The sequence below is a fragment of the Watersipora subatra genome, chromosome 7 (genome assembly GCF_963576615.1).
Source record: "Watersipora subatra chromosome 7, tzWatSuba1.1, whole genome shotgun sequence".
In the NCBI taxonomy this organism is placed as follows: domain Eukaryota; kingdom Metazoa; phylum Bryozoa; class Gymnolaemata; order Cheilostomatida; family Watersiporidae; genus Watersipora; species Watersipora subatra.
In genome coordinates, this window is record NC_088714.1 from 24,162,363 (window position 1) to 24,234,451 (window position 72,089).

Genomic DNA, 72,089 nt, shown 5'->3' on the forward strand with positions numbered 1-72,089 from the left:
TTTGATACAACAAAGATTTTGCCTAAAAACAAGCACTCGGTGTAGAGCGGCAGCTTATCATTTGTGAAAGTCTTTTCTTTTTTATTATATAAAAGGGCAGTTGTCAATCAATGTACCTGGCTTAACTGGAATATTGGTTTACATTTGGTTTTTGGTTTATGTTGCTTGCAGTGTAAGATAGATGGTTGTCAAATACGATGGAATAACGGGTCTTACGTGCGTTGCAAAAAGCCATTATTTGTACTAGTTATTGTACCTTTATTTACTTTGGACATTTCTAGTTAGAAGCTGTGCATTGTGAACTATTGCATTCCACTAATATTTTCATGAGTTGTTTACTAAAAAGTCATAGAACCCTAAAAAAATCTGATTACCTTCCTAATGCAAGGAGCATTTTGGTAAGCCTGCAAAGGCGAGTTTCTCTTTCAAATATTAGGCCATCGTTGTTTACCTTGAAGAGACTCGTGTCAGCAATTTTTCAATAAGCAGTAATTTGAGAAACCTGCAAAAATAAGGAAATCATTGCAAATTATTAAAACTAGTGAAAGCATCATATTAGGCAGAAATGAAACTGAGCTGTACGTCAATCTCTGAATCGCATGATACAATTGCAGTGAACGCAGAATGATTTATTTTTGAAAGATATGCGTAGAAAAACCATTCTACATATTGTGGTATGTTTATCAAACACTCAGTAAGCAACAGATCACTAGTACTTTTATTCAAATTTGAAACTCAACTGAATAGTCCATGTACATAGTCTAACACAATGTCATTGCATCAAGCATGACGTAATGTAAGCATTGCAATAGGCTTTACATTCTACATAGGCAATAGGCAGTACATTCTACACATGTGAATCCTGTTATGCCAAAGTTAGCGTCCTTTATATTGATACAATTGTTGACTGGTTCCCCAAATGTTAAGGTGCAAACACACTAGGCGATATTTAGTGCGATATTGGGCTGCGTGGCGGTAATCTGCGCTAGAACTCGCTCAGCGAGCTCATGCAAAGCGATAATGCTAGACATTTTCTATCACAACTTTATTGTGAGCGAGATGCATTTAGATTGGTTGGTTTTTTCCAGAATGCAGTTTTATGGCTGGCAATATTTTACCTATGGATGTTCACCAACGTACAGCCACAACATTTTGCTATTTTGTTATGATTGAAACATCATCAGAATGAACACTGAATTGTTCATAAATTTGATAATAGCACGCCTAGTCCTGTACCACACAACAAACAAAAATTACAAAAGAAAATCAGTTAAACCCAACATTTGGAGTCAATCATTGCGAAGGTTGACATCTTGAGAATGGTAAATGTATATTATGCTAAAAAACTACTATAAAGTAAACTATATATAAAAATTGTAAAATATTACTGTTAAAAATACAAAAATCGTTTTTTCGTCTGTCTTCTTGTAGTGTACAATCCATTAAAGTGAGATAGGCCCAATAACAAAAGCAGAAGTTGTTTATGTCGCTGCCTAAAAGGGGCCATATTGACTTAAATGTATTAACAACACTTAAAAAACTGATGATACCTAATTTTATTGGCAGTTTGTGAGCGTGCCCGCATTATCGTTTGCTGGTGAATCGCTAAAGTGTGTTTAGGCACACGCCAGCGATATCTTCGTCCTCCTCATGGCACACGCAATAAAATCGCCTAGTGTGTTTGCACCTTTGGAAGTCGATTTGTTCTAATGGACAAGGAAAAAGCACCAAGAGTGATATAGAGTCCTTTTAGTGCCGTGTTCATAATCACGTGTCTAGTGTCATGTTCCTACCCCTTTGTCTAGTGTCATTTTTTTACCTCTGTGCCGAGTGTCATGCTCCCACCCCTATGTCCAGTGTCATGTTCCCACCTCTGTGCCTAGCGTAATAATCCTACCTCTGTGTCTAGTGTCACGTTCCCACCTATATGTCTAGTATCATGTTTCTACCCCTATTTCTAGTATCATGTTCCTACCCGTGCATTAAAATAGAGAAATTATAGACTAATTAGTGATGCATGATTAGTAATACATAAATTGACGAGATAATAAAGCTGTTGTCTCATCATATGAAACTTTCAAGTTTTATAGTTCAAGTGGTAATGATATTTTTGCTATTATCTTCTTTTTTATTCAAACGCACAATCGATTGAGTGTAGCATTTCACTGAAAGTATGGAACCCAAAACTAGCAAAATTTTCAGCCACACAAAAATATAAATTTTTTTTCAAGTTGCTTTTTCTCTCCGCTTCAAACTACACTTATCTCCATTGTTTTTTAAAGGTTTACTTGCAACAAACTTCACATTACAGTTATTTGGTATTAAAAGATTCACTATGTCTTACTCTGCTGTGTTGTAGGTGCAAAATATGTGGAAATGTGATTACAAGCTCTTAAAAGCTCAAAAACGAACAGTTAATCGCAGCCATCACAAAATGCCGTAGTTTGGAATATACGCAAGGCATATTGATCAAAGATATTTTCATATACCGTATAGCGAATGCACACGCTAAATGACATCATATTTAAAACCATGAATTCTATTAACTCTATGAAGCACGATGCTGTTTTGCGTTTTCGTGAACTTCCATTTCCTGCTTTTCGTAAGGTTCATTTGCTAAATCGCGGGGAAGATAAATACTTTTCATACGGACAATTGTATTATCTCCGTGAAATGGCCTCTACATTTTCTCTCTCCATTTGGTCAGACAAAGAAACTTTATAATATTTTCTATTAAATATAGATAGCTTTATTGACTGCAGCATCTGTATATTGATGCATTTTTATTTCAATTAAATCTCTTCTAATTTATTAATAGATATGGTGTTAATTTTTATATATCAACTAAACAATCTTGTTTTACTTAGAACAGTTTAGGAATAAAGAACTATAATAGCTATGCAGCTTACCTGGTATAATACACTGGTACAACTAAAATGCGCCGTTTCAAGGATAATGCCATGTAAGTTGAAAGAAGGCTAAGATTACCAAAAGCTTCGCAAAGACCAGAAATATTAAGCCAAAAACAACATTCAGTGCTGTCGTACTTATTACTACAATATGACTGAGGAGAAGAGACAAGTTAATGGAAATGAAGTATGCAAAATGCCAAAACATTGTACTATATTCATGCAAATCAGCAAACAGGGTGTCACATGCTGTGCTGCCGAATTCATTAGTGTCTTATGACTATCATGTTGTCCTTTTGTCGCCTGCATTTGCATCCCGATGAGATGTCACAATATTTTCAATATATCATGGACCAATGTAAAATTTTTTCAAGTTTTAAATAAATAAGATGCTGTATTAGGGCCTATGACATACTAAAATTAATGTTTAAAAAACTCTGAAAAATTCACCAAATTTTACACAAGATTTTCATAATAAAATTTCTTACCCATATGTAGCAATAAAACCGAGGCATTATAAAGAGTTTTAAAAACACATTAGCAACCAACAAAAAGGGGCTTTTGGTTTACCTAACCTTACAGACTCATGAATATGCTTATAAGTAAAAGCATAGGCGTGTAGATTGGAAGGAAAAGGGAGTAGGTATAGAGATACACAGCATATCTTTCTTTATCTTATGGCTTACCGAGGATTAAACTAATTTACCTTACATATACTTCTACATTAGTTTTTAATTTTTATTTTATCTTCACATTTACTCCTGAAACTGCAATACTCAAAAAACACCTCTACTGTCACATCATAGACATAACATTAGATAAAGACTCAAATGTTTGCTCAGATTATATGTAGCATTTTGAAAATGTATATCATCAGCCAAAATCGTAAGTTGAGGTTGGCATTGCTGATAATTAAGAAAGAAAAACTTTTAACAAAACTTTTCTGGTCAAGTTGCACACAATATCATGTCTATCACTTGCTATCTGGTCGCATATATTTTGCTTTGAAGGTGGTTCAGAATTAAAGCTGGCAAAAGAAGATTGAACATAAGTTAACTCATCAGAAAAAATGAGTTCATCTGGGCTAGTTGCTGATCTTCAGCTAAAGGTGTGTAATACTGACAACCGGTTTTTCTTTAGACAAGCAATAGTCATCAACTTTTTTGATTTTGGTTTTAGTGATAAGTTACTGTATTCTACTAGCAATCATATGGCTTGCATGTTCACGCTGTGTGATTTAGCGGTGCAAGTTCGCAGAGATTTATGCTTTTTATATGGTTATACTGTTGCTTATAAATAAGGTTTTTTATTCAAAATCTTACAGAAAGTAGCAAAGCATTTAGGGGAACATCTGAATAATAGTCATGCATCTATTAGTTAATGTTGTGTTTATTGATATAAAAGTATTGCTTCTAGTGTACAGTAGTAGGCAGTGTTGTAGTCCAGCATTTCTAACCCTGATATTATATTTATCTGTGTTTGCTGTCAATAATGTTGAATCTCATGTATTGAACTTAGGCATCATTGTTCATAGTAGCTGATAACAGGTGTTTTAACTTAACATGATATATATATATATATATATATATAAATATGCAATATAATCGTGTAAACATATTGCTTTTTACATGAAAGTTTCAAACTGTTGTCTACAATATCCTGGTTGAAACATTTTGTGTATGGCAGTCTTGCCTTATTCACCTTATTCAGCCTCGCGATATACTGAATTAGCCGCCTGTACAAATTGTTGAGGTAGTGTTACATCAAACTTTTAGATAGTCAATGTATGGAAATGACCGTGAAAGTGGTCAACCTATATAAGTTCCTCTTCGAAAAAACTATCTATCAGTTTCTCATTTTTTTGCTCTAATTAATAAGTGCTCAGGTCTACTTCTAACAGCACTATATACTCTGAAAGCTTTGGAGTGTTATAAAAAATCAAAATATTTGAGTCGGTTCATTGTACTTATCTTTCTATTGACTTGTTGTTTTTTCTGGTGTCACTACAGTTCCATTTCATGCTTCTACGCTCTTTGGTCGGCTATTGGTAAATCTACCACCTACTACCAGTCACCTGAAGAGTGCAGAAACATGAGACAGAACTGTAGGGACTTCAGAGAAGAACATCAAGGTGGAAAGAGATAGTACAGTTAACATGTTCCAACACTACTTATCATTTCACTTTGTGTATAGAATCACAACACAGTTGTTCATCAACTGGCCCTTACTAGTGAGAAGGAACAATGACATCGAACAAAATGTAAATATATTGTATGTCATTGAAATTGCGTATTTGTTTTTAATTTAAGCTCTGCAATGTGTCTTTTCGAACTAAACCATATCATTGTTCATGCTAAAATTGTACATTGATCAATATTAAGGATCCCGATGCGTCGTGTTGGTTGGCACACCACCGCGTAAACAATCCATAACCATGACACCCCTTCATGAATAGCCAGTAAATGTTGGCTGTTGTTTTTTCATGAATCTACATATATACCGTATATATTTCTCAAAGTTTGTCGCTTTTTTTCTGCCATCTGTCCTTCACTATGTTCAGCTATAGCTATTAACTAGTGTTTTGGAATAAAGAATCCGTATCGCAAAAGATTTTATCTCGGACCCTCCGGTTCACCAGTTCAATGCCTTACCAATTCAGCCACACGATCTTGATGGGTTCATTAGGCGATATATGTCACTATATGGGCGCAAATAAGCTACGGCTCTCCATCACAAAGCAAAGTGATGGCGTAACGTGATGAGAAACAGTAGCTCTTATCAGTACATTTACTCAAATTATATATTGGCAATGTGCCAGGCTAATGGCAAGTGGCAGGCAAATCTCATTACCTCTCATTGTTTATAAGCTGATTTTTAAAACTCGGCCAATGCCGGGTTATACAGCTAGTATCTGTCTATACATAAAATTGCCGAATTGAAAAATTTGTCGATTGCTGAAAAATATTATTCAGTTACGTGAGGCGAGTGACAATGTCTGCTATTGGTTGTTGACTGCCAACTACACGCTATAATTGCATGGAACTCTTGTGTTATTGCTGACCACCAGATCTCTGGTCAAGACCATTTTTAATTGAAACATAATTTTGATCAGGTCGATGACATAGAGTTACTCATACTATGAAGACTATGCATCGCGCAGTCGCTCGTTTTCTGTGATGATAATGTAATGTTATTATTTGTACTATTGTTTCAGTGGCTTGCATGGCAGTCTTTCAATCAGGATTAGAAATGAAATGTGGCATGTGATCATAGACATATTCTGTCAATCACCTGAAGAGCACAATCTCTGCTTATTCCATGCCACATGGTGCAAACCATTTTTTGGTTCTCTCGTTTGTGGTATGTCTCAAAAACGATTTTAACAAATTTTCTTTCTCGTTTGACCCACTGATCGGCTCGGTGATAGTTGTCAATAAGTTGCTGTTATCTACAAGCTGTTGTTGTTTTGTTTCTCTCTAGGTGGCAACCGCTGGACATGAAGGATATTCAGGACTTCTCTTCCTCTGTCACTCAATAAGTAGCAAGGTTATCGTCCAGTGGACTGGCTCAGATGTTCAATATGATACCAAATGCAAGATAGAAAGTGATATTTACTCTCTGTTCAAAGGTTTGTCAGTGCCCCAACTTGTGTTTATAAAATACTATTTAATTCATTCATTTTATGGACTAAATTAATCAGAGCATTCGGTCAATGCACTAATCCAATCACAGCGGGGATTATATGTACTAGCTCAATCACAGTGTTCATTTGAGTGAAACGGTTTCACTGAAACCTCCAATAAGAGTGTCTTAAGAAATTTTTAGTATTTCTCTCTATCTTTCTGAATGCAACTATGAAATATATGAGTCTATTAAAGATGTGGTTGCGTCAAATTTGAGTTGATCTTAAAAGAAAGCATTTTTTTCTCTATCAGTTGATATGTTGTTTGTTGTGTTACGCGATCTCATTGCCAAGATATTTGAAGATTAAAATCGAAAAAGTCTGATCGCGGTAAAAACGCTCAGGCCACAAAAACGTGCCCAGACTTGCCCAAAATGATGTCACGCGTTATACAACCTGTCTCTATCTCTCGTATTCACATCGGCTATTTGCGATAAAAGTCTAGTCTTACGCGGCTCTATTGGCATATATCTTATTTTGTATTTGCTCATGTTGGCTAGAATAAAATTTTAAATCCAGCTACAGATACATTATTATGAATGTTTCAAAGGCCTCAAATAACGAAAATTGAAAATTTGTTCTACTCACTTTCTCCAAATGTTGTGTAAACATTTGGGTACCGACTACCAATTCTACTGGTCTACGGTAATTCTGTCAAGCTAACTATGTAGAACGAGGTCTTTGTATCAGCACAGTTTCGCAGCTACCCATTCTAACGATATACAGCCTCCCATAAGTCCCGCCCACATTATGTCCGTCGCCTATCTTTGGGACGGGGCTGTATATCATTGCCTACACCGTCTACGTACTAGTTTCTTACTAGTAGTATTCTTACCGAATACTACCTAAGTGAAATAAGCAAGCTGCGTCTTTTAAAAGAATATAGATAGGGATAGAGTTTTAAGGATGAGAAGTCTGCTGCAAACTGGATTTGAACTCACATTCTCCAGTTCTGCGGACATCCATATACCATATCCAATTCACTACAATATTCTGCAAATCATGTTTTGCATTATCTTCAACAATATTATTTTATTATATAATTTTTACAAGCAAAAATATTTTCATCTCGGCATAAAGCTTTTATTAAAAATATTCATCAAGTCGTGGCCACTCACATAGTTTTAGCTGATACAATAAGACAAATTCATCTACTGCAACAAACTCAAACAAAACATCATGGTTTACGCAGCACACATTCAAGTCTCTCTTTCCCATTTATAGCAGTTTCCACACTGACAAAGTTTCTTCGGCTGGTGGGATGACATAAACATTCTGTAATCAGTAAAACAAATGCAATAATTATATGTCATTCATAGATATGTCATTCTAAAGCGTATCTATTGACAGCTTCCAAATTGGGAGTTAAATAGATTGCAAGTGTAATTTTAAAAACAAATAAACGTTTAACAAAGGCACAAGTACGCCAAGCCAACGATTCAAAGCTTTGGTTCTGGAAATTAAAGATTTGCATTGATCAATCGATTTTCTTCACTTTCTACAAGTGAAAAGTGAACATCTAATGTCAAATCATAAACCTAATTTACTAGATAAAGATGCCACAGAAAATTTAAACCGAATGTAGCTAGGTGAACCGATAAAAAATATAAAACGATGATTAGTGATAGCGAAAAGTTACAATTTTATTAATTAGTACATGTATTAATGAGTACTAAAATATTACCTTTAGTATATTCATCAATCTAAGCCATTGTATAGCTAGATGCTAAAGATTAAAAAGAAGCCGTCAAAAACTTTCTGTACATACGTATCTCGCACGCGCAGGAAATTACATTTTAGCCTCAAACAGGGAAATATAATCTGAATGTAAACTCAACAGGAAACTCTAAGGAGACTCAAAGTAAAAGATAAATTTACCTCCATTCTCCGAGCTTCCTCCGTAGAACTTTAACTACCTGATGCCAATAAAACTCGGAGTCACCTTCGCAGTAACTTTACCGCAATTTTACAATAACATTATTACATGTATGTTATTCGCCAATAAAACGTGTCGATCGAGTAATTCATTAAAGTAACGATGTTAACTAATTTAGTAAATATCGATGTCCATGCGATTTAATAATAGAGTAAAATCCCTAAATTTGAGATCACAGACAATGCGTTTTACGAGTGATAACATTTATTACGGCCTATATAAAAATTTCACGCTGATGATTGGCTAAGGGAGCGACCTCATATTTATCGCTCGTGGTTTTTTTCAGATATATTGCTTGTGACGTCACGAAAGAAGCACCCGCTGGAACGTGAGCTTTTTAAAAGAGGGCCTCATTCAAACGCATATATCTCTGGACAGGGTTGGTCTACAAAGACAAAAATGGCATCAAATTGTAGCTGATGTTTTAGCCTTTTACGGGTCTTAATTTCATTAGATCGAATTTTTTGACGCAACCACATCTTTAAGGTATAAACACATTCGCAAATCTTTGAATGTGTTTGAGGACTGGTACAGCTGTCCAAGTAAGTGCGAATGAGTCTTGGCCCAACTCGCTATACTTTCGTGAAACAAAGTTAGGTGTGAACCCGCTGATTGATTACTTTATGGAAAAATCTATCCTACAGTCGTAACTACAAATCAATTCACATTGAAAGATATTATCAAGGCTGCGTCTTGGAATTGTGATTTTGTCTAACCTTGTCAATAGCATACCTATATAATTTATTGTGTGTTGTTTTAATTAATTAGACACCAAAGTACAGGTGTAACCCCAAAAGCAATGTGTTGTAAATCTATAGCAGTAAATGACTGGATTGGTTACTGACAATACAGTGCACCCTCGAGATACGATTACCCTGATATACGATTTTTTCACCTTACGAAGTCAAACATTGTGATATCTTCACCTCGCTATACGAATTTTATTTCACCACACGATTTTGAGAAAAGTTTCGCCCGAGTTAAAATTTGGCGGTCGGTGCGCTCATAACGCACGTCGAAATAAAAAAGACACCGAATTACAGTTTGCCGAAAACATTTTCAGAGTGTTTGGAAGAGACACGATGATCGACTTCTCTCATGTCAGCATTCCGCGTGGAAAGTTTCGTGTAAAGTACACAAGCGAGAGCAAATATTCATTTGTAGCGTTATTATATCTTTTACTATAAACTTTTAAGTCAGCATACGTATATAACTACAAGTATCTACATTTAATTCATTAGCTATGGAATCTGAGACCGATACAAACGTTACAAAACGAAGGAAAAATGATTTCTATGTCAACAAAGTTGGATGTCGCAAATAAGAAGAAAGCACCCGTATTATTAACATTGTCAAGGAATATGATCGCAACCAATCAGCATTTGCAATTATTATTAAAACAAGAACTTCATTGAAGCAAGCACAAGAAAGAACTTCCGACTGAAGATTTGAAAGAGCTAGGTCATGCATGCGATCAGCATTCAAAAGGAGCAACTATTTGGTAAAGGCGAGGATGTAGAAGATACAGAAAACCTCACATTCGCAGAAATATTTCAAGTGTTTAATTTACTGATGTAGATTGGTACATTAAAACGATGCATGTATAATATATATTATTTATCTCTTGTGTGGCATGTTTTTCATATTTTGTTCATTATATTTGTTTCCTTTTGATTTTATGTTTTATTTTCTTGTTCAACCATGTTTTTGCAGGTGGGCTTGTTATCTCCTACGTGAATACAATTCATCGTATGTATGTAACTCATATAACTAGCTACTCAAGATAGTTGACGCATTTACATTACTTTCTGAAACTTGTTAAAGCCCTTTCCTCTAAGGTATAAATACGTATAAACTTTGTACGTATGGTTGCATTGATTCTTGTGTACATTTCATACATGAAAAACTACTGTAGCACCTTCTCTGGATCCTTCTACAAGCTTTAGCTAGCTAACAGTTTTCTGCATTGCACCAGCATTTTTTTCTTTTAAACCAGAAGAAAAATTGTACAGAACTAGACAACCTTCTTTAGCTTGCTAAAAATTCCATTTTATTAAAAATTCCATTTTATTACGTATTAAATTAATCTTCAAGTGTACAGCAACATAATTAGCATTGATAAGTTTTTTCCTCTCTGCTTTATATACTACAATATACCAGCTAAAGTCACTTTACTCCAAAGGTATGTACGTCCTGTATAGTAAATAAAATTTCATTTTTCTTTTAGGTAGCCATTAAATGGTCAGGTGTGCGAGAGGCCGCTTTTGAAAACTGCATCGCTCGGCCTTTTTTATTGAATTCTGGTCGAAAAATATATCAACCAGACACGCTAAATTTTATAACGAAAGTGAAGACAGAAACTTATGAAGGATAAAATTTCGTGATAAAAAGTTGAAATTCATTAAGATAGTTCAAAATACATACTAAAACTTGGTTTTAAGGGTGAGTTTGGCAAGCTAAACTTATTTGAAGTGAATTCAATGTTTATGTTACGCATACCTTTTGGGTAAGAACTTGTTACTACATGATCTGCATTTGGTACACAGATTACAATTTTACAATATTGCAGATTATAATCATTAGGTGCACTTAATACAATGCAGCTACTGTAGGTAACTATAGTTACTAAAGTTAACATACTGTTTTGTTACTAATTTTCAATATGTACAGCATTTTTATAAAACTTTGGACGATTTTTACCTTCTTTTTTTCATTGTATAATTACAGTGGTTTCTATACCCGGACATACGATTTTTTCGCCACACGATGCCAGCTTTGGAACGGATTAACATCGTATCTCGAGGGTGCGCTGTATAATATGCTTGACAATCTTTATATTGTGAACTGAAGCAGTCTCTAGTATGGCAACCATTTTTGTGTGAAGGAGATAGTGTTATCTGTGGTTTTCTTTGACTTGTGCTTGCACGTGAGTAGTATATAGAGAGCAGATCTACACATAAAAGTGACGGATCCAGCGGGGGGATAGAAAAAGGGGGTTGTGAATTAAATTGGCTAGGGGTGTAGATTGAATCGTGTGGAGTTGAATGAGATGTTGGGGTTTGGGGGGAAATTGTGGTGTAGAGTAGGGGGTTGAATTCGAGGGGTTACGGATCCGCTCCTGGCGTAATCGGCGGATTATCTGTGGATGAGTCATCGGATTAGCGGGGGATGAGTCATCCGATTGAACGCGGATTATCGCGGGATTAGTCGGGGGAATCGTCGCGGATTAGTCGGGCGAATCGTCGCCGATTATCGGTGGAATAGTGGGGGTGAATATCTGGGACATCGAGGGCTGGATGGTTTTCCGGAGTGGATCTCGCGGATTATCGAGGAGAGCGAGAGATTACCTAGCGGATGAGTGAGGGGGTTAATATCTGGGACACCGAGGGGTTGATTTTCCGGAGATTGTTATATATTTGAAACATTGAATATATATGAGAAAGTGTTTATGTACAAAGTTATTTTTTGAAGATTTGATGATTTTGTAATGTTGAAGCTCTTGAATGGTTAAGAATTTTAAGGAATTTATTTTCGATTTTTTTTTTGTATTTTTTTGTATGTAAGATTGAAATTTGTTGGAGAAATTAATATGTTGAATGAAAGATCAGTTTTATTACAAAATTATTCACTTTAAAAGATATATTTATATGTATTATTCATTATTTCCATCATCATTTTGTTTCAATAAAAATAAAATAGTTTATGTTTAACTTGAAATATATGAAAATATTCAAGTAGATAGGACACAATAAAGATAATATAGTATAAATGAAACATTGAATATATACATAAGAAAATGTTCATGTACAATCTTTATCAGTACTTCATAATAATTGTACATATACTTATTCTCTGTACTTTATTAACACACCTGATGATCTCTTACAGCACTTTATAATAATTGTACATATACTTATTCTCAGTACTTTATTAACACACCTGATGATCTCTTACAGCACTTTATAATAATTGTACAAATACTTATTCTCAGTACTTTATTAACACTCCTAATGATCTCTTACAGCACTTTATAATAATTATACATATACTTATTCTCTGTACTTTATTAACACACCTGATGATCTCTTACAGCACTTTATAATAATTGTACATATACTTATTCTCAGTACTTTATTAACACACCTGATGATCTCTTACTACACTTTATAATAATTGTACACATACTTATTATCTGTACTTTGTTAACACACCTGGTGATCTCTTACAGCACTTTATAATAATTGTACACATACTTATTCTCAGTACTTTATTAACACTCTTGATGATCTCTTACTACACTTTATAATAATTGTACACATACTTATTATCTGTACTTTGTTAACACACCTGGTGATCTCTTACAGCACTTTATAATAATTGTACATATACTTATTCTCTGTACTTTATTAACACCCCTAATGATCTCTTACAGCACTTTATAATAATTGTACATATACTTATTCTCTGTACTTTATTAACACTCTTGATGATCTCTTACACCACTTTATAATAATTGTACATATACTTAATATCTGTACTTTATTAACACCCCTAATGATCTCTTACAGCACTTTATAATAATTGTACATATACTTATTCTCAGTACTTTATTAACACTCCTGATGATCTCTTAATACACTTTATAATAATTGTACATATACTTATTCTCTGTACTTTATTAACACTCTTGATGATCTCTTACTACACTTTATAATAATTGTACATATACTTATTCTCTGTACTTTATTAACACTCTTGATGATCTCTTACAGTACTTTATAATAATTGTACATATACTTATTCTCTGTACTTTATTAACACTCCTGATGATCTCTTACAGCACTTTATAATAATTGTACATATACTTATTCTCTGTACTTTATTAACACTCTTGATGATCTCTTAATACACTTTATAATAATTGTACATATACTTATTCTCAGTACTTTATTAACACTCCTGATGATCTCTTACAGCACTTTATAATAATTGTACATATACTTATTCTCAGTACTTTATTAACACTCTTGATGATCTCTTACAGCACTTTATAATAATTGTACGTATACTTAATATCTGTACTTTATTAACACTCTTGATGAACTCTTACAGCACTTTATAATAATTGTACATATACTTATTATCTGTACTTTGTTAACACACCTGATGATCTCTTACAACACTTTATAATAATTGTACATATACTTATTCTCTGTACTTTATTAACACTCTTGATGATCTCTTACAGCACTTTATAATAATTGTACATATACTTAATATCTGTACTTTATTAACACTTTTGATGAACTCTTACAGAACTTTATAATAATTGTACATATACTTATTATCTGTACTTTAATAACACTCCTGATGATCTCTTACTACACTTTATAATAATTGTACATATACTTATTCTCTGTACTTTATTAACAATCCTGATGATCTCTGACAGCACTTTATAATAATTGTACATATACTTATTCTCTGTACTTTATTAACACTCTTGATGATCTCTTACAGCACTTTATAATAATTGTACATATACTTATTCTCTGTACTTTATTAATACTCCTGATGTTCTCTTACAGCACTTTATAATAATTGTACACATACTTATTCTCAGTACTTTATTAACACTCCTGATGATCTTTTACAGCACTTTAGAATAATTGTACACATACTTATTCTCTGTACTTTATTAACACTCTTGATGATCTCTTACTACACTTTATAATAATTGTACACATACTTATTCTCTGTATTTTATTAACACTCTTGATGGTCTTTTACTACACTTTATAATAATTGTACACATACTTATTCTCTGTACTTTTTTACCACACCTGATGATCTCTTACAGCACTTTATAATAATTGTACATATACTTATTCTCTGTACTTTATTAACACTCCTGATCTTTAATTAAATTAAACTAGTAGACTTGCTAGCATCACATTCTAACTGATATCTTCAAAATATGGAAAAGACTGTGAAGTGATATATAATACACAATCTTTCGATAAAATCATGACAAAATACTTTTGGTAAAGAGAACCCTGTTATCATTCATCAATCTTTGAGAGAATAAATGATACATACTACATTTATTCAAAACAATACATATATTCATTTTCTTTATATTCTCTTCAAAACGAATACTTACCTATACCTACCTTAGTACAATTCCTCCATCTGTCCATTGGGCCTTCTTTTTTTTTGCTCATCCCTCTATTTACTGGGCAAGAGACTGTTATGGAATGGTTAAGCCAAACCAAACAGGAGAATTCCATAGGCAAGCCTAGGAAAACACTCGGTCGATTGCCAAGGCGCTTGTCCACACGACAGCCTGAACACAGCGACACTCAACGAACTTAATCGCGAGTAGCCGGCTAACAGAATTCTAGCTGAAGCATACAAGCCTTATGGTATCAACGCTCGATTGCCCCAAAATCTCAATCTGTATATAAGTAGGCATCAGGAGCAGGACTAAGTGATGAAAAGGAAAATTACACTGAGCAAGCTTCTTATACAGAGTATTGAAGAATAGTGGCGTATCCAACGGAATCAATGAAGCGAAAATAGTAAACAGATTTCCGCGAAATTGAATTTCACGAAAGTGAATTTCGCGAAATTACACATTATATATATTATATAGTCAACTTTCGCGAAATTGGATTTCGCGAAATTACACATTATATATATATATTATATAGTCAACTTTCGCGAAATTGAATTTCGCGAAAGTGAATTTCGCGAAATTACACATTATATATATTATATAGTCAACTTTCGCGAAATTGGATTTCGCGAAATTGGATTTCGCGAAATTACACATATATATTATATAGTCAACTTTCGCGAAATCCAATTTCGCGAAATCCAATTTCGCGAAATCCAATTTCGCGAAATTCACTTTCGCGAAATTCAATTTCGCGAAAGTCTACTATATAATATATATGTGTAATTTCGCGAAATCCAATTTCGCGAAATCCAATTTCGCGAAATTCACTTTCGCGAAATTCAATTTCGCGAAAGTTGACTATATAATATATATAATGTGTAATTTCGCGAAATTCACTTTCGCGAAATTCAATTTCGCGAAAGTTGACTATATAATATATATATAATGTGTAATTTCGCGAAATCCAATTTCGCGAAATTCACTTTCGCGAAATTGGATTTCGCGAAAGTCTACTATATAATATATATGTGTAATTTCGCGAAATCCAATTTCGCGAAATTCACTTTCGCGAAATTCAATTTCGCGAAAGTCTACTATATAATATATATGTGTAATTTCGCGAAATCCAATTTCGCGAAATCCAATTTCGCGAAATTCACTTTCGCGAAATTCAATTTCGCGAAAGTTGACTATATAATATATATAATGTGTAATTTCGCGAAATTCACTTTCGCGAAATTCAATTTCGCGAAATTCAATTTCGCGAAAATCTGTTTACTATTTTCGCTTCATTGATTCTGTTGGATATGCCACTATTCTTCAATACTCTGTATGAGAAGCTTGCTCAGTGTAATTTTCCTTTTCATCACTTAGTCCTGCTCCTGATGCCTACTTATATACAGATTGAGATTTTGGGGCAATCGAGCGTTGATACCATAAGGCTTGTATGCTTCAGCTAGAATTCTGTTAGCCGGCTACTCGCGATTAAGTTCGTTGAGTGTCGCTGTGTTCAGGCTGTCGTGTGGACAAGCGCCTTGGCAATCGACCTGAGTGTTTTCCTAGGCTTGCTTATGGAATTCTCCTGTTTGGTTTGGCTTAACCATTCCATAACAGTCTCTTGCCCAGTAAATAGAGGGATGAGCAAAAAAAAAGAAGGCCCAATGGACAGATGGAGGAATTGTACTAAGGTAGGTATAGGTAAGTATTCGTTTTGAAGAGAATATAAAGAAAATGAATATATGTATTGTTTTGAATAAATGTAGTATGTATCATTTATTCTCTCAAAGATTGATGAATGATAACAGGGTTCTCTTTACCAAAAGTATTTTGTCATGATTTTATCGAAAGATTGTGTATTATATATCACTTCACAGTCTTTTCCATATTTTGAAGATATCAGTTAGAATGTGATGCTAGCAAGTCTACTAGTTTAATTTAATTAAAGATCAGGAGTGTTAATAAAGTACAGAGAATAAGTATATGTACAATTATTATAAAGTGCTGTAAAAGATCATCAAGAGTGTTAATAAAGTACTGAGAATAAGTATATGTACAATTATTATAAAGTGCTGTAAGAGATCATCAGGTGTGGTAAAAAAGTACAGAGAATAAGTATGTGTACAATTATTATAAAGTGTAGTAAAAGACCATCAAGAGTGTTAATAAAATACAGAGAATAAGTATGTGTACAATTATTATAAAGTGTAGTAAGAGATCATCAAGAGTGTTAATAAAGTACAGAGAATAAGTATGTGTACAATTATTCTAAAGTGCTGTAAAAGATCATCAGGAGTGTTAATAACGTACTGAGAATAAGTATGTGTACAATTATTATAAAGTGCTGTAAGAGAACATCAGGAGTATTAATAAAGTACAGAGAATAAGTATATGTACAATTATTATAAAGTGCTGTAAGAGATCATCAAGAGTGTTAATAAAGTACAGAGAATAAGTATATGTACAATTATTATAAAGTGCTGTCAGAGATCATCAGGATTGTTAATAAAGTACAGAGAATAAGTATATGTACAATTATTATAAAGTGTAGTAAGAGATCATCAGGAGTGTTATTAAAGTACAGATAATAAGTATATGTACAATTATTATAAAGTTCTGTAAAAGTTCATCAAGAGTGTTAATAAAGTACAGATATTAAGTATATGTACAATTATTATAAAGTGCTGTAAGAGATCATCAAGAGTGTTAATAAAGTACAGAGAATAAGTATATGTACAATTATTATAAAGTGTTGTAAGAGATCATCAGGTGTGTTAACAAAGTACAGATAATAAGTATATGTACAATTATTATAAAGTGCTGTAAGAGTTCATCAAGAGTGTTAATAAAGTACAGATATTAAGTATATGTACAATTATTATAAAGTGCTGTAAGAGATCATCAAGAGTGTTAATAAAGTACTGAGAATAAGTATATGTACAATTATTATAAAGTGCTGTAAGAGATCATCAGGAGTGTTAATAAAGTACTGAGAATAAGTATATGTACAATTATTATAAAGTGTAGTAAGAGATCATCAAGAGTGTTAATAAAGTACAGAGAATAAGTATATGTACAATTATTATAAAGTGTATTAAGAGATCATCAAGAGTGTTAATAAAGTACAGAGAATAAGTATATGTACAATTATTATAAAGTGCTGTAAGAGATCATCAGGAGTGTTAATAAAGTACAGAGAATAAGTATATGTACAATTATTATAAAGTACTGTAAGAGATCATCAAGAGTGTTAATAAAGTACTGAGAATAAGTATATGTACAATTATTATAAAGTGCTGTAAGAGATCATCAGGATTGTTAATAAAGTACAGAGAATAAGTATATGTATAATTATTATAAAGTGTAGTAAGAGATCATCAAGAGTGTTAATAAAGTACAGAGAATAAGTATATGTACAATTATTATAAAGTGTATTAAGAGATCATCAGGAGTGTTAATAAAGTACTGAGAATAAGTATGTGTACAATTATTATAAAGTGTAGTAAGAGATCATCAAGAGTGTTAATAAAGTACAGAGAATAAGTATATGTACAATTATTATAAAGTGTAGTAAGAGATCATCAAGAGTGTTAATAAAGTACAGAGAATAAGTATATGTACAATTATTATAAAGTGTATTAAGAGATCATCAGGAGTGTTAATAAAGTACTGAGAATAAGTATGTGTACAATTATTATAAAGTGCTGTAAGAGATCATCAAGAGTGTTAATAAAGTACAGAGAATAAGTATGTGTACAATTATTATAAAGTACTGTAAGAGATCATTAGGAGTGTTAATAAAGTACTGAGAATAAGTATATGTATAATTATTATAAAGTGCTGTAAGAGATCATTAGGAGTGTTAATAAAGTACTGAGAATAAGTATATGTACAATTATTATAAAGTGCTGTAAGAGATCATCAAGAGTGTTAATAAAGTACTGAGAATAAGTATATGTACAATTATTATAAAGTGCTGTAAGAGATCATCAGGTGTGGTAAAAAAGTACAGAGAATAAGTATGTGTACAATTATTATAAAGTGCTGTAAGAGATCATCAGGAGTGTTAATAAAGTACTGAGAATAAGTATATGTACAATTATTATAAAGTGTAGTAAGAGATCATCAAGAGTGTTAATAAAGTACAGAGAATAAGTATATGTACAATTATTATAAAGTGTATTAAGAGATCATCAAGAGTGTTAATAAAGTACAGAGAATAAGTATATGTACAATTATTATAAAGTGCTGTAAGAGATCATCAGGAGTGTTAATAAAGTACAGAGAATAAGTATATGTACAATTATTATAAAGTACTGTAAGAGATCATCAAGAGTGTTAATAAAGTACTGAGAATAAGTATATGTACAATTATTATAAAGTGCTGTAAGAGATCATCAAGAGTGTTAATAAAGTACTGAGAATAAGTATATGTACAATTATTATAAAGTGCTGTAAGAGATCATCAGGTGTGGTAAAAAAGTACAGAGAATAAGTATGTGTACAATTATTATAAAGTGTAGTAAGAGATCATCAAGAGTGTTAATAAAGTACAGAGAATAAGTATATGTACAATTATTATAAAGTGTATTAAGAGATCATCAAGAGTGTTAATAAAGTACTGAGAATAAGTATGTGTTCAATTATTCTAAAGTGCTGTAAAAGATCATCAGGAGTGTTAATAAAGTACTGAGAATAAGTATGTGTACAATTATTATAAAGTGCTGTAAGAGATCATCAGGAGTATTAATAAAGTACAGAGAATAAGTATATGTACAATTATTATAAAGTGCTGTAAAAGATCATCAAGAGTGTTAATAAAGTACAGAGAATAAGTATATGTACAATTATTATAAAGTGCTGTCAGAGATCATCAGGAGTGTTAATAAAGTACAGAGAATAAGTATATGTACAATTATTATAAAGTGTAGTAAGAGATCATCAAAAGTGTTAATAAAGTACAGATATTAAGTATATGTACAATTATTATAAAGTGCTGTAAGAGATCATCAAGAGTGTTAATAAAGTACTGAGAATAAGTATATGTATAATTATTATAAAGTGCTGTAAGAGATCATTAGGAGTGTTAATAAAGTACTGAGAATAAGTATATGTATAATTATTATAAAGTGCTGTAAGAGATCATTAGGAGTGTTAATAAAGTACTGAGAATAAGTATATGTACAATTATTATAAAGTGCTGTAAGAGATCATCAAGAGTGTTAATAAAGTACTGAGAATAAGTATGTGTACAATTATTATAAAGTGCTGTAAGAGATCATCAGGAGTATTAATAAAGTACAGAGAATAAGTATATGTACAATTATTATAAAGTGCTGTAAGAGATCATCAGGTGTGTTAATAAAGTACTGAGAATAAGTATATGTACAATTATTATAAAGTGCTGTAAGAGATCATCAGGAGTGTTAATAAAGTACTGAGAATAAGTATATGTACAATTATTATAAAGTGTAGTAAGAGATCATCAAGAGTGTTAATAAAGTACAGAGAATAAGTATATGTACAATTATTATAAAGTGTATTAAGAGATCATCAAGAGTGTTAATAAAGTACAGAGAATAAGTATATGTACAATTATTATAAAGTGCTGTAAGAGATCATTAGGAGTGTTAATAAAGTACTGAGAATAAGTATATGTACAATTATTATAAAGTGCTGTAAGAGATCATCAAGAGTGTTAATAAAGTACTGAGAATAAGTATATGTACAATTATTATAAAGTGCTGTAAGAGATCATCAGGTGTGGTAAAAAAGTACAGAGAATAAGTATGTGTACAATTATTATAAAGTGCTGTAAGAGATCATCAGGAGTGTTAATAAAGTACTGAGAATAAGTATATGTACAATTATTATAAAGTGTAGTAAGAGATCATCAAGAGTGTTAATAAAGTACAGAGAATAAGTATATGTACAATTATTATAAAGTGTATTAAGAGATCATCAAGAGTGTTAATAAAGTACAGAGAATAAGTATATGTACAATTATTATAAAGTGCTGTAAGAGATCATCAGGAGTGTTAATAAAGTACAGAGAATAAGTATATGTACAATTATTATAAAGTACTGTAAGAGATCATCAAGAGTGTTAATAAAGTACTGAGAATAAGTATATGTACAATTATTATAAAGTGCTGTAAGAGATCATCAAGAGTGTTAATAAAGTACTGAGAATAAGTATATGTACAATTATTATAAAGTGCTGTAAGAGATCATCAGGTGTGGTAAAAAAGTACAGAGAATAAGTATGTGTACAATTATTATAAAGTGTAGTAAGAGATCATCAAGAGTGTTAATAAAGTACAGAGAATAAGTATATGTACAATTATTATAAAGTGTATTAAGAGATCATCAAGAGTGTTAATAAAGTACTGAGAATAAGTATGTGTTCAATTATTCTAAAGTGCTGTAAAAGATCATCAGGAGTGTTAATAAAGTACTGAGAATAAGTATGTGTACAATTATTATAAAGTGCTGTAAGAGATCATCAGGAGTATTAATAAAGTACAGAGAATAAGTATATGTACAATTATTATAAAGTGCTGTAAAAGATCATCAAGAGTGTTAATAAAGTACAGAGAATAAGTATATGTACAATTATTATAAAGTGCTGTCAGAGATCATCAGGAGTGTTAATAAAGTACAGAGAATAAGTATATGTACAATTATTATAAAGTGTAGTAAGAGATCAAGAGTGTTAATAAAGTACAGATATTAAGTATATGTACAATTATTATAAAGTGCTGTAAGAGATCATCAAGAGTGTTAATAAAGTACTGAGAATAAGTATATGTACAATTATTATAAAGTGCTGTAAGAGATCATCAGGAGTGTTAATAAAGTACTGAGAATAAGTATATGTACAATTATTATAAAGTGTAGTAAGAGATCATCAAGAGTGTTAATAAAGTACAGAGAATAAGTATATGTACAATTATTATAAAGTGTATTAAGAGATCATCAAGAGTGTTAATAAAGTACAGAGAATAAGTATATGTACAATTATTATAAAGTGCTGTAAGAGATCATCAGGAGTGTTAATAAAGTACAGAGAATAAGTATATGTACAATTATTATAAAGTACTGTAAGAGATCATCAAGAGTGTTAATAAAGTACTGAGAATAAGTATATGTACAATTATTATAAAGTGCTGTAAGAGATCATCAAGAGTGTTAATAAAGTACTGAGAATAAGTATATGTACAATTATTATAAAGTGCTGTAAGAGATCATCAGGTGTGGTAAAAAAGTACAGAGAATAAGTATGTGTACAATTATTATAAAGTGTAGTAAAAGTCCATCAAGAGTGTTAATAAAATACTGAGAATAAGTATGTGTACAATTATTATAAAGTGTAGTAAGAGATCATCAAGAGTGTTAATAAAGTACAGAGAATAAGTATGTGTACAATTATTCTAAAGTGCTGTAAAAGATCATCAGGAGTGTTAATAAAGTACTGAGAATAAGTATGTGTACAATTATTATAAAGTGCTGTAAGAGATCATCAGGAGTATTAATAAAGTACAGAGAATAAGTATATGTACAATTATTATAAAGTGCTGTAAAAGATCATCAAGAGTGTTAATAAAGTACAGAGAATAAGTATATGTACAATTATTATAAAGTGCTGTCAGAGATCATCAGGAGTGTTAATAAAGTACAGAGAATAAGTATATGTACAATTATTATAAAGTGTAGTAAGAGATCATCAGGAGTGTTATTAAAGTACAGATAATAAGTATATGTACAATTATTATAAAGTGCTGTAAGAGTTCATCAAGAGTGTTAATAAAGTACAGATATTAAGTATATGTACAATTATTATAAAGTGGTGTAAGAGATCATCAAGAGTGTTAATAAAGTACAGAGAATAAGTATATGTACAATTATTATAAAGTGCTGTAAGAGATCATTAGGGGTGTTAATAAAGTACAGAGAATAAGTATATGTACAATTATTATAAAGTGCTGTAAGAGATCACCAGGTGTGTTAACAAAGTACAGATAATAAGTATGTGTACAATTATTATAAAGTGTAGTAAGAGATCATCAAGAGTGTTAATAAAGTACAGAGAATAAGTATGTGTACAATTATTATAAAGTGCTGTAAGAGATCACCAGGTGTGTTAACAAAGTACAGATAATAAGTATGTGTACAATTATTATAAAGTGTAGTAAGAGATCATCAGGTGTGTTAATAAAGTACTGAGAATAAGTATATGTACAATTATTATAAAGTGCTGTAAGAGATCATCAGGTGTGTTAATAAAGTACAGAGAATAAGTATATGTATAATTATTATAAAGTGCTGTAAGAGATCATTAGGAGTGTTAATAAAGTACTGAGAATAAGTATTTGTACAATTATTATAAAGTGCTGTAAGAGATCATCAGGTGTGTTAATAAAGTACAGAGAATAAGTATATGTACAATTATTATGAAGTACTGATAAAGATTGTACATGAACATTTTCTTATGTATATATTCAATGTTTCATTTATACTATATTATCTTTATTGTGTCCTATCTACTTGAATATTTTCATATATTTCAAGTTAAACATAAACTATTTTATTTTTATTGAAACAAAATGATGATGGAAATAATGAATAATACATATAAATATATCTTTTAAAGTGAATAATTTTGTAATAAAACTGATCTTTCATTCAACATATTAATTTCTCCAACAAATTTCAATCTTACATACAAAAAAATACAAAAAAAAACCGAAAATAAATTCCTTAAAATTCTTAACCATTCAAGAGCTTCAACATTACAAAATCATCAAATCTTCAAAAAATAACTTTGTACATAAACACTTTCTCATATATATTCAATGTTTCAAATATATAACAATCTCCGGAAAATCAACCCCTCGGTGTCCCAGATATTAACCCCCTCACTCATCCGCTAGGTAATCTCTCGCTCTCCTCGATAATCCGCGAGATCCACTCCGGAAAACCATCCAGCCCTCGATGTCCCAGATATTCACCCCCACTATTCCACCGATAATCGGCGACGATTCGCCCGACTAATCCGCGACGATTCCCCGACTAATCCCGCGATAATCCGCGTTCAATCGGATGACTCATCCCCCGCTAATCCGATGACTCATCCACAGATAATCCGCCGATTACGCCAGGAGCGGATCCGTAACCCCTCGAATTCAACCCCCTACTCTACACCACAATTTCCCCCCAAACCCCAACATCTCATTCAACTCCACACGATTCAATCTACACCCCTAGCCAATTTAATTCACAACCCCCTTTTTCTATCCCCCCGCTGGATCCGTCACTTTTATGTGTAGATCTGCTCTCTATATACTACTCACGTGATGACAACTCCTACAATAAAAGTCCTTGAAGCCATGTAGAAATAATTAAGCAAAGGCAAGCGCGCGTTAGCCTGGGCATGGCTCTCGTGGGGGATTGGGAGAGAGAGCCTGGGACACATAGCAACATGTGGGGAAGACAACTCTAAAAGTCGACTTCTGCAGTCGCTAATATCACAATCATTATTTCCGAAGGAGTATCATGTGACGGTCTTAATTATGATCTACGCGAGTATTATGTATTATTTTTAGTCTGAATTGGCAGCAAACAAATGCTGGTTAGTAAGTATGAAATGTAGGTTGCATGATAAATCAATCACGGGAGTTATATTATTTTATATATTCAATTAATTATGTTTTGATTTAGGTATAATAAAAAATTAAATCAATTAAATAAAAAAATCCCAATAACGATGCAAACGTATAGCAATAGAATAACAAAAACGAATTGCAGGCTGCTAGTAAAGAAAAGTTTATCTAGTAAAAAGTAATCTGTTTTATTTTACTCGCGAGTATTATGATGATGAGCAACTCGGACCTACAAATGCAAAACAGTGCCATCTGAAAGCAAATACTCTTTCCGGGGGCCAGTAGGAAGAACTATAAATTGGTCAAAACCTGCGATAATATGTTGTGAAGCTTGAAACCGTTCTGATCTCAGTGTGACTATGCCTAGCTTTGATAGTAATTTTTGAATGGCTCCATTTTTTATCAGTATATGAAATGAAACTGCTAACGTGAAAACGTAAGAGAATAGTAACCTATGGTTCTTATCGTTTTATTATCAAACGGGGTACTACGTAACCACCCAACCTATCAAAAACATAGCTTTTTACTAGATCAAGTCACGTGACTATGACGATAGGTTTTTAAACGCGCCGCATCTAATACATCGTGAGATCTGAATCTAACGACACGCTTCCATTAGTATCAGTCTGAGCGTCATATATGTCGCTAGTTTTGCAGAAGTTATCTTACCTTTTTTTCGCTATGTGTCCCAGGCTCTCACTCCCAATCCCCCACGAGAGCCATGCCCAGGCTAAGCGCACATCATATTTACACTTTTTTGTTATATCATTGATTGCACGCACATGCTAGTAGGAGGCAATACTCTCTACATCGTATTTATTTCACTTTTAGGATGATTACTTTTAAAAAAAACATGTATACTGCTACCATTGTTATTATATCTACCTGTAAATTTGTATCCATATTAAATGTGGGTGATGTAGCAACCTGTATGTTATATTGTGTCTTGTGTTGGTTTTTGCTGTACGCCTCTATAGATGCCTGCCTTTGTCATGACATTCTGTTAGAGTCTTAGTTCCAAATCATATCAGTTTAGTAATGCAATAATGACCGCAGTATGGCTGTCATAGGAAGAATATATCGACTATGAAATGTGAAGCGTATGAATCGTTGACAGAATCCTCTTTGAGCATTTATCACAAATGTGGAGTTGTTCACACTCTAAAAGACCGACCAGGCATTATGCTTGACCTCTTGAACAATAAACAATTAGTGTATGTGGTTTGCCATTGTAAATTTTACTTGAGAGTTATCTGCTCACAGCAACTACACCGCGATGCCAAAAAGTTCACAAATATGTGTTAACAGGCTTTGGTGTATTTTATGGTGCCACAGCTATTCTCTGTTACTTATTTGAACTACTTGAATGTTCAAAATCTCGAACTACTTGAATGTTCAAATTCTCAAATTACTCGGTGAGGCGGATTTTCTTCTGGTATAATGAACTTTATTGTGTATTATGCGGCATTAATAAAAAGTTGTCTTATTTTTTATGCAAAGTTAACAGGTTTATAAGATGTTTTCAGTATATAATTTTGATGCTAACCTGGAAGTACCCTACCTTAAGCTGATTTATAAATCATCAGTTATATTTTATTATTGCTTTACTTTGTATGTTACTATTTATTGTTGTATTTTAATATTTCCTTAATTTATATATTCTCATTTATTGTTGTATGTTATATCATTTTTATTTGTATATTATTATTTATTGATGTATTTTATTTTTGATTTATTTCGTATGTCATTAATCATTGTTGTATTTTATTGTTAATCTATTTTTGTGTATAGCTACTTATTGTATTTTTTCTCTTGCTAGAAGAAAATCATTTCAACAATTATAGTATATGGTAGTTTTAGTTGTATTATTGTCTTGATAAATAATTCTCCTGAGTTATCACAATGTCATTCACTTTCTATGAAAAGAGTCATATTTTCCATAAAGTCCTAAAGTTTTTGCTGTGCTTGAGATGAAAAAGTTAAATTAAGAAGACATTTCATTAGCTTTAGCTCAATAAACAGTATTTATAATTCTGCTTTCATTCTGATGAGAATATACTGCCCTAAGCAAGCAAAACGCCCTATCTGACCCGTTTTTCAAAATTCACTTTTTTGTGCTTATATGTAAATTAGGTTGAGATCTAACATGTCCCGAAATTTCATACTTCTGAGACCACCAGAAATAGCACTTTTCACTATGTGCAAAATGCCCTATCCACATTTACCACACATAAAGTGGCAATCAAAACGCCCTATCTGCAGATAGTGTGTTTTGATTGGCCTGAACATACACAAAGTTGGGCATGATGAGTGACATTATGTAATCACATAGTATATAAACAAAGGGAAGCAAAACTGAAGCAGATATATTTGGTGGTTTCTAAGGCAGCTTTAATAAGCTAGTTCACTTCTAAATGCTCAATCCTACTGCTATATTTTTTATCATAAAATATTTATTATGACAAGACAGTCTCCAAGTGACATAAGTCTAGACTCGAAAATCTGACTCTGAGATTTGATGAGAAACTTGTTTTAATTACATGTCCATGGAAAGGTTTTGCTTTCTTATAATATTGATATTATTGCACTCAATTTTTTGTTTTAAATTATATTCAATGAAAGCGTTTGATCAAATTAAAACTACTATTTTACTTGCTCATTTCATTTCATAACATCAGGTTTGAATGAGACTTTGATCATGTCATAACTTTTGAGCTGAAGGATGGCTATCACAGGACTTTAATCCCTGTGTTGGCTGGATGAGTAATAAGATTTGCAACATTTAGTCATTTTAGTCATTTAGCGACATTTAGTTGCAGATTAATATCATGATTGAAACTTGTAATCCTTTGATAATCCATTCATAGCGCAAGGCCTTGTGGCAAGCTAACAATGAGAAACCAGTTCAATTAAGCAATCAAAACGCCCTATCTGCCGTGATAGGGCGTTTTGATTGCCTAGTGCCAGCATAGCAAATTGTCAATTTAGGCAACCAAAACACCCTAAGTGAAATAACTTCTTTGATTTTGAAATTTCACAAAAAAATTTTCTAGTAAAAATTGTTTGATATCTCACCAAAATAATCAGAAAAAATAATTGAAATACTGCTAATACTGATGCCAGGCTCTACCAAAACGCGCTTGTGCTGAACAATTTACAAAGATCAAGATAGGGCATTTTGCTTGCTCAGGGCAGTATAGTGAAATAGTGAAAGCTACTACAAGATAGTGTGTAGATTATTTCTTAATGCAAGGGAAGTTGCTTGATATCCTTTGTCTTTGTGGTTATGGAAATAAATATAAGGCACAACATTTATACATGTTTCTGGCATATATTTTCACAAGCAGACATTTCATTGTGAGACTATATCATCTGAACTTTCTGTTAACAAGTATTGTCAAAGTTGTTCTGTTAGGACATTCGCCTCGTATTACGCAACTATTATGTGTTGGAGTAAATGTTTTATATGAGTAAGTTTTATTTTGGTAATTCGTTTGCGGACTCAAAGAACAAGGCTACATACTTGAAGTACTAGTATATAGCATTAAGAATCTATTATAAAAAATTATGTAGAAAACTAAATGCAGAAATTAAATTAATAAAATTGTAATCGGTAATGCTGGTTTTTATTGTTACTTTCCTATAGACATGGAAGTGGAGAGTGAGTATTAGAGGTACGCTGTGTAATTTACACCAACTTACCATCGATATTGTTTAAGTTAACTTACCTTTTATATCTTTTTTATTAGATTGATAATTTATATTATCATTTTTCTATATACTTACAACCAAGTAATGGTTTGAAAAGATTTCTGATATCAGGTGCTGGAAACGATATCCTAAGTCAAAACAAGTATTTGCTCAAATTTCGCATTGTAAGTCCAGGAAGTTGTATGTAGAGGTAAATGTAAGTCAAGATTCAATTTTATATAGCATTATACTGCTACAAGTAGAAGCCAATGTCAAACCACCCATTTGTATTGTAAGAGGGTGCCCTGTTAAACCAACCATTTGTATTGTAGGAGGGTGCCCAGTTAAACCACCCATTTGTATTGTAAGAGGGTGCCCCGTTAAACTACCTATTTGTATTGTTGGAGGGTACCCAGTTAAACCCCCCATTGGTATTGTAGGAGGTTGCTCAGTTAAACCACCCATTTGTATCGTAGGAGGGTGCCCCATTAAACCACCCATTTGTATTGTAGGAGGGAGCCCAGGTAAACCACCCATTTGTATTATAAGAGGGGACCCAGGTAAACCACCCAATTGTATTGTAGGAGGGTGCCCCGTTAAACTACTTATTTGTATTGTAGGAGGGTGCCCAGTTAAACCCCCCATTTGTATTGTAGGAGGATGCCCAGTTAAACCACCCATTTGTATTGTAGGGGGTGCCCCATTAAACCACTTGTTTGTATTGTAGGAGGGTGCCCAGGTAAACCACACATTTGTATTATGAGAGGGGGCCCAGGTAAACTACCCAATTGTATTGTAGGAGGGTGTCCAGTTAAACCACCCAATTGTATTGTAGGAGGGTGTCCAGTTAAACCACCCAATTGTATTGTAGGAAGGTGCCCAGTTAAACCACCCAATTGTATTGTAGGAGGATGCCCTGGCCCTGAGGAAATACAAACACCTATAATTAAGGAAGAACTGGAGAAGCTTGGACAAGGTAATGTACATATGAACCGATATCAATAGAATTGTTGCTGTAATGGCCGCTCCTCCTACCTCTAATAAATGGTGTAGTATTACCTCACAATTTTCAGATTATTTCAGTTAGTGATAATGCAAATGTTATTGAGCAGAATGATTCATTAGCATCCTTGCACCAGTACACTGGTGGTTGTATTAATTCATCTAATCATAATTATGCTGGTTAGCTGGATTGGCTAATTTTTTTGATTGTAGCGGTCCTCACTTTGATAGGTTTAGCTTTAGCACCTTTAAATGCTTCATAACTAGTTTTTAAGCATCGTTTAGTCCATTGATACATCTATGACAACATTGTGTATTTCATACATCTGTTGATACATCTATGACAGCGTTGTATATTTCATCTGTTGAGGCATTTATGATCGCACTGTATATTTCAACTGTTGATACATCTATGACAGTACTGTGTGTATCTTCTGTTGCTATGTCTATAATAACACTACATGGTTATTATACTTGTAAGTACATGTGTGACAACACTGTATTTCATCTGTATGGGGTACATCTATGACAACACTGTGTATTTCTTACATTTTTGTTTTATGTTGACAACACTGTCAATTTCATCTGTTGAAACATTTACACATATGACAACACTTTTTATACATAGAAAGATTTTTAGCAATATTATGTATTTCATTTAAAACATGACTGATCTTTTTTAACATCTTGTTGGCCTATCATGGCTTTCCGTGTACATCCGCGGAATTCTTTGTCAAGCGTTTTACTAGTTTGTGTCAAGATTAAATCATATCACCATATGGATATTAGCAAATTTGCCCAAACAGATGCTTTTTCTCAATTTTTTACAGCGAGTATGGTGCATGTTCTATTCACATTCTCTAAATTAGTTTGTGATTTGTGCTTTTTTAAATGTTGTCAATTTTGGCTGAAGTTATTGGTGCAAGAAAACCAGAGTTGATAAACAAAAGTCAGAATAAATGGGGTACTGGAATGCATTAGTCGTTCTTTTATATGTGATGGGCAACAAAAATCATGAATAGTTAACAGGGTGTGGCAAGAATATAACCTATTTTATTTTCACTGAAAAACTTTATTAAAGAAAAAACAACCCAAAGGTGAACGAATGTTTTTAGTTGAAAAAAAAAAACTAATCGAACTGATGTGGAGGTGTTGGCTGACGTTTTTATTCCAAAATTTAACTGACAGGATTTTAAAATTGCTGTCATTTTAACAATATAATCATTATATTTCGTTTTTCATTAATGATTTTGATGTTAGTAAAAAAACAGTTTTAGAGACAAAAACACTCGCAATTCATGCTCTTGTCTGTGATATAAGATGACCGTTATTTTGGCAAAACAGACAGATGAATTACTAATCAAAATGCTGTGCACTAGCCAATGCAAGAACTCGAGACAGTTTAGTGTTGACAATTAAAGTGTTGATAAACCTAGCATTAGTTCGACATGACACAAAATGACATTCCATTGCTATTGTTGTATGCTACTGATAATGCATTAATTTTTTTAGTCGTTAAAAGCTTGATGCTGCTGTTTGTATACAAATATGAGAAAGCTGTGGAACCTACATTGAATACACCAAGTTTGTTATTTTAGAATATTTTTGGACAATCATAGAGATACTCTATTATGTGAAAGGTCTCTGAGAGAAATCACAGGCATGTCACTTGTAGGTGATCTGGTAGATTCTTTAACTGACTTAGCGGTGTTTTCTATTATTGCTCAAGTGCTGCCTCAACTCTCCGACCACAGCTTCACTGTCTACAACTCTATTTTTTTTGCAGCCGAACGCATTCAACCTCATAGCATGTCCTTGTCTCGTCCTGGAGCTACTACATCCAGAGTGAGTGCAGAAACAGAAGCGCTCATAGAGTCAGACTGTCGTTTAAATGGCCAGGCTCCTTTTGTCTGCAAGCACTGTCAGCAAAACTTTCGGCTGCAGCGAATATTTCGGGCTCACGTGCGAAAGCATTATACAAGGTTCCTGTGTGACTGTGGACGGCTTTCTAGGTCGCGACAAGTGCTAATGAAACACCGCCAGCTCAGGCAATGCCCTGGTAATAACAGCGGGGAACAAAGGGAAATGGTTGAAGTTGATGAGTACACATATAAGAGTATATGCAGTGAGCGCAGTATCTCCTTGCAATCCAAGTTTGGCAAGGGGGTGTTTACATGGACAGATTCTATTTCGGTAGCTGCTTGTCATGGGAATACTGGTGACGCAGAGCAACAAGATGATGCTAAGATAGATTCAAAACGTGAAATGGTTATGACAAAGGTTACGACAGTTAATGAGTCGAAAGAACAACCAAGGCCTTTAGATGATGGGGATGATAATAATGCCTCTTTTGATACGACGACCAAGATAAAAGAATCTGTTGTAACAGCCCAAGAGCCTCTCCAAGCAACTCCAACCGACTCTGTTGTGTTAGTAGATTTTCGAGATGACAAAAGTGCTAGCAGCAAAAGCTTACCAACACAAGTAATAACATGTTCAGTGCCATCGAACTCTTCATCTCAATCCAAGAGCAATCAATTGTCACAACCATTGCGGACTTCAACAAATACCCGGCCATTGATATCTACAGTTCCACCTCGGCCCTCAAATTATTCTGTAAAGCCTCCACAAAAACGATCATTCTCCACAAACTCATTCCGGGCAGCTCGAACAAGTACCTTGATACCGTCTACCTATACACGACAGCACCCATTGGCTTCATCATCAGCCACTCTAGCGCCTCATGCTGTACCACGTCAGACCCAGCCCCTGATATCCACTTACAGTCTTTCAACAAACTGTCCGTCATCATATAAGGCAAACCTTCCCACGTTCATGTCCACACCACTTTTAAGTAACCCTCTTCTTTCATCACCTCAGAGACAACCTTTAATTTCATCATCTAACCCAGCACCATCGTTTACATTACGTCAGCACGAACCAGCTTCTGGTAATTCCAATGCGTCCCAATTATTTTCGATGCATATGAGGGACCGACCTAACTTCCTTCTCGGAGCTCCGTGTCAGCATATGGCCGAGTCACCGAATTCTCGCAGACCCATTCTTGATGCGCCTCCAGCGTCCCACCCACTGCTACCTCTTCCTTTTCAGCGCCGTCTAACTCCGCCTACTCAAGTTTCACAATCCATGCCATTGCTACCATTGCCGAGGCATGGAGCTCTCACACCACTGGAAACCGCATTACTATCAAACTCCCTGTCAGCGCAGCCCAGGAACTATATGTGACACAGATATTGAACTTTGTTAGTTATTAGTGAAGCGTCCGAAATATTTCAGACAGATGTTATGGCAATGTTTGGGATGCCTGTTAATACATGTAATATCTTGGAACATATTTTTTTTTTTCTAGCTTTAGTCAAATAAGTAGGATGGAAGACATCTCCACTATCAGTCATTATTGATTTTGTTTTAATTGTTGATTATTTGTTTCTCAAGCTCTACATAGCTGTTCTGCGTATTCATGTATAACTAAGATCGTAGATGATTTCCTTAGAACGGTTTCGTTCATTTTTTCCACCACCATTTTAAATTTATTTCTCCCACATAGGTTATAACATTACTAAATGTGTTTGGATCAAAGGTAAGACTTTTAGACAGGAAATAATCAGATTGCCAAGAGCAGCTTTTAGGTAGCACAATCATGCAGAATTTGGACAAGCTACATACATGCTGTTGCATTAGCGCCCACTAAGACAAACAACCCAAATGTCAGAGGCTTAAGGGAAATGCTGCTGGCGACTTTGGGAGGAATGGATGGTACAGTGTTGCCAACAAGCCTTGCGGTCTTTCCATTTATAGAGACATATCGTGAAGAAAGGGTACTATCAGATGGCTCCATGTTATATGCGTGTATAGAAGTGAAGGGAAGCTGTGGAGTGAGTACAACAGAGGAATTACGGTCGAGGTTCATAGCATAGATTGTAACATCACCCTTTGTTGCTCCAGAACCCACCCTGTAAAAAGTCGTGCATTTATGTAGTGAAGATTGTTTAGATGGCCACAAATGTATTTACAAATGCAATTAATACAAATGTGCATTGGTACATGAATATAGCTCCTAAAATTGGCGAGTATTACTGTGCTGTACACAGCACTAACTCCACAGCTGTGCATTACAGTATCATGACTCAGCATACTTAGAAAATATCTTTCATCAAACTGTCAGGAGAAGAAAACTTTAAAACAGATCTTTATGAAAATATAGGTTGAAAACATGTTGGTGAGAATCCCAACTGCCTTTGAATAACAGTTATAGCAATGAAGGCTAGGAAGCGCAAATGCATGTAGTTAAAATTACTAGAACCTTTCCTTCAGGTGTGGAATGAACAATTAGCAGAATGCATAGTGCTCCTGATGTAAAGTTATAGCCACAGTAATATATAATATAGTGATTCATCAAAAGAATTAATATGCTTGTTTAGGTAGGCATTAAAATTCCTGAAGAGTAAAAATCTGTTTTTGCCATAGGGAGTTGTTTTGAAATGTCTAGGAATGCCTACAGGTAGACAGACAGCCTTCAAATATTTTACCTTGCTACATTTAATTACTTTGTGAAAAAAAACCCTCAAATGGTGGGTTCACTTACAAACACTCAATAAAGAGGTTTACGATGATTATTTTTAGAGAATATTGCAATTCAGCGTGGCAGGTAGATGTGCTAAATATAATGGAAACAATGACTTGGTAAAGAAGAAAACCTGCAGTAAAGATGTACATTACCAAATGATAAATTAATGATATCTGCAAGTCTGTGCTACATTGCTAAATGATTAGGATTGGTTTAGGCTTAGAACTTGATTTAAGCTAGATGCTGTTTGACTCGCAACATTTCTGTCTATGTTACCACAAAGTCATGGTTAGTCAAGTGCATATAGTTATAATACGAAACACTCCTGTTCGTATCTTAATACAGTCATACATCAAAGTTCTTACTTAAGTCACAGTAGTTTTCCGCTAGTAGAACTTTCCAACTTGTATATTGTGGTGATTCGCTATTACGGTATGAGGTATTATTTGTACAATTCTCTACACCTTGATCAGCTGTCTGGAGGTTCCTATTCCAATAAGCCTAACAATCATCATCTGCGATGGTTCCGTAGTCTCACTACCTCTGGTCCTCAAGTTTTGCCCAGAGAAATTACTAAAACGCCTAATTCGCCTTACTTAATTCGCCTAAGCTAATACTTGACTTAGCTAAGTCTGACTGCAGATTCTTCCTACACGTGAACTTCGGCCCTCATCTGGTCATGTTGAGTGGTCTATAGCATTCTGTGATGACAATATTGACAAGCGTTTCATCCTCCATCATACTGACATACCCATTGGATCTTAACCTCTACTTCTGAATGACTTCACTCCATGGTTGTTCTCTAGTTAACCAGACAACCAGAGAATTTGAAAAATCAGCAATGACACCATGTCATTAGAGTTGCCCCGATTTTGGTATCGGAATCGGTATCGGTGCCGATATGGGTGCCAAGTATCTGAATCGGTATCGGCCGATCTTTTCTTAAAAAATCTGAACCTTCCGATACTTTTTACAGATCAACCATTTAGCAGAAAACTGTATTTTAGCCTGCTATACTATTAAAAAATCATCAGCTGTAAGCTTCTTACTTTTACTTAATGAATTTCAGGCCTGCCACACAATTTATTTCATGTCTATAGCCTGATCAACACAGCGAAGGAAACTTTTTAGCCATAACGTAAACAAAAAGTGTGGTATTTCCCAATTACAGCGATAGGATTTATTGCAGGCAATCACGAACAAGATAACAAAAATGGGAGACAAGAACGCAGTGTAATATTTCTATTTACTAGCATTACGAAAGTAATTTAAACAGTCGACGCATAAAGTTATCTATCACTCTCTTGATCCTGACGATACAAAGATCGTTTGTATTAAACAAAAAACGGTAACCCCAGTGGCGTATCGGTATGTAGCCTGTCCTCCAACATATGTGGTGAGTGAATCCCCCTTCAGTACGCTTGGCTACATTGATAATGATGGAAGAAAGAGACGTCTTACTGAGATAATTGAATCACTAACGGTAATTAAAAGAAACATTAATTAGCTCTAAACTTGTACAGGCACAGCAGTTCATCCAACAATAGAAGAGGGACTTCGTTATCACAGATAGAACTGTACCACTAACAGTAATTACCTTTATTTACAAATTACAAGAAACATGGACTGTTTTGTCACTACATGCACGGTATGTCAGTATGTGAATATGTATATATATTTTTTCCATAAATGCAAATAAACAAATACAATAATATTCATGTTTTCTTTGCATTATGTTTGTATTTGCATAATAAAATGAACAAAATTATCTATGCAACACAAAAGATCTGAATCAGTATCTGAATCGGATTATTTTTCAATTAGGATCGGTATATCGGATCGGTATCTGAATCGGCTGGTGAATTTAGAATCGGGGCATCTCTACGTGTCATTGCTGATTTTTCTTGGCCAATATGCATTTAATGCTTTCCTAAGTTATTTTTGATGAAAAATCTATTCATAAAAGTCTAAACAAACTTACTTGCTACAGGAGGCATAAGCCCTAACAGAGGTTATTGTAGAGTTGATAGTGAGGGCTAGAGATCGAGTTCCAACCAGACGTTTGAATAAAAGGGACAGCCAAAAGTCAGGATGGGGCTTCAGATTCTTATTTAGGAGAGAATAGTATCCACCATAAAAAGTCTGTCGAATGACTACGTCATACCTGTTCAAGCAAAAGAGAGAATATTACAGCTAGGGATATTGTATTGCTGCAAAAAAGACTAAGTTGAGTGAACTGCTGAGGCATCTTAACTGAACTAATGGCTGCAGGTGTTTTGAGGGCATTATATCTATTCATAAAACTAAAAAATTTCAAATAGTGCGTTGTCCTCTCGCCTAGAGCAAAAAAATTCATGATTTAAAGTTTTTTTCCCATTATTATCGGAGTACCCATTTTTTACAAATCGCAAACAGCCTTGGCAAATCAGAATAAGGGCTAAGGGAAATAAACTTTCGGCTTAGTATTTGTTTCCTTTTATTGCCATAAAGCGTGCTGAAATGGAAGGTGCCACTTGGTTTGACTACAGCCCAGCATTATCAACAATCACAATGATAGCATCTAGTGATGTCATTTGGCACGTACTTTGCTTCTGAGCATTTTAATCGCGATGAAGTTGTGTTAATTTTAGTCTTGAAAGTTGAAACATCCTGGCAGCCAGATCATCTCAAGCATCAAAAACAATCACAAATGATTAAAAAAATATCAATGTTTTCTGATAAAATCTACTAAAATTTTATCTAAGTTCATCTTTGACACAAACTAAGGACTGATTTTTGTACTTTCACTCCTTTCCACTCATCTAATGAGACTGAAGGAACAAATCTATGAGACAGAAGCAGTGGATGTAATAGGTGTAAACACACTAGCAAGGTTTTTAGCATTTCTAAAACAATATCGTCGCAGCAAGCGTGATAAAGTCTCACTCATTCCAACTCGTCTTATTTTCTGTAAACAAACATTGTTGTATAGCTCGCTATGCATCTATCTAGCTGATTTGCTAATTCATGAAAAGCTCTAGTCAAGCGTTCTGTAACTACAAAAACTTCTACTGAAAGGTTTATTAAAATGGAGAGAGTCACGAGTTTTGTACGATTCAACCAATTCGGACGACAGAAATACATCTGTAAAAATGTAATAGCTACACAGAGTTTGTGTGAACACTCGAGTGAGACAATGGTAAGCCACTATACCAAAATATAACAAAATTTAGCAAATTATTTTATTTGTTATACCAATTTGCAACATCTACTTTAACTTTTTATCTTGTATTTTTTTGCTTTTCTTGAAGCATAGCCAAAAATATGAGCTGAAAAAACCGCTACTTATTTCCTCATGAGGCATGTTGACGTACATGTAGATTGATGACTGTGTGATTGGGTACTGATGGAAATATGTCAATCCGGCTCGGTGGTGACTCATAACAAATGAGCTTAATCGAGTGTGTCTCGCCATGCCGAAAGCGCTCACGCCATACAAAAATGCTAGCAGACACTGTTATCATGTTTACACCCTCACACAAACTGTAAACAGACAACACATTTTCATGTAAGTAGCAATAAAAAAGGCTTGTGTCATCTACCCTGACTTAGCAGCCACTCCCAGCTTGTCCATCCAGAGAAAGCCAGCCACATATCTGTCGGAGAGTTTGGGAGCTCCGCTGTTGTAAGCAGACGATGTTTCTCCCATCCAAACGGGAAAGCTTTTACCTTTTCCCAACACCCTCTTTATAATTCTCTTTACAATTTGAACCTAAAGTAGGTATAAAAGATGGGTTGAAGCATTGACAAGCTCACCTAAGGTTTAGTACCTCCTCTGGTCCTTTTATCAAAAGCCAGCTTGTGTAGTACAACGCAAGAATTTGGCTGGCATTATCACACAAGCCTACGAAATAAAAAAATTTGGATACCACCTTAATTGTTATCGTTACCCACGTTAGAAATATTCGAATAATTTGATTTTGCATCTCTCAAACCTCAACTACACACAAAAAACAGATGGTTTGATTATAATCAGAATTTAACCCAAAATATTGACGGCAGAAGATTTTAGCAGTTGAAAAAAGAAAACCGACCAATCAGCAGCTATAACTATAGAAACGTTGATTTCGATAGGTCAAACATATACTCCTGTTGTTGCATCAATACAATCATCTGAAGTTTATTAATTCGCTATATAAACTCCTGATTAGGCATGAGCTTAGATTTTATAGAATCTATTTTCATGTTCAGTAGAACAATATTTCAAAGAGGGCTGCCACAAACCTAAAAAAACTACTACAGCCTCAAGACTATTGGACTCAGCCAAAATTGAATGGCGTACGAGTTTTAAGTAGCAGAAAGTGAATTCATCATAAGCAGCAACCTGTTGTGGGAAGGTGTCCATAATAGTGGCATTGAGGAAGTCATCGACTTTTGCAGTTGCTCCGGCAAAGTAATACTGATGCCAAGTGAGTGCGTTTATTAAGTTATGACCAGCCTTGAAGAAATCATATATGTACGTAGCTGGGTCTAACTGCAGACCTGTAACAGACAAACCTTAGAAATCAGTCGATTCAAAAGTGAAAGTGTTTCTTTTCATATGACGAACTAAACTAAACATAACACCATCTAGCTCTAGGAGCTAGGGTGGAATGTTAACAAGCCTAAACACCAGCATAATCGCAAATGGGTGATTTTATGTTCATGCTGCATGGTGAATAAAATAATTACTGAGTCATTAAAAAGAAACTTACTAAGCAACACGCCTAACCTTTCCAGAACCGGAACTAACCGTGATGAAGATAAGGATTTCCTACATCAGCACCAACAATGAGAGTGTGTTTGTATCTGGGGAAGCGTCTCACAACCCTATTGAGTGTCGCATAGTCTTGGGCTAGCTGAGCTCCTGTGATGGTGCGATTGAAGTGGGCTGGATAGTTGTTTGGTTCATTACCGAGTTCAAACATCATGTTTGAGTACCCTTTCTTGTCATTGTATACGAGGAAATGATGAAAATTTGTAGGATCCCACCTAGCTGAAGACTTATTTCTGAGCATGACATTTGCATCAAATAGGAGACTCAAGTTTGCTTGGTGTGTTAAGTTCATCAGGTTATCCCAGTCAGTTATTTTCAATATCGATGTCTCATTGTAATCTAAGTCTGGATTGGTTGGTGTTAAAAGATTGTTAATACGTCGAGTCTCATTGAATATTACCCAGTCGCAAGATGTGCCGCCAAGCCGGAGGATAGCTGGTGACAGACTCTTAGCCATATTCACTACGGCAGGGTTAAGAGGGTGGAACGTTTCCCATTTGTGAGCAATTAGAGAGCAATCAAGATCGATACTAAGAAACTCATCGCGCGCTTGGTGTATGTATTGAGATGTGTCGATACCGATATCAAGAGCAAAACATGCCATTTGGTGCATCAGCAAAACAGTGCACAACCATGACTTCTTTAAGGGCATCGCCATGATTCTACCTGCATAAATGTGTTGCAATCACATGATCAGCTTATACATAAAAGGGTGATGACAAACACCGCCTCAGCATATACAAAGCAGCCGTGATGTTAACAAGTTGCATAGACATCTATTTGTTACTCTATAGCATTTTACGGATGAAAGTTTTGCTCTTAGTAAGATCAGCTAAGCTTAAATGAGCACTAGATTAGCCTTAGTGCTAGGATGGCAGGCTAACAGAGTCTTAGTGCTAGGGTGGCAGGCTAACCGAGCCTTAGTGCTAGGGTGGCAAACTAACCGAGCCTTAGTGCTAGGGTGGCAGGCTAACAGAGTCTTAGTGCTAGGGTAGCACACTAACCAAGCCTTAGAGCTAGGGTGGCAGGACAACCAAGCCTTAGTGCTAGGGTGGCACACTAACCAGCTGAGGCATTACTACATCAGCAAATATTTGATTTTAAGTTCATAGTAGCTTTCTAATTACTAGGCACAAACAAATTCCAGAAATGGGAGTTGAGAAAACTGATAGAATCTCATCAGGTGCACTTAAACGCTAAAGTTATTCTTAAAAATAAAAATGTTGGTTCATTATTATTCATGCTTTGTGTTTATTATTATTATATTATTCTTTGCTTCAATGTTTTGTTAACTTTTTGGCAGCAAATACGTCGGTGCCTTGAATTAGAGTAGCACGAACTCACTGAGAAATTGATAGGATTCCTAAATATAAATTTGATTATCTAGAATTGGCTGTTTGAAATTGTTATTCAGACACACATAATGATTTTATATAATGTAAAGGGAATGTTTTTGATATATGCCCCTTTACCGAACAAATTTTTATAACCTCAAAATTTATGAAAAACAATTTTAGTGAAAATTCATCTCATGAGACTTGCAAGAGAATTAGTCTAATATAATAGCCAACAACTACCAACTATCTGGTGTTTTCAATTGTATTTAGGTAACCTGCAGCCATAGGAGACTATTAGCCAAATGAGTTTGTCCACAAACAGCCGCAGTCAACTCAGAAAGCATGATTGAGTATTACAGTAATCGGTTGACATCCAAACCTACTAAGTAACTCATTTAATATTTGTATGGCAGAATACTTGTTCATGTATCAAGTTTCAAAATCAATAAATCACACAACAAATTTCAAAATCAATAATAATCGACGATTTATAAGTTTTATTTCCATTCTATAGTCAAGTCCTACAGTCAAGCGGATATACTGGATGAGAATAATATACACTACACCTACTAAAAATTATTATAACACAATATAAAACTTTTTTTATTGCCATCAAGTCATTTCATAGTTCCACAGCCTGAAGATCAAAACTCACGGTTCATACAAAATAATTTTCAATTTTTAAAAATAATGTGATAATGTAGCTTTTGAGTGAAGTTGTTAATAATCTTACTAAAATGGTATTTACAGAGAAACAAAATTCATTGAGTGTTGACACCTTAATAGCTGTCAGCGCAAAGAACATGAGAGACAGCAATTACAGTTGTTTCAATAGTAAATAAAAACAGGGTTCGTGTCAGCTTTGTTTAACGCTTAAATTGTTTGGCTACCAATTTAATAGAAAAAATCCTGTAATTCAAATACAAGTATTTCAAAATTAACCAGCTCAATAATAGTTAGTACATTTTTTATCTTGTATTTCTAAATTTTAACAAACTAAATGAGTTTTTGTGGTCACATTTAAAACATGTTTAATTATATCTAATACTGTATCAATGGCACATCAGATTTTTCACAAACCTGATTTGAACAGAATGTTATTTTTCCTCTCAGAAATCTAAATTGAAGGTACACATGAATCCATTTTATGCTATATAAGTGTACATACATGAAATGGTAGTGGTTCTGACATTGCATATATTCTGCTTGTTGATAGTGCTAATTAAACAGAAATATTAATATGAAGTTAGGATATTATTAAAGATTGTGATAACAACCATATATTAACAATATTGCACCTTTGTAACAAAATCTCGACGTTAAAAAATGTTAGAAACAATTACATTGGTGCAGAAATGCTATACTTTATTCAAGGTGAAATAAATTGTATCGTATCACATTTGCGAGTGGCTAGCCAGAGCAAACTTCTACTTAACTATGCACAAAGATTTTTTGAAGTTTTGAGTTTAGAACATGGTAGAGTTTTGGTTTCGGTAGTATTTCAGTCGTGTTCTTGTTGCTGAACTGTTTCCTGATTATTTATTGCAATTTATATATTGCTTCTCTTAATACTAATGTAATAATGTTGCCGATTACTAATCGTTGAAAGTCGAGAAGATTTAGAATCGTTCGCATGGATGTAGCAAAGGTTAGAAGATTGGTAGGCGTAGCCAATAATAGACTAGGAATCTCTGTCCTGTTTTTAGACAACTCTATAAGCATGAATGACCTTGTGAGAAATTTGATTTTATGAAGCCAAACAAACCGAGGATTAGTTAGATCTCAGTTTAACCATAGACATATTTTCAAAAGTAAATCACGTACAGTTGAGCTTTTACTATTTGCGATGTATTGCCAGTCAGAGTTGCGGGACTTGTTCGAATTCTTAACAGGTCGCTTCAAAGATAACTCTGCTTAGACTAGTCGCCATATCTGAATCTAACCCGATTCGCGCAAGTCGGTTTTCAAACGAGGCTACATGTACGTACATAATATCATCTCGGGAACTGTTCACCAAATTTGGGCTTATCGTGACTGCGACGAGTTAAGACAGAGGGTCTGATCTCGTTGAAAACACGAGGCTTCTGGCCGGATTGTTTTTGGAAGCTAAAGCTTTTTCGTACGTTGCATACGTTTTGTTTTTGTTATTCTGGTATAAAAGGCACTTCATATGTTGAGTTGCAGCATTGCTATTATTATACATTATAGTTTCTTGCCGCAATAATGCCTCATGATGTGAACGATGTAGTATATACCTGTTGTATGTAAGTAGCTCTCTAGACAGTACGTGCAGTTTTGGCTAGTTCCAGAGGTAAACTGGCGCCTCTCGCGTCCCTCGCGAGGCTCCTCCCATCCGTAGGTATCGTTTCCGGTTGGTCGTGCTCACGATACACTAGATCCTCCTTCTAAGATATCGCATGAGCATACCTGCCAACTCTCACGCTTTGGGCGTGAGACTCACGCAATCACCCCAAAGAAAAAATGAAAATACGTGAGATTTTTGCCCCAATTTCCACAATTTTACATTTACTATCATTGATACATCAATTGCCCCAAAACCAAATCTCACGCATTGCCCCACTCTTGGGTTGGCAGGTCTGCTTCTTAGCCAATAGGTGCCAACACACCTATAACAAATAAAATACAACCCACAGCAGTATCATACTTCTCCGAGTGCTATACACAAGCGCAAAGCACATCTAATTACAACATCTCTCACCCGCCTTTTTTTCCTTTCTCTTTCAATTCCAACAGTCAGTGTTAGCTACACATGCATATGTTATTTACAAGTTTGATGCCTGCACACCAATATCCTATTTACAGTGAATGTTAGATACGCATATATACACTATTTACAACTCTGGTGCCTACTCACCAAGATACTCGAGACAGGTGGTGCCTACACACCCACCTACACGGACCTACGACGTGTCCTCGAGGTGTCCAATGTCTCCTGGTTGATATCATTAGCATGATGTATTTCTCTTCGCCAATCTTCAACCATTCTGGCATCAGGATGTAATCCATCTGAGAGGTACTCGTCTCTAAAGACATACCTTCCTCGTCGTCTTGTATACACTTCTGTGCATGTATGGCGTTACACTGTCATTTCTGACATTAAAATCCACGATGTCCCTGTTTTCGATTACAGTCATACTTTTGATTTTGTTGGTTAATGGCTGAAACAGGTTACGACGGCGAGCATCGATGGTTACCCTTCTGTGCCTATTATATCTTGTGAAGCACGTAGGATATACCGTGCAAATAATAGGGTGAATCCTATACGGTGTGAGTAACCGTGACCAGTCTCTAAATACAGATGACACCGGGGACAGTGTTCTCCAATTGCGAATATGGCATTCCGTAGCACCTCTTTTAATGACGAGTTCCGAAAATCTCACAGGGCCAATATGTACCCTACAGGATGAATTTATTCGCGGAGTTATATTTCGCGAAAATTGTCTTTTCATGCATATTCGCGGATGAATTTATTCGCGGCTGAAAACTGCCGCTCTCTAGGAAAAGTTAACTCTATTGCGGCTAATAATAGTTATTACTACGCATGCGCACACCGAGTGTTCCGGTTTATATTTAGCTTACAACCGCGAGGCGATCATGCTATTCTACGGTAAACAATTTTTGCTGCATCCAGAGGTTTTCACGAATATTCATCGCTTTAGAGGCCTTTGATAAGCCAACAACTTGTGGTAAGTAATGAATTTTTACATTTACTAAATTAGTTGAATTTTACTCTGGTTCTTCGGTAAACTGCAATACTACCGTATTTTTTTTCCATCTCTACTGCTTCATTTTTTGTTTTAGTGTGAGAGAGATCTTTCATCATACACCGAAGAACAATGATTGCACGGTTGGTAGATGTCATTCTTAGAAGATCACCAATCATTCAGGGAGGTCTGGAAATTGAGGTTGAAGTGACCGCAGCTACTTACGAGAAGAATATATCTGTTTTTGAAAAAGGAACAAAAACGCCTTTACGAGCACAAATCTTTGGCCAACCGGCAGAACTTTGCAATAGTAAGCCACGAGGAGAGTTCTGATGATAACTTCCTCACCAGCCATGTAGTAGCGAGAGAATCGCCTTCAACACCTACCCAAAACATTGACAGCGACAGATCTGCTATTAGTAAAATAACTAGTCAGAAAGCACCATTACACGCTAGTATTCACATATCAAAAGTACCAGTTTAATTTTATTGCTAGACAACCGCCATATAGACTAAACTGTTTATATTTACTCCATTCATCGTTTGTAAAATTTTATTTGTATTTGATATATTTTATTTGTACACTAAAGTTTGTAATAAATTATAATATATCTATACATGAAATAAAATATATAATTTAATCATGTTTGCTACAGCGATATCAAGGAGTTGTTGTCGATGAAGGGGTCTAGGTTGACTGGTTGCCTCTCTGCCGATATTCCTGTCTTGATGAATATTACTACTTGTCTCTAGTTTTCGTATTCGGAGTAGGTTGTTTCATTCTCAATCTGCAGTAAACACAAAAAAGAAAAAACATTAACGAGTGTTAAGGAAGTACAAAAACAATTGCTGAAGTATTTGATGAAAGCGATCAGTTTTTAAACAAAAGAAATAACTAATACAGTTGATAATGGAAAAACGTATCTGCACTGCAAATCAAATACATACCATAATGTCCAGATCAGAATCATGATCGTCCTTGACTTCGGTATTAGAGATTGATGAAGTTGATTCTAATGTGGAAAGACTAGGAAAGCTTTTTTGCTATGCTGAAGCCATGCCAAATAACTTGTAAAAACTTTGATTAATTTTGTAAAGTTTGATGCAATGGCAATAAAGCTCGAAGCCTGGCGATGATTTTAAAGAAGTTTTAGAACTCGGCTACGTTTAGTACTTCTGCCTATGGGCTATTTTCGCGATGACGCCATTCTGCATATCTTGTGACAACCTCGAATAATTTTGTAAATAAATGTGATGCATTGCCAATGGTGTTAGCTCAAAGCTCAGGCAATGATTTTAAAAATGTTTTGGAACTCAATTACGTTTAGTATTTACATTAAAAACTAGGCTAGCGACTAGTTTTCAATTTGATGCAGTAGTTATTCTCTCTTGTGATTAAAAATAGAACTAATTATTCACTGAATTTAATAATTCGCGGATTGACTGTTCGCGAAATCGCGAATTTTTATGACCAACGAATATTTTCATCCTGTAGGGTATATACACAATAGAGTTTTCAAATTTCTTACTATGATTAAATACATATGTGATTAATTCACGCCAGTCTGCCTCAGGTATGCTGATCAACTCCCATGCAGGATCCGACAATCCTCGAACTATGGAATTTTCTAATACAAAGGTTTTCATATCTAAAATAAACATAACAGAACTTAAATGATGTGTTACAAATTTAATCTCTGCACAGGTTTAGACGTTCTACCAGACCTAGTTCATACTGCATTTGTTTTTATGGCCGGGCTCTGAACCACTTCGAAATACGTCCTTTCTGGTTGTTCCTCAACGTTATTTGGGGACGTCGAATAGTTACGTTGTACTAGATTTTCTTCTGGAATTCGTGTCGGCTGTGCAACCTCAGGCACAGTGTTTTCAGAACTTTCTTCTGACTTTTCGGGGCTCGTTTTCACTATCCCTGGTGCCTGAGCACGGGCTACTTGAGACCTATTCCTTCGAATCAAGTTCTGTTGTTTGTTAACAACCACTACCTCCCGACCTTGGGCTGCAATCACCGTCGCAGGTGCTGGTGCCCTTTTCGGTTCCTGCGCTACGAATTTTCGACCAATAGCGATCGGGCTTCTATCTCTAGCAGCGTGTCTGCGATTATAGTTGGCTCCTTGGTTCTCTCTTTGGTCTCTCTCCACGGTCCTTAGTCTATCAACATCAACTTGCTTACCCGACATTATGCCCATTGAGTTCGTAGATCTATTAAACAACAACTGCGCCGGCGAATATCTGTTAGCGAGAGGGGTGTCCCTATATGCACAGAGTGCTGCTTGTAGGTTAACATTTTTGTTCAACAATGACTCAACTGTCTGAACTGCCCTCTCTGCCTTCCCATTGCTTTGGGCCCACTTGGGCGCACTCGTGATATGGTTAATGTCCCATTTTGTCACAAACCTCTTAAAAATTTGAGCTACAAACTGTGGACCATTATCACTCATGATCGTGTTTGGAACCCCAATCATGCAAAACAGTTTTTCTAACTTGCATATTATCGGGCCTGCTTCCATTGAGTCCTTCAACTCATGTACCGAGATATACATGTATCTACTATAGTAGTCTACAACCAAAATGTAGTCTATTCCCTCATGTTTGAATAAGTTTATGGCAAGCCTCCACCATGGCTTTTCCGGAAGTGGTGTACTTATAAGTGACTCCCTCGGTTTCCGTCGAAACTCTTCATACGCGGGACAATCGTTCACCACTTCCCTGATATCTTTTCACATATCCGGCCACCATACCACTTCAGCTGCTCTCTGCACTTGGTCTCTCCTTGATGTCCGGTGTGTATTTCTTGTAGAACCCTACCTCTTTCTACTAACTCAGGAATAAAGACTCTATTTAGATAGAAAAGTACTCCATCAATCGATGTCAGGTAGTCTCTGAAAGTATAGAAAGGTTTCAACAATTCCGGGACTTCCTTACCTGTTGGCCAACCCTCTATCATAAATTTCTCCAACAGCCTCCCGACATCGTCTTCCAAAAGTGCTGCTCTTATCCTGTTCAGCCTACTTGATGAAATCTGTAAAAAGTCCAACAACTCTAATACTAGGCTGGAGACCTTCAACTCCCCAATAGTGCATTCATCCAACATTGGTGACCGTGACAGCGCATCAGCTAGCACAACTTGCTCCCCGGAGTGTATGTTATTTTGTAGGTATAGTTCATCATCCTAAGTCGAAATCGCTGTACTCTAATTGGGAGTTTAGCTAGCTCCTCACCCAGGATTGCTAACAATGGTCTGTGATCCATTTCAATGATCATCTCCTTGCCTGCTACGTAGTAATGGAACTTGTCACATGCCCAGCATATTGCAAGCGCCTCCTTCTTTATCTGCGCATACCTTTTCTCAGCAGAAGTTAATGCTCGGGAAGCATAAGCCACTGGTTTCCACTTTCCTTTTACTCTCTGCAATATAGCAGCCCCTATTCCATATGCTGAAGCGTCAGCACTGATCATTGTTTCGGCTGACACACTGTATGGTGTCAACACAGGGGTGGATGCCAGTATAACCTTGAGCTCTGCAAACTGTCTCGCCTGCTCAAAACCCCAATTCCAGTCGGAATCTTTGCCCAGCAATTGGCGCAAGTGGCTTGTCTTGGTAGCTAGCAACGGAGAGAATTTCCTTAAGTAGTTAACAACTCCAAAAAACCTTCGCAACTCTGTTCTGTTCGTTGGCGTTGGAAAGTTAGCTATGGCTCTAGTTTTCTCTGGGTCTGCGTGTATTCCTAATTCATCAATGATGTGTCCAAGGAATTTTACTGTTTTCCTACCAAATTCACATTTTGAATCATTCAGCGTAACTCCAGCTTGTTGTAGCTTCAACAATACTTCTCTTACTCTCTCATCATGCTCATACTTAGTGGCACCATGCACCAGAATGTCATCCATCTGGCAGACGATCCCATTTGTTCCGTTTAAAATCTTTTGCATTTCTCTTTGAAATATCTCTGGCGCAGAGCTAATCCCGAACGATAACCTCTTGCAAATATACCTCCCAAAAGGAGTAATGAAACAGGTCAATCTCTGCGCTTCTGAGTGCAACTTCATTTGCCAGTAGCCGCAATTTGCATCTAATTCACTGAAGATCTTAGAGTTTCCTAGCTCACTGAGGGTTTCCTGTGTGTTGGGCAGCGGGTGAAATTCACGTTTCACCGCTTTATTTAGTCTTGTGAAGTCTATACAGTCGTAACTTCCCACTCTTTTTTGGGACTACAATGCACGGAGCACACCAATCTGTTGGTGCTTTGATCTTTGCGATAACTCCTAACGACTCCATTCTCTGCAGTTCCTCCAACAAGGGTTGCCTCCTTGCCGCAGCCACCCTCCGAGATACACTCTGAGCGAAAGGCAGTGCCGAGTCATTTAAAACAATATTCGCTTCTGTCTCCATTGTACCTAGCCCTTTAAACAGTTTAGGAAATGCAGACACCCAATCCGTGTCTAGGTGAACATTGTCCACAGAACCTAGGAGCCCGAAACCTGATATAGCTGGCTTACCCAGTAATGGCATCACAAGATTTCTCACTATATACACCCGTTCTTGTATGACATTAGACCCTGCCATTATGGCTGCCTCTGCCACTCCCAGAACATCTAAATTGTGATTACCCGCCCCTTTCAGCATTTTATCGGTGGACTGAACAAATGACACACAATGTCTCAGTGACTCAGGGATAGCTGTAACCGCAGCGCCGGTGCCGAGTTTAAAAGTCACAGGGGTTGAGTTAACTTTAGTATCAACAAGCCATGCTTTAGAGGTCTCTGTAACAACATTAGTATCTATGCAATACAGGCCTAGTCATTCCGACTCCAATCCTAAATATAGGCCACCTAGCTCGGTTTCATCATCCACTACTTCATCTGCTGCACGAGCTTGTGATTGTCTTCCTTTGCAGACTGCAGCTTTGCTATAATGCCCCTTAATTTTACATACAAAGCATACAGCGTTCCTTCCTGGACATCTATCCTTCATGTGCACCTGCCTTCTGCTACAGTATGGGCACTTTTGCTTTTACCCTGGTCCTGTTTCGGTTCCACTCCTACTGAACCCTCTTGGTTGACGAGCTCTGACTTAATCTAAATTGTCACTTGCTGATGCGTTACTGCTCATTTGTAATACGGATGAATGGTGAGCAACATATTGTTTGGCCTTTTGAATCGCTTTGTGTAGAGTCAAATCGTCTAGGTCAATGAGGTATTCACGCAGTTTTCTATCATTCACCCCTACCACTATCCTGTCACGAATGAGTTCATCTTTCATATTACCATATTCACAATACCCTGCTTGTGTCTGGGCCTCGATGATAAACTGGTGAATGGATGAACTTCCTGTTTCATACCATTGAACTTTACTCTCTCATAGATTACATTTTTAACCGGTTCAAAATGTGCATCAAAATATTTTATTACATTGTGTTAAGTCTTTTTTGTCTCATCTTTACTGTCGTCAAATGTGAACTGGTCGTATATTTTTACGCTGTCCGACCCCATCAACAGTAACAGATTAGCTACCCTTTCCTCTTCCGACATAGCGGAGTACTTTTTGGCAATCTTAACAGCAAACTGTGACTTGAATGTTTTCCAACTCGCAGACAAGCCACTACTGTCTTTGAAGTTCAGGCGTTGTGTAAACCTATCGTCTTGTGATTCTGCCATGTTTACGTTAGGCAGTATATCCCTATTACTCTAGTGCTATTGGGTCCAGCAACCCAAGAAACAGTAGCAATTCAAATATAGCAATAGGTCACACAGACGCTATGCTCACAATGGTTCCAACAAACCACTGTACAATGACAATGAACAAGCACAATATGTGAATTCCTGCAAATTCAGCAACTGAATAGTAAACTACCTACAGTCCGGGTTTTATTCCCACAAGGTTCCAACAAACCAATAACACTAGTAGCTACCAAGCAATCAATACCGCTGAATTACCAATGTACAATAATATTACACAAGGCTCGTATATTCTGACACCATGTAGTATATACCTGTTGTATGTAAGTAGCTCTCTAGACAGTGCAGTCTTGGCTAGTTCCAGAGGTAAACTGGCGCATCTCGCATCCCTCGCGAGGCTCCTCCCATCCGTAGGTATCGTTTCCGGTTGGTCTTAATCACGATACACTACAAACGATTACGATTCTGTTGGTGCGATGACAAGCATATAAATTATACTTGTCCGCCATGGCAAATTACTTCCCGTTATAACGACTGTTTTATAGTTCATTTTCCTGTTAAAGTAGAGCCTCTAGACCGCCCCAAGGCGGAAGAGGAGACCATCAGGATCAATTGGTAAAAAATGGTTAAATTCTAAGTTCGCGAGTGTACTGGTTTTGGTCTACCAGCATACTTAATGGCGACCTCGCTGGTCAGCTTACATTAATCTTGCCATGCACTATAATTATCTGTGATAATGGAAGACTACGTCGACCCTAAGGTCCACTGTCTGATTAGCTTGGGCTGCCCTCTCTGTGATTAGGTCGTCCCCGTCAGAGCACACTAGCTACTGACCCCGTAGTCAACAGGACGACCGATGATGCCTATACTAGTCGTCTATCAGGCATTAATTCTTTAACTGACTGCGCAAGCATGAAATGAAGAGAGTGTGTATATGCGCATAATTGTATTTGCTATCCTACGAACAACTGCCCCCACTGCGGGCTATGCATTCCTTTATATAGGTTGTTAGGTCAAGCGTGCAGCTCGCCCACTTCCAGGTGACCCCACTCCAGGTGGACCTTTCTGCCGTGAGTAGTGTCAAGTGCTTGGCAACCGAAGCGTAGTCGGGCACGTACCGATGGTAGTAACCGGTAGTGCCAAGGAAAGCCCTCAGCTGAGTTACATCAGTTGGCTCTGGCCACCTGTGGATCGCTTCCACCATTTCCGGATCTGTGGCTACACCAGTTGAACTCACCACATGTCCAAGGTACTTCACTTTTGTCTGCATCAGGGTACATTTACATGTAGATGGTTACAGTTTCAAGCCGGCTTGTCGAAGCCTGTCTAATACTTCTGACAACCTAGATAGATGACTCTGGAGGTCGGCTGACATGACTATGATGTCGTCCAGATACAGCAAGAGTGTCTTCCAGTGGAGCCCTTGCAGCACTCGCTCCATAAGCCTCTGAAATGTGGCAGGGGCCGACGTCAGCCCGAATGGCAGCACTTTCCATCTCCAAAGCCCACTTCTCATGATGAAGGCTGATTACTCTTGAGCTCCCAGCGACAGGGGTACCTGCCAATAGCCGCTCATCAAATCAAGAGTGCTGAACAACTTGCTACCTGACAGAGCATCCAGACTGTCATCGATCCGAGGAAGTGGATACGCATCCTGTTTAGTAACCGCATTCAACCTCCGCTAATCAATGCAGTCTCCAGGTTCCATCCTTTTTCCTGACCAGGTCCACAGGAGAGCTCCAAGCTCCATATGCCTGTTCTACCATTTCTTTTTTGGCCAGTTCAGAGACCTGCCGATCTATTTCCGCTTCCTTCTCAGGGCTAACCCTGTATGGGGTCTGCCGAATAGGTTGAGCATCCGTTATCCTGGGTATCTCATGTTGGACCAATGTAGTCTGACCCACATATCCATCTCCTTTACTGAAGACATCGGCATACTGATCAAAGAACCTAGCTACTTGTTGTCTGTCATAGTCACACCTGCAGTGCACTATAGCTTGGCTATACAGCTCTTTCACGTGAGGTGCCACCTTCTGGTCAGGCCGGGTATCCTGGCTTGGTCTCGCTCCCTTCGGGCCTCCTCCGTCCAGGGCTGGCCGATTTCAGTATCATCAACTCTTGTGTAGCTGCCAATCACGGTTCCTGGCGCTACCTGTACAGGGGAGTCTGTCCAGTTCAGACAACGCAGGGCTACTCTTCCCTTCTCGTCAGGTAGGTGGAGGCTGGCAGCCACCATGTACCGATCTCCTGATCCCTCTACCATTCTTAAGGGTTGGTATGTGTGGGTCGTGATGCGGCATGTAACCACCATCTCCGACTGAGGTTGAAGTGTCGTGGTACGGACAACCTGCACCTTGCTCACCAAGGGTCGTTTGTCTCGATCTGTGCAGGTCAGCTTCTGACCATTCACTACCAATGTGGACTCTTGGAAATTCATCTCACAGCATTGGTCTGTCAAGAATGGCATCCCGAGGATGGCATCTTCTTTCAGGGGGCATACAAGAAGTGATACAGTCACTTGTACACTTCTGACTCGGATGGGTACGGTCAAAATGCCATGAAAGTTTAGGCGAGACCCGTCAGCCATCGTGCCATAGCCTGTTCTCTCTACCAACTGAGCCTTCAACCCCTCTGGAAGCCGGTCAAAGACATGACGGCTGAGTAGGTTGGAGGTGCATCCACTGTCTATCAGAAAATGAGCAGGTCGGCCCATAATCTTCCCAGGTAAGAAATAGCTACTACTGTACGGTTTCCAAAGCGTGTCTGCAGCCACTCTCTCAGGACTGACCTGCTATGTCATCCGACCGGTGTGCTGCCACCTCTTACGCCGTCTCCCTGTCTGGGGCTTTTCTTTAACCACTGGGTCTGGGATTTGAGTTTCTTCTGTTTGCTGCTCAGTTAGTGAGTCAAAAGAGTTTTGTAGTAGGACTGAGGTCGATCTATAGGGGTCTGAGGTCGACCTGTCCGACGTGGGGTCTGCCAGGGTGGTTTTCTCTGGTTTGAGGGTCCACAGTCAGTATGTCCCCCTACTGCTGTGGACGATGTCCGTTTACCTGCTGCTGGATTCTTGTTGGCTGGGTAGCTGCCATCCGAGGACACTGTCGTCTGACATGTCCGACTATTCCACATTCCCAACAGCTGGTCACCCTTCTGATCTGCTGCAGCTCTGGAGTTGTCCGACTTTGGCCTCTGGATCGGCTACCATTGACTGCCAGTCCTGTCGTCAAGGTGGTCAGCTCCTTCAGGGCTACAAGGACATCTTCCAACGTAGCTTGTGGGAGATCGACCTGGGCTGCATTGGGGTCATCCTCTTCCTCCCCTTCTATAGCCATGATGGTTGACTTTTGGGTCAACCGAGGATTAAATGGCTGAATTTGCAGAAACTCATTTCCAGCCTGCACTGCTTCTCCCAGAGTCCGTGCTCCCACCGCTAACAGATGTTTCTGTAGATAGGTGTTACCCAATGTCAAGGAGAAAGCATCTAATGCCATATTTGCACGATTGTGCTCAGGCAGATCAGCATAAGCTATTTTGGCTAGTCTCTCTATTGCCGCAGCATGATCTTGCAAGCTAACCTTGGCTTCCTTCTTGAGGTTTAGTCGACTCCTGGCCTCTCTGTCAGCCCAAATTTAGTTCTCAAAGCTGCAAAAATGGCATCTGTAGTTTCTCCCCTGCCACAGCTCTTAGCACTGTCCTTCAGCACCTCTCTGAGGTGTAGACGTGCTGACCCTGTAGACCATAGATTAGCTTCAGCTACTTCCTGAAACTGACTGATGAACAGTTCAGCATCATCACTGCCATCAAACTTAGGGGGCTTGAAGTCTCTCTCTTGTTGAGGTTGCCGTAAAGCCTCAGTTATGGCGTCAGTCATCCGCCCATACTGATCAGCTTGATGGAGATCAGCTTCAGCTGTTTCTCTCCTAGTTGACCGCCTTCCAGGCATGGTCAGATGATCCCACCGCTGCCACCAATGTTCTGGTTTTGGTCTACCAGTGTACTTAATGGCGACCTCACAGGTCGACTTACATTAATCTTGCCGTGCACTATAATTATCTGTGATAATAGAAGACTACGTCGACCCTAAGGTCCACTGTCTGATTAGCTTGGGCCGCCCTCTCTTTCTGTGATTAGGTCGTCCCCGTCAGAGCACACTAGCTACTGACCCCGTAGTCAACAGGACGACCGATGATGCTTATACTAGTCGTCTATCAGGCATTAATTCTTTTACTGACTGCGCAAGCATGAAATGAAGAGAGTGTGTATATGCGTATAATTGTATTTGCTATCCTACGAACAACTGCCCCCACTGCGGGCTATGCATTCCTTAATATAGGTTGTTATGTCAAGCGTGCAGCTCGCCCATGTAAGGGCATAATGGCTATATACGGTAATGGTGACCATATAAGGATAAACTACGTGTGGGTTGACTAAGAATATGAGTAAGCATGCACATTAACCAAACTTTATAATATGGATAGTAGCAAATCTGCCACAGTTCTCGGTATAAAACTATTTAAAAATTTATCACGGTTGCTAGAAATAGCCAAAGGTTGTTCCTTGGATTTGGCCCGTGTTTGTGGACGATCATTATCATAGTTGACTGTTCTAACGGCATGTTTTCTAATACCTCCATGTTATAACATTTTTCTGTCAACATAAATTCTTACAAATTTGTTCACATCAACTTCAAGTAGTTATTGTTAAAGTAGTGAAAATTATAGATCCTATTGGAAAAGTGGTGCTTCCGGTTAAGTAAGAAATTATTTGACTTGCTGATTTTTTGTTCTGTCATGGTTACATAGGTACTAAGTGTTGTGTTGACAATGATTATAAACTAGAGATGCACCTCCCCTGCACCCAACCAGTCTTTCCAGATTTCCTATGAGTTATGCTACCAGAGTCGACTGTCTCAACCCTAAATGCCTTTTGCCTTTACTACTTACATTACATGTTTCTACTTTAACTATACTACATGGCCCTTACATGTATAAATTAAGGCTACAACTGCTTTCTAGCAACATATCATATCAATGGTTCCATACCCACATTGATGTAAGGTGTAGTGACTGGTATGGTTTTGTTTGTCGTACAAATCCTATGTGGACGGGCAAGTCAACACACAAGCCTATCAAGTCAGTCACTCACACTTCCTACTGTAGGATAACGTCAACTTGTGGCCGCTATACTTCGGTAACTGGCAGAGGAGCATGTAAGTTGTACAACTGAAACTAAATTATATACAATCGAGTGTCTTTTGTGGTATGGTGAAGAATGAACAGTTCTATTTATTCCTGCATTGAACCATCAATATTGTAAAATTTTATCCAACATTTAGCAAAATAAGTAAACTGCAAATTTAGAAAAAAATCTCAATACCATGCATGCATAGTGTATTACAACATACATGTCAGATCAAAATACACGCCATGTTGACAACATTCCAAAGCAAACCAAATGGTACTACATCAATCCCCGGCTCTTGTCAATACACGGCTGGCAAGGTAGTCGTCAGTAAACTGTCCAAATGGGTCTATATTTGTTGGTTTCGCCCTAATGCACTGCCGGTGGTACCATTCTCTACACGTGCTGCATTAGACAATGGCCATCCTAGTGCAAGTTAGTTGGTTCTTGCTATTTGGCCATCGGCACACACAGTATAGCTGAAAACAAAGACCTGAATGTGTGATAACATGTCAAGCCAGTCCACCTTGCTCACTATAGGCTATAATAAATAGCAATGTCCATGTGAAAGCAAAACGATGTACATGTACCTGTAAATCTAAAGACTAACCTGTTCAAACCCAATCCCATGTTACTTAGGCCAATCCAAATTGATTCCTTGATATAGGTCACCTTCACTCTCCAAAAACATGAATGTATAAAAATAATATACCTCCCAGCGCTGGCCTGTTTACACTCTAAAAAAATAAAGTGTAGCCTCATCCAGAAAACTTAGGGACAAAATATAAAAATATCACATCCCTTTTCTCATCAGAAAAATGAATGCAGCTCACATATTTTCTTTCTTTATTGCTGAATTGAGATGTTCAGAGGGAATGTTTGTTCACATAACCCCATTTTCATGACTAGCAAAGAAGTTATTGCTATTCTTGAAGGGTGTATATGTTGTTTATGTTGTGTTTTTATAGAATTACCGTCCAATAAACCCATGACCTCAGCTGCAGACATGCTTTCGAAGATATAATTTTATTTTATTTTTTCATCATCCAGCAATGCAAATTAATAAAATTTGAAATTAAAAAAACCTCATGCCTCACTAAGGAAAATCCCTCACATGCAACCTAGATCAAGGAATTAATTTGGAATGGCCTTGTTAATCTCTAATCATCAAAAGCAAAAGTCAATGAATCCGCACACAAACGTTTCCTTGTGCAACATTGTAGTTACAGTTTTTCATTCCTTGATTATGTATTGACCGTGCTTAAATCCATTCACCTCTTTCTTACTCGAAAGGCTCTTGCAGTTTTGCAGGATGTCTTAGGAAAAAGCTCCGAGAAACCTTTTTCCAAACAGCAGACAAGATGCTCCCTCATCATTGGTTGATTATAAGACACGAGAGTAGGGTCATATCCATATACCGTCTTCGCAAGATTAACAATGGCAACAGGCCACAGTCTACTGTGCTTTGCTGCTGTTGCACCGACTCTTGACGAATGACTTCTATAGACCTAAAAGTGTATCATGAATTCATGTACAGACCGGAACAGTATGGACCTTTATTTAGCATAGTGTATTGTTCACATTTTGTTACACCTATCACATTTGTGTCGATAGCCCTGCATCTCTATTGGTATAGGCTGGTCGATGTAGTGTTTTTTATAGCTACAAATCTTATGTTATATACTAGCTACTATCGGCAGAGCTAGAGCTAGCTTCGCACTTGCCATAGTGCATTTGATGTCGAAAGTGATTGATAATCCTGAGCTATTGAACAGCCTTACAGAACCGTAATTCTTGACACCAACATTAGTTACAGCGATCCAGTGGTGTGCGCGAGCCATGTGCAGGACTTAGACGTATTTCTCAGTGCCATAAACCACGACTGGGTTGAACGTGATCTTGCTGACTGAGGTAGGGTGACTGTGCTGTGATGTCAGGCCATTGGCGAGATATCAGTTCCATACACCGCTCTATACCATCACCTTTGAGTTGGTAGTCTGGTTTTCTGATGGAGAGACATGCATTTGTGATGCACTGTAATAAAAGCAGAATACAGATAAACATGTACCAACATCAAATCTAGCAGCGCAAAGTTTCTCTGTGTGATTATTGTTATAGCTCTTTCATAATGTTCTGGAAGCTGCTGTGACCTGAGATGAAAGTGTTTTTTTAAAATTGATTTGGTTCCCATTTCTCTCCAGAAATAACGTTTATCCTGCCACAACTCAAACTTCCACAGCTGAATAATGTTAAAACCAACAATCATAGCTTAGTCAAAATCCCACAGCAATTCATATCACTGTAAGCAAAAAGATTTCATTATGCCATAATCCAGCGTTTATTACGCATGTATTTTACCTGGTACAATGATAGAGAATGTGATGACTGTAGATTTGAGAGCTGTTTGCTGATGGCTGCCTGGTGAGCAGAGGCAACCATTTTCTGGGCCCGGCTCATGATGGAGATGGCTACCGGACGTTTCAGGACGGCTGCCCTTCCCACTCGTCCACTCCACTTGTTCAAGTGGCGCCGCTGTTAGTGGCGCTGCTGTGGGAGTGATGCTGTTGTTTTGCTGTTATGCCTTTTCTGCGGTTTCCCCTGAAATATTGATTAACTCATTTATTAATCACAGATTTTTTTCTAATCACTGATATCAAATGCAGAAATCATAGGGTTTATGATAGAATTGATTTACCCGTCGTCTTATAAAAACAGGGAAGTGATACACGATTTTTTCAGAATCAAATCAGTTCCCGTTGATAGCAGAATGAAGAAGATATAAAAATTAGAATTGCGAGCTAAAACTTTTATCTAATAAATCAAACAGTTTTTGGCCATGCGTGCAACATCATCAGGCTTCATGTGTGTAATATTACACGGATAAAATTTTAAATATAACGTGTACACACACGGAGGGCTTTATATATAAATTTTAGCCATTCCCTACCTGAGATGACTGTTTCACCTCGAGGTTAAAGCCATCCTCCCTTTTACGCACACAGTTGGCCACATGTTTTTAGCTGTCCTTTGAGAACTTTGGCCAAGTCTTCTAGTTCTCTGGTATCAGGAGTTAGATAGGTTCTAGATGCTAACATTTTCAGCAGTTCTCGGCACACTTGCCACCATGAGATGCGACTTCACTTTAGTTCGAAGAGAAGCCAAGATAGGAATAGGATCATTCGAGGGGCTAATCTCATTTGATAAGATGACGGCTGTATTGGTATCAGAATGGGAATCATCAGCAATTAGCGACATCACTGCCTCATCTAAGAAGAATCATGAACTGTCTAGGTAGGGCTGAGGCAGTGATGTGAAGTCCTTTTTTTCATGAGCAAGGACCACAAACACATGTTTGCAGGGGTAGAGATGTTTCTGAAAATCGACACATTCACATGATGGCTCCAATGTAGTCTTATAGGCTCCATATTCTCTTTCCACCTGAAATCCAGAGCCAAAGCAGTTCTGTAAGGAATATTTGTAAAACATTTGTAAACCAGATAATACACGCATGCGGAATGAGTACATTTTGACCAACTGATGTCTATTACATGTAATGTTACATGAATTTCATTAGCTGTTTATAAAATACATCAAATAAAATTCTTACTATACAAATAAGTGGTATCAGAGTCTATAATACATAAATAACAATATCTTATGCAAGTGCTAACTAACCATGATGTAGTTTGTCTAATCTGCTAATTATTTGAACTACTAAAAAATAAAACTTGATCAAGCCTTGCTTTGTTAGTCTGAATGTTTGCATCATAGGAATTTGTAGTAGTTATTTTTAGTTACCAAGAACAATTAGAAGCCATGGCAACCGTTTGAGAAAAGTATTGAATCATAGGGATTTGGCCAATGGCGTGCTTTTCGCTGCCGGCTCATCAGTGCTTTGTTTGTTGCGGCTGAAAACGTCACAGCTCCAACTTCCTTAGAATTTAGAGCGGATTGATGCTGGGTTAGCACCCTTTTGACCAAAACTTTGTGATTCTATAGCCACATACATGCGAACGGAAAGCTTTATAAGTATAGACATCTGATTGAAATACGTGCATAGCAATTGGTTCGCCTCAGGCACAGTCTCTTTCAGCCACTGCGTCTCCAAATATTTTCGCAGGGCACTTTTGCTCAGAAACCATGGGGATGTTTACACAGCATTTTTGTTCAATGTATACTCTTCTTCAGTTCTATAAAAAAATTAAATTTTTTCCTTAGTGCAGTAAAAAGACAAGATTGAAATCAAATAACTGCCATGAAGACAACTCTCCTGTCTAATAAAAGAGAAACGAAGAACATGTGAGTGGACGGAATGATTCCGGAGCTTGGACTGGAACTGTTCACTAAGATCAGTTCATGTTGAATTCATAAATGATTTCCAATGCCGTCGCACTGTGGTTGTGCTCTGCTGGGACAACTGCATGACCAACTGACCTGCACTGTGTGGTGAATCAGAGCATTGTACCAAGGAGTTGTGAATTAGCAGCTCTTACCTAAAGAAAGCAAGTCTTTGCAGACAACTGAGTACAACTTGTTGCTCCTCAGAGCTTAGTTTGTACTTACTTCTTTTTACAACTCTCTCACCCCTAACCATTAACATCTTAGACAGATTGTCTAGTGATGTATTATTATGTGTCAATAGCAAAACATTCCAGGTCCTGACTAATTGACTGAATATTCGATTTTATGTTAGGAGTTGGAAATGATGTTATTGGGGCAAGGTTGGGGTTGTGGCAGCACAGCATCCAGACACCCATGATCAGGAGCATGGGACTCCGAAGCTAAAGGTTGAGTTTAAGAGAAAGAAGGTGGGAATGATGAGTGAAGAAACAACAACATTTATTATTCCATCTCTTCTATTAAAATTTAAAATTTACTACACCCCAACTATTATCATTATAAAATTATTGTCTCCGGGAGCCTTTTAATAAAAGACTCCCAGAAACTAGTCTAAGTAGACCCAAACACTGCTGCTTTGGGAATTGTTTGTTGTGTGTTTGGGTCTAACACCAATAAACCAGAAGCAGCCAGACCAGCACAGAAGTGTTTGGGGCTGCTCGGAGTACCCAGCCTAGAGAGACCTGCGGTTGTTGTACTCACCTTACATTTTTCTCTTCTTCACTCATCTTCTACCAAAGCTAAGGAGCCCTATGGTCAGGAGTATTATATACATTCATGGATACTGGAAAGGTTTAATTGGATGGTAGAATTGGATATACATGTAGTAGGAGACTATTAGACAGTACTACATGTAGATGGATGGAATTTCAGTGCAAACACACAAACAACATCAGTTTCGGTTTCCCAGTTTTCTGCGAGCCGACTGAATTTTAATGTAACCGGAAACACCACTTTTCCAATAAGATGTATAATTTTCCCAATTAATCGGCCATAAAACACTTGTGCCTTAATCAACAGCAATGGTGTATTGAGTGTTAGCAAGTTTTGTGAAAAAAGTGAACTCTTTATATCTTGGTTTGCATTAAAAAATTTGTTTTAAAGGGGAAGTGATGTTAGTGACTACCTAAGGTGTGCTCTTTCAGGCATGGATTTGATTAATACTTCCTTCTGTGCATTATTTTTGCACTTATCTCATCATGTTTGTCAGGTTGTTCATATTTTATTAATCTTTCAGTAAGTTCACACATGAAGGAGCCCTAACAGGTGATATATTTTTGTTTGGGCATAATTTTATATTTTTTGAACATTTTTTTCTAATACTTCATGTTATAACATTTTTCTGTCAACATAAATGCTTACAAACATGTTCGCATCTACTTCAAGAAGTTGTTGCTAAAATAGCGCCTAGCTAAGGTCTGATCTTGATTATTGACTGGTTTAATGCATTATCTTGTTGATCCATGTAACCAAGATCCTACAGTTGACCTTTCAGATGTGGCAATTTAGAACTACAGTCCCAAAGAAAAATCTCAAAGGTAAAAATTTTTTGGGGTTTCTCAAGACCTTATGTTTATTTTAGAACATGAAACAGATTTTTTCTCGAAGCGATTTCCGCTGTTACTTGGATTTGCTTACTAAAAAGAAATAACTAATTGTTTCATTCCTTTTAAGAAAGCTACTTCACATTATCTGATCACACTCATCCAGCAATTGTCATGCAGACAATGTATTTAGCATTATTAAGCACAATGAAATCGTTTTTATATTAAATCATAATTTCTTAGCATTTTCAAGATGGTCAACCTGCACCGCAATTGACTCCAAAATGTTATTCTTCACCTGTGTGTCCTTATAGTTTTTGGTGTTTTGTATCATACAAGATTGATTATTCCCTTATTAAATCGATGCAAAGTTTGATTTTCATTTTGGGTATGTTTTAACTGTGGCAGTCGTTAACAAAAGAGCAAATATGGCACAAGACAATTCGAAGCTAGAGCACTGCATCCTGGGAGAGAAAAACAACCAATCAAAATGTACCTCATGTTTGATAAAGTTCTGATTGGTGATGTCTAGCGTCATCGCTCTGCATGAGCTCACTGAGCAAAAAGTATCGCTTTGTATAATTCACTATTTTGATATATACTTTTTTCTGTTTAGCTTTGTGCCTCGTGCAATCTTTTTTCCCAAGTATTTTATTGCAGTCGGTGCCTCATAATGTTTTGGATACTATTTCTAAGCAATTCCTATTTTTAAAGAACTCATAAGATCCTCAGAAAGATTTTGTATTGTCATCAGTTTTTGGCTCAATCAAAATCGTCTTTGTTCCTACAGCCATGCTTTTTTGACTACTTTTTCCTTTAGTACTATTTGAGCAGGCTGTATTCCATCCCAGTTTTTTTCCATCTGATACGGTTAACATGCATCATTGTGTTAATGCATCTACAACATGTCAATTATGTAGACTGCGTATAACAGTCTTTGTGTATAGGCAGTTGGCATATCTTTGTCAACAGCGTTAGAGTTCATTTGTCTTTGATAAGCAACACTTGATCAATTATCCCTCAATACGTATAATTTTAACAATAGTTGTTAGATGATATTGTTTTAGCAGTTTCATTTTTAGTAATATAGCTGCTTCCAGTAGCATAGGCCTACTTGAAGTTTCTATTTTTTTTGCAAAATCTTTAAACAAATGTAGACAGCAGTGAAAGTCGCATCACTTCATGATCTAGCAGTTTTAACGCTGATTTAATGATTTTCTAGATCAATATAGACTACAGAACTAATAATTTTTAAGCGCTGCTCTGTACTCAGATATTTCAGTCCCTCTATGATTTCTAGGCATTCATGACCTTCTGTGGCTATAGTTGTTGTTAGAAAATCAGTTCCCACTAACATAATTTTCAGTAGATCGTTTGCTGTTGTTGCATATTCAGTTGTAGTCTAATATGCTGAGATGCTGTCGCAATATGAACAGAGACGGTATATCCAACAACATGTGGGATTGACAGAGTGTGTGAAACCTGTAGACCATGTGTTACGTTTTTGCGGGGGATTGGCATATGTTTATGTCCCTTTGATTTTCCACAAGTGTTTGTTTGATTAGCAATGGTGGTAGTGGTCTTTTGCGCAACATTTTAGTTGCAATGTTGAAAGTTGTTGAATTGGCACAATTTCAAGTTTTTTGTAGGGGTGTGGCTGGTTTACATGAGTATCCTGTTTTATGGCAGTATATCCACTAGAAACAGCTCAGGGTTTTTATGATGGAGCTCTTGGAGTTCCTGGAGCATTTGCTAGTGTTAATCCGTTTTCATGCCACTACTAGCAAAGTCACCCGTTTTAGTCAGTGCTTGGTAACCGATCGCATTGACACTTGAATTTTCTTCAGGTGGTAATTGCCTATTATTTTTTCACAAAAAAAGATCGATCCAGTCAGTTTGTTAATTTTCTTGGTGATATGCTTTTTTGCTAAATGAGCTATTCCCTGAAGATGCGAAGCTCAGCATTGACTGTATAGCTGATGTGTATCCACAGTTTTTTCATGTGCAAATTGTGTTGATACTATTAATTTTTGCTGAAAAATATCAGTTTAGTCCTCTTTTTGGCGAAATGCTTTTCTGCTAGATGAGGTATACCTGGAGATACGGAGCTCAGGATAGACTGTATAGCTGCTGTGTATCCACAATTAGCTGCTCAATCTGGGCTGTACCTCTGCTCAGACGTGTTGCTAATTTTTACTCAGTTTGTTAGTTTTCTTGGCGATATGCTTTTTGCTAAATGAGCTATTCTCTGAAGATGCCGAGCTCAGCATCGACTGTATAGCTGATGTGTATCCACAGTTTTTTCATGTGCAAATTGTGTTAATACTATTAATTTTTGCAGAAAAATATCAGTTTAGTCCTCTTTTTGGCGAAATGCTTTTCTGCTAGATGAGGTATACCTGGAGATACGGAGCTCAGGATAGACTGTATAGCTGCTGTGTATCCACAGTTTTTGCATGTGCAAATTGTGTTAATACTATTAATTTTTGCAGAAAAATATGAGTTTAATCATTTTTTGGCAAAATGCTTTTCTGCTAAATGAGCTATAACCCTGGAGATACGGAGTTCAGGATTGACTGTATAGCTGCTGTGTATCCACAGTTGGCTGCTCAATCTGGGCTGTACCTCTACTCAGATGTGATGCTAATTTTGGCGCTTCTGATCCGTCGTGCAAGCTTAACTAAAAAGCATTAAACTTGGCTGATGCTATTAAGTTTATAACAGTGTGTGGAAGAAAGTTTATATTTGTTGCTTGTTTTAATACATTGTATTTTTGCACGTAAGTAAAAATAGGATTAATCCCTCGAATATAGTTCATGTGATAAAACATGGTCGTACTAAACAGAATTAAATCAAACCATAATAAAGGCGAGGGATTGCGCAGGTGCCAATCTTTGGGGCAGAAAAACCCAATCATGTGAATAAGAGGTTAGTAAAGTCCAGACAGCAGCGAAATCATTACTTTATCAAACTAAGGTAGAAATTGCGAACACGAAAATTGCTGTAATTGCATTTATATGTTGTTCATTAGATGCCGAAAAGACAAACTACTGTAAAGCCAGTCTTTTGTAATCTTTGCGGCTTGTTTTGTACTTATTAGTTAGTGATTGTGTGAAAGTTTTTTAGTTTTTTGAAGTAAACACAAAAAAGTAATCGTTGATACATGTTTTTTAAAAAGGCAAGGGTAAGCCTGAGTAAGTCCCAAGGCAGTCTCAAATAGTTAGAAGGCAGCTCATACATGTAGCACAGTAATAATTGATTTTTTCCTGTGTTAACTGCCTACTATTTTCTTTAGGCAAAAATCTATCCAGTTTTTAACTTTGCTTGATATGATCTTCAGGAGATAGAGAGCCTACCATGGCTTTCAGAGTAGCTGTATGTCCTTAGTAAGCTGTTCAGTTTGGGCTGTGCCTTTACTCCGAGGCAGTTCTAACTAACACTTGGGGCTTGCTAGCCTGTCATGCGAGTTCAGTGAAAAAACAAGAAACTTGGCTGATGCTATTAAATGTTTAACAGCGAATGGAAAAAAAAATTTTTTTATATAGATTATGTTTTATGCATTGGTTCACATAAAATCGAGTCCTGACATACTGTTCATTCAGTAAAATAGTACAGTGAAACAAAACCATTTCTTTTTGCTTGGTTGTTGGAATTACAAGTTTGTTTTACACCTTAACACCTTGCCTCTTAACATTTTTAGCATGTTTTCCGAAAGCTTGCTTTTTCACTTCGTTTCTATTGTTACCCTTTCATAAAGATGACCTCTGACTAAAAACATTCAATAATTTTCGGTCAATTTCAGAATTTTAAATAAACTTTATTAGAAAATTCAGACTCTTATCTAATTCTCTATCATCGCTTTCAATGTTAGCACTTCTCGAGTCAGGCTCATACGCTATACAGCGGGTTCAATGTTAGCACTTCTTGAGTCAGGCTCATACGCTACACCAGCGGGTTCAATGTTAGCACTTCTTGAGTCAGGCTCATACGCTACACCAGCGGTTTCTATGTTTGCACTTCTTGAGTCAGGCTCATACGCTACACCAGCGGGTTCAATGTTAGCACTTCTTGAGTCAGGCTCATACGCTATACAGCGGGTTCAATGTTAGCACTTCTTGAGTCAGGCTCATACGCTACACCAGCAGGTTCAATGTTAGCACTTCTTGAGTCAGGCTCATACGCTACACCAGCGGGATCAATGTTAGCACTTCTTGAGTCAGGCTCATACGCTATACAGCGGGTTCAATGTTAGCACTTCTTGAGTCAGGCTCATACGCTATACAGCGGGTTCAATGTTAGCACTTCTTGAGTCAGGCTCATACGCTACACAGCGGGTTCATGAAAGTTTGGGATGTATCAATTCATCAGACTGGTAGAGTGAAAATCATGGATTTGATAGATTTAATATTGTACTGTTTTAGAGTAACCATAAAAATTGAATCATCGAAAATGTTCGGGTCAATTAAGTATCATCAGACACATTTCTAAGACACTCGCACAGGTCACAAAATTAATCATCTCTTTTTGTATATGCACACTTATGGTTAGCATTATAACAGTCAAACTACTAGTAATGATTTCATAAGAATGTTCTATAATTTTAAAATTTCTCATTTCTCATTCCTCCTTTTAAAACACCTCCATCCAATGGTTCCTCGTCCGACTTATCTCATCATTTCAAGTGTGCAAGACCCTTACATTTTGCTTGCCTATTTTAGCTTATTAAAATTTTAGTTACGGTTACAGTCTTTTGGCTCTTTGAAATGCTTGCCAAGTTTAGAGCGAATGAGCAGAACATCTGCTAATGACAGGCGGCTCAGCAATTAGAAACATGATGGAAAAGAACATTCTTTCCAGCCAAACTCATTTGTTTAAGCTGTTGAACTGTTTGTTGTATTCTCAGCTTCATGCCCTGTTTGTTCATTTCACGCAGCTGCTCGTTTATTTAGCCAGACATTTTTTGGTTACACAAAAGAAATCACCTTACCAACTCACAAGGCTATTCTTAGTTGGGAAATAATACTGCGTGTTTTAGCTAGTTGTATAAAGTTATTCTATCAGGGAAAATCATTGCTCTAACATTGTGGTTATATAACATAGTTGACACATTAACTAGCAACCCTCACCAATGTTAACAGCAGGCATTTGGCCAGTTGGTATGGTCAATTAAGTGCATTTCATATGTTCACAAAGTAGTTGCTAATGAATTCAAGTCACTGGTTGACATCTGTTTATTTATTGGTAATGAAAGTCTGAAAGTTGTTAGCTTTTCTTCAATAAAAGTAGTAGTGATTTTATTATTGTCGCCAGCCATTTCATTGTAGGCTAATTTCAGCCTCATTATATACCATTTCAAAGTAAACAAGTTAAATTAGACAACACTAAGAGTCAAGTATATTAAAACTAGACAAGTCTTATGACTTGACATTTTTGAGGCAGCTACAACACTGTTTCACAATTAACGCTTGTCAGGCCGCGATTACCTCCTAGCATGCCTGCATGGTGGTGCAAATCCATTTCTTTATTTTAGTGTCCATTGATCTAATTTGCAGATAATCATAAACTTTTTAAACAGGCAGAGATTGCATCTTTTATTGTTGCTGGTGTATGCTTTACATTGGCTGATTATTTTTGAGGTTTTTCAGTTTCCAGGTATGCATGCAAATTTTGATCTGGTTTTTTACTTGAAAGGTTGAATGATGCCTTGTGGTTGTTGCCCTTAATTTCTTCTGTGAGTTTCATGAAGTCATACCTATAGTTCACTTAGTCTGTTGCCCGTGCTTGTCCCTGTCGGTTGAGACGCTCTGCTCTCTCAGAGAGCCTCTCTGCCTTGCAATCATCATCACCAAGTGGGTATTCACTTTTTATCTGCAGCTGCAAGTTTTCTTAGGCGCATCACTCTGTGCTTTCATATCTTTCATGCCCGAATAGCTAAGTCACAATGTCTACATGTTTGTGTATAACATTCTGCGTAGCTTATGGTTCTTGGGAAAACATTCTTGGATGATTTTGATGAAATTCCAAACCTACATTAGTTTTTACATTTACATTGTGAAGGGGTTTTGCCCACTTGCTTGTCTCAGGTCATTTATTTTTTCTATTCATCTATGCTTATCTCACAGTTTTCGACAGTCAAGTTGGTACTTGCAGCCACTATCCTCTAGCGCCTTCTATTCTGTGGATTTCATCTTGTTTTGTCAAATCATTTATATTTGAGTAATTGGTCAGTCATTTGTTTATGTTTTCTGGTAGGTTTTCCACAATTTTGGCTGGGTGGTTGCATTTGTCATGAATATATAGTTTAGCATTGCTGGGTTTTCTGTATGGTTTTTGGTCACCAGTTCTGAGGTCAATGGTTACATTTATGAAGTCGATTATTTTTTATTGAACATGTTTCTTTCTTCAGTTTTTGGTGTCACTATGCATGCTGTCGTTTCCGCAAAATCCAATGCTTCATTACATTTATGACACGTCATGTGTCTACTAGAGTGCAAGTCTCAGCTCTCTTGTAGCTGCCTATAGACATGTCAAATATTTTATTTGTCTTTTTTTGTCGAAGGTTCATTGTTGTGAAATAACTGAGTTTTTAGCATGTTTGATTATTTTCCTGTTTGCTTTTGAGGTGTGCAGGCTTTTCTGCATTGTCCTCTTGTGTTTTTGTCACTAGGTATTCAGGCATGGAGGGATAGAAGTTAACTACTATGGTATGATAAAGAATGTATATAGACAAAGCAACCTGTGCTGACATAACCCTATATCTCTGGAATGTGAAATTGTTCAGCAAAGATGATTGAAGAGCGCTTGTTGTTTAGCCTTACCATATGAATATAAATATAAAAAATTTCTTTCACAATGTTTGTATGGTTATCTCAAGTATAATTATCAAGTGAAATTTTGGTTCGGGTTAAACAATGGGGTAAACAATGGGATAATTGGTTTAGTGAGCTAATATTGTCATTTGTTGACTAAAATTATGGAGACAAAACCCTTTACCTTGAGATATAGGGCTTTGTCTGCATTTTATCACCTGCAATAATCCACATATTAGCATGTACATGTATGTTTGAACAAATATGTATTGAATTATTGATATATGGTTTAGAAGAGAGAAACATTGTGTAACACATATGGAGATCAGCCAAATATAATCCCACGACCAAACGAGCGGAGTGAAGTGTGGGAGTTTTTATGATGAATGCACATGTTCACACAACTTACGAAAATTATTCATCAACAATGAGACGAACCCTCGTCAAGAAATTTCATCAACAAATTTAAGCATCGTTATGTAAAGTCGTTAAAGTATAATAACGATACAAAACACATTTAAACCTATTTAAATATGTCACCAAGTCTTTGTAAACCGTCGGTATTATCTTAAAACTTACCCATCTGATCGGATTATACACAAATAGACAGATTAATTTCAACGAAAATCGCCACAAAACACTTGAAAAGCTTGGTTTAATAAAAGTTAAGACCGAAAATTGAAACGCCGAGAGACAGATAATAGAACGATGAAGTCTTGCGCATTTCACGAAAAATTAACGTGTACTTTTCACCAGTCTATAGCATTGTCGAACTGCCGAAGGTTTTGGCAATTAACATAGGAGTACAGAAATCGTTTCATTTTTGCCGATTTCAATTTTTTCATTTTCATTTGCCGACACATTTGAATACTTTCCCATTCTAACTGATGTCCAACGCAGTATAAGTAAAGCAAATGACGATGATATTTTTTAACGTTTCTTATGAGATTATTACAATAATTAATTATAAGTTTGGATGACTACAGAACAATGACTACGTAGTACAGACTTTCTAAAAATCTAACGCAGTGTAAGTAAAGGCATAAAAATATAACGCAGTGTAAGTAAAGGCATGACGATGATATTTTTTCTAACGGTTCTAATGAGATTATTGCAATAATTAATTATAAGTTTGGATGACTACAGGACAATGACTACGTAGTACAGATTTTCTAAAAATCTATATAAATATCACAACTTCGTGATATTGTTAGCTATGCCGTTTTGAAATGTAAACAAAATTGTGCATTGGTTTTTTATTATTACTATATAAATAATATTGGTTATTCTAATAATATCAGTGCATTTTACTTCTAATATTGGCCAATATTGCATTTCTTTTTTTGCAGGAGGAGAGATATAAACATATAATCTTTTCCTTTCATTATTGGTATTTGTTGTATATAATAACGCCCAGTACATTACAGCTACCATTGCAGTTATCCTATTTGACTGCTAATATTGCATTTCTCAACCATCAGTACCCTTTCTTTTTTCCAATATCACTTTGGTCGTGGGCTGTATGACAGTGGAATTTCTAGTTATTATACCACACCAATTATAAAACCTCGGTAACGCTATATAATAATTGAATGATCACTTGCTAAACATATAGTTATATGGGTCTACTCAAAGTCAGTGACCAAGTCTACAGCATTGCTGACTACCAAATTTTTCTAAAATCGGTGACAACTCGGTGGCATATGTTTCTCAACCAGGTTCTTGACCAATCCCTGCTTCTTTTGCTCGCTTACTCCGCGATGTGCTGACTCCGATGGTCTTTGGTCAGCTGAAAGTTTATACCGTGACTTTAGAAAGTCGAACTCCAGCCATGGAGTGTCATTTTCATGATTAAGTTTGTAAGAGAAGTTTCTGCTTCCTCTTACAAACTTTATCACACTAACTTTACTGAGCATTGGATGGCCAGCTGCTTGCAGCTTAGGTTGCGATTGGTGGCTCTTGTAGTTAACGAACTGAGTAACCTCTGGCACTGTAACCTTAACTGAGGCTACTGCCACACACTTTGTGAAGTCATCAGTTGTAAAAATTTACAGCCTTCTTCATTCTGCCCTCCACCTCAGCGTGAACTGAGTCGGCGCTCATACATGTGTGTCCTGCTTCAAGGTATTCCAGTGTGATGCTGCTGGATTCGGTTTCGTCAGAGTTTATGAAATTGGTGAGCACGGTGAACAAAGTCCAGTTTTTATTCTGACCTGCGCAGTTGTCCATGTAGTATGTGATGTGTTGATAGTCACGATCTTTTCGTAGTGCTATGACAAACGCAGAAGCTATGTCTTGACACTTGCGACCAGCTATGCCTTCGTGCCATACAACACTCTCTGTTGGCCTGAGGCTATTTTGTATACTCCAACAGGGGCAAATGTTTCGTGCAATGCAACGAGGCGGCGAGTAAAACATACAGTTTTCAGTCCAGGAATGCGTGGTAACATGATTACCTTTTGCAGGTCCACACTCCTAACAATTGATCTATTTGCCACAGATTTCCCATCCGCTTCATATGCCTGTCGGGCTTGAGTATACGCTACTCTATGGGCAGCATGTTTGTTGCAGGGCCTACACGTCTTCAAGCAGGTGCCATCTGTTGTATAAATGTACTTACTCACATGTGATTGAAGCGAAGGACTCGGTCTAAATCTCCCCACGCTTATATACTCGCCTTGAGACTACCGCGTCCTTGACCTCTCGTAACCTGTCGTAACTACCTGTAACTACCATGACCTCGGACATTAGCGTAGCCCGCTGCCCAACATTCCAAATATACAACACCATCAACCTTGTCATGTTCCATGAGCTTTATCTCATCACAGATTTCGCGTTCTTCCATGCCCAGTGTGGCACAGCTGATGTTTTTGCTGTGCAAACGCCACAGGTGGTATAATGTACACTATTCTCAGGATGTTTTAAGATATAGTCACTCCACAGTGAGCTCATGTGGGAGATCCAGGCGTTTGGGAGCGTGTGCCCTGCAGTAGCGAGAGATGCCAGGGAATCAATGTGATTGTCAATCAGCTGGTGATCAGAAGCATGTGCAGGTCTATGCTTTCCACGCCGATCTTGTGCAGCGGTGAGGGAGTGGTCTGGAGTGGAGCTTAAAGTGTCGGGGACAATGCTGCTTTTTCTGCTATATTCTAATGTGGCGAGGAAGAACACCTTGCAGATGTTGACTTTTTGTCCACTAGCATCGGTTAGCTTGTACTTGTTGAATATGTTGCGCTTTCGAGTAGATTCTGCTGATGCTTTGGCGCTACATTTATCCGCAGACTTATATATAAAGTTTTTACGTTCATAATAGTTCAGCTTCCAATATGCTATCCAGATGTTGATTCGACCTCCCTGTGGAATCTTGTTTATGCATTAGTCCTTGCAGGTACATGGCTCCCGCAAGGGATGCTTCTCAGTATCATGCTGCCTCTTTGCCTCATCTGTCCTCCTACGCTTTGGTGTGGTGCCAATATCATTTTGGTTTCTTAAAACATAAACCATAAATTAATTAATGTCACTGGAATGTACTAAAATATGACAAGATAAATATGCTATATCATATTAATATAGGAACAAGTTTATCGCACAAAATTTACTCGTACTGGATGGATCGCAATGATGAAATAGGCATACCTGCTGCTGATGGAGCTCCGATATCAAGTGGTCCGGCTTCTCGATCCATTTGGATATGAGGAAATATAAATTAAAAGTAGTACTTAGTTGTAAAGTTGAATATATCTGTGAGTTGTAAAGTTGAATATATCTGTGAACTCTTGCTGTTGGTTGACTAGCACTCACTGGTGAAATTAGTCTGCCAGCAAAACTTATATCACACAACATCAGACAGTGTGATAGGATTCCATGAACTCAGAATATATTACCATTCTGCAAATCCTATCCACGAAGCCTCACAGTCTAGTCATTAACAGCAAGGCAAACTTATAGCGACAAGAATTACAAACAATTGATGGCATAATGTTGTTGATTGTCTTTGTCTGCAGGTTAGACATCAATTGAATAGCATATTGTGCAGACAAAGCCCTGTATTAGCTGATATAGGGTTATGTCCGCAGTTTATATTTTATTAGTGGGAGATATAGAGTTTATGAAGTGTAAAAAAATGGCTTTCCCGTGGAAATTTTTGAGAATTTTTATTTTCCAGCCTACATTGAGCAAGGAAAATGAGTTTGAGACTAAAAAGTCAATTTTTAAAAATTGAAGAGATATAGGGTTATGTCAACATAGGGCAGTATGGATAACAGTCATAAATGAGAAGATAAGCATTTGGTTAGGATGCTATACAATATATTTCCAAAAGTGTCAAAACTGCAGACACGGCCACTATAAGCAGTCAACTGGTCACTATAAGTGGTATAGTCGACTATGTAAAAACTTCGTACTAGGCCAAAATGACCAGTGTACTTGGCTGACCACGATCCATGGACACTATAAGCAGCGACCATTGTATTTACTTTTTTTCATGTGCTAATTATCTAATACTTGTCTTTAGCAAAAGAGTATCAACCCATCCAGTTTTTTTATTTGTTTAATGATATGCTCTTGCGAAGTAAGTTAATTCCTAGAAATGCGGAGTTCGGGATTGCCTGTAGAGCTGCAGTATGTCCTTATTAGGCTGCCCTGTGTGGGGTGCCACTTTACTCATGCAATTCTAATATTTGTGGTCTGTGCATGCTAGACTGTCGTGCAAGATGCACATGCACATATATAAACATGTGTATATGCATAGACTAATAATAAATATAAAAATAATCAGCTTGAAACAAGTTTGCGAAACAGAAAGGAATCGGGTTCATCATTATTAATATAAGGGAATTTCTTTCTCACAAACTGGTAAACACATGCAAGTCGGCACGCCTGTCCCGCTTCTTTAGGCCTGGGAATAACCAAAATACAATGGATCTGTAGGCACTGAACCTATCATTGCACCTGTAA

General features: G+C 36.6%; 4 protein-coding genes across 4 annotated transcripts; 1 reads left to right on the plus strand and 3 right to left on the minus strand.

Moving 5' to 3' along the window:
- Positions 1-3,918: 3,918 nt before the first annotated feature.
- On the plus strand, positions 3,919-32,308 carry LOC137399346 (serine-rich adhesin for platelets-like). Its single transcript, XM_068085424.1, has 4 exons — positions 3,919-4,017; positions 6,390-6,537; positions 28,965-29,033; positions 30,846-32,308. The coding sequence occupies exons 1-4, from the start codon at positions 3,979-3,981 to the stop codon at positions 32,303-32,305; spliced, it is 1,716 nt and encodes a 571-aa protein (XP_067941525.1). The 5' UTR covers positions 3,919-3,978; the 3' UTR covers positions 32,306-32,308.
- A 423-nt stretch (positions 32,309-32,731) lies between these two features.
- LOC137399347 (hyaluronoglucuronidase-like) lies at positions 32,732-41,307 on the minus strand. Its single transcript, XM_068085425.1, has 6 exons — positions 41,211-41,307; positions 38,419-39,104; positions 38,011-38,168; positions 37,229-37,398; positions 35,629-35,811; positions 32,732-33,033 (listed from the first exon to the last, which is right to left on the minus strand). Exons 2-6 carry the CDS (start codon positions 39,098-39,100, stop codon positions 32,739-32,741), a joined length of 1,488 nt encoding a protein of 495 aa, XP_067941526.1. The 5' UTR covers positions 39,101-39,104; positions 41,211-41,307; the 3' UTR covers positions 32,732-32,738.
- A 3,927-nt stretch (positions 41,308-45,234) lies between these two features.
- On the minus strand, positions 45,235-45,963 carry LOC137400572 (uncharacterized). The gene has a single exon (XM_068086900.1). The coding sequence runs from the start codon at positions 45,961-45,963 to the stop codon at positions 45,235-45,237; it is 729 nt and encodes a 242-aa protein (XP_067943001.1).
- A 4,923-nt stretch (positions 45,964-50,886) lies between these two features.
- LOC137400573 (uncharacterized) lies at positions 50,887-51,914 on the minus strand. Its single transcript, XM_068086901.1, has 2 exons — positions 51,232-51,914; positions 50,887-51,181 (listed from the first exon to the last, which is right to left on the minus strand). Exons 1-2 carry the CDS (start codon positions 51,912-51,914, stop codon positions 50,887-50,889), a joined length of 978 nt encoding a protein of 325 aa, XP_067943002.1.
- Positions 51,915-72,089: the final 20,175 nt, after the last annotated feature.

Excerpts from the sequence above, each read along its gene's own strand:
- LOC137400572 (XM_068086900.1), bottom strand. The coding sequence starts at position 45,963 with ATGAGTGATAATGGTCCACAGTTTGTAGCTCAAATTTTTAAGAGGTTT.
- LOC137399347 (XM_068085425.1), bottom strand. The coding sequence starts at position 39,100 with ATGGCGATGCCCTTAAAGAAGTCATGGTTGTGCACTGTTTTGCTGATG. Across the intron at positions 37,399-38,010 it reads TGGACACCTTCCCACAACAG|GTTCAAATTGTAAAGAGAAT; the intron begins GTTGCTGCTTAT and ends TACCTACTTTAG. Across the intron at positions 33,034-35,628 it reads GCTTATGCCTCCTGTAGCAA|GGTGGGTTCTGGAGCAACAA; the intron begins GTAAGTTTGTTT and ends GACTTTTTACAG.
- LOC137400573 (XM_068086901.1), bottom strand. The coding sequence starts at position 51,914 with ATGGGCCGACCTGCTCATTTTCTGATAGACAGTGGATGCACCTCCAAC. Across the intron at positions 51,182-51,231 it reads ATACCCGGCCTGACCAGAAG|GTGTGACTATGACAGACAAC; the intron begins GTGGCACCTCAC and ends AGTGCACTGCAG.
- LOC137399346 (XM_068085424.1), top strand. The coding sequence starts at position 3,979 with ATGAGTTCATCTGGGCTAGTTGCTGATCTTCAGCTAAAG. Across the intron at positions 4,018-6,389 it reads TTGCTGATCTTCAGCTAAAG|GTGGCAACCGCTGGACATGA; the intron begins GTGTGTAATACT and ends GTTTCTCTCTAG. Across the intron at positions 6,538-28,964 it reads TATTTACTCTCTGTTCAAAG|GAGGATGCCCTGGCCCTGAG; the intron begins GTTTGTCAGTGC and ends ATTGTATTGTAG.